This window comes from Eucyclogobius newberryi, unplaced genomic scaffold, assembly GCF_026437365.1.
Source record: "Eucyclogobius newberryi isolate DKJ021-1_F unplaced genomic scaffold, fEucNew1.0.hap1 SCAF_7, whole genome shotgun sequence".
Taxonomy (NCBI): domain Eukaryota; kingdom Metazoa; phylum Chordata; class Actinopteri; order Gobiiformes; family Gobiidae; genus Eucyclogobius; species Eucyclogobius newberryi.
The window spans coordinates 30590248-30651658 of NW_027316389.1; the positions used below are offsets into that span (position 1 = coordinate 30590248).

At 40.0% G+C, this 61411-nt stretch overlaps 5 protein-coding genes across 6 annotated transcripts in view; all 5 read right to left on the reverse strand.

Annotated features, from left to right (window-relative positions):
• The window catches only part of lsp1a (lymphocyte specific protein 1 a), a 47915-nt gene extending 45259 nt beyond the window's left edge, over positions 1 to 2656 (reverse strand). For both annotated transcript variants that reach the window (XM_072434704.1, XM_072434703.1), the window contains exon 1: positions 2425 to 2656. In XM_072434704.1, the coding sequence (XP_072290805.1) occupies positions 2425 to 2483 (59 nt within the window). In that variant the 5' untranslated portion in view covers positions 2484 to 2656. The remainder of the gene's footprint in view (positions 1 to 2424) is intronic.
• A 28365-nt stretch (positions 2657 to 31021) lies between these two features.
• On the reverse strand, positions 31022 to 40541 carry LOC140349515 (troponin I, fast skeletal muscle-like). The gene is made up of 8 exons (XM_072435882.1): positions 40473 to 40541; positions 39080 to 39114; positions 37923 to 37962; positions 37718 to 37846; positions 37031 to 37120; positions 36791 to 36964; positions 36216 to 36294; positions 31022 to 31160 (listed from the first exon to the last, which is right to left on the reverse strand). The coding sequence occupies exons 2-7, from the start codon at positions 39085 to 39087 to the stop codon at positions 36217 to 36219; spliced, it is 519 nt and encodes a 172-aa protein (XP_072291983.1). The 5' UTR covers positions 39088 to 39114; positions 40473 to 40541; the 3' UTR covers positions 31022 to 31160; position 36216.
• Positions 31215 to 34676, reverse strand: LOC140349518 (troponin I, fast skeletal muscle-like). Its single transcript, XM_072435885.1, has 7 exons — positions 34626 to 34676; positions 33447 to 33479; positions 32779 to 32815; positions 32577 to 32705; positions 32322 to 32411; positions 31847 to 32020; positions 31215 to 31289 (listed from the first exon to the last, which is right to left on the reverse strand). The coding sequence occupies exons 2-7, from the start codon at positions 33452 to 33454 to the stop codon at positions 31215 to 31217; spliced, it is 513 nt and encodes a 170-aa protein (XP_072291986.1). The 5' UTR covers positions 33455 to 33479; positions 34626 to 34676.
• Positions 40542 to 41871: 1330 nt separating the features above from the next.
• Positions 41872 to 54606, reverse strand: LOC140349516 (troponin I, fast skeletal muscle-like). Its single transcript, XM_072435883.1, has 8 exons — positions 54533 to 54606; positions 53499 to 53532; positions 52594 to 52630; positions 51917 to 52045; positions 51505 to 51594; positions 50555 to 50731; positions 50032 to 50101; positions 41872 to 42167 (listed from the first exon to the last, which is right to left on the reverse strand). Exons 2-8 carry the CDS (start codon positions 53504 to 53506, stop codon positions 42163 to 42165), a joined length of 516 nt encoding a protein of 171 aa, XP_072291984.1. The 5' UTR covers positions 53507 to 53532; positions 54533 to 54606; the 3' UTR covers positions 41872 to 42162.
• LOC140349517 (troponin I, fast skeletal muscle-like) lies at positions 42720 to 48880 on the reverse strand. The gene is made up of 6 exons (XM_072435884.1): positions 48697 to 48880; positions 47815 to 47850; positions 47694 to 47733; positions 43775 to 43903; positions 43602 to 43691; positions 42720 to 42968 (listed from the first exon to the last, which is right to left on the reverse strand). Exons 2-6 carry the CDS (start codon positions 47820 to 47822, stop codon positions 42735 to 42737), a joined length of 501 nt encoding a protein of 166 aa, XP_072291985.1. The 5' UTR covers positions 47823 to 47850; positions 48697 to 48880; the 3' UTR covers positions 42720 to 42734.
• Positions 54607 to 61411: the final 6805 nt, after the last annotated feature.

The window sequence follows — 61411 nt, forward strand, 5'->3', positions numbered from 1 at the left end:
TAAAACTCATGCCAATGAAAACGATAGATGGATACCTGCAATTTCAAGGAGATGGATGACAGGACTGGACTGAAATAACAGGACATTTAGAAAGTGGAACGATTCAACTTTTGCAGTGATTTGAAAATGGACAAAGTTACCGGAGACTGGGACAAATGGGAGAAAAATGAGTTTCTAGCGATTGTCTTTTTGCTTTCTGTCTTGTTCTTTTAGTTTTTATCGTGTCTTGTATTTTAGAAAAACAAAAACAACAAAAAGAAAATGTAAAAAAGAAAAGAAAAAAAGGCCTTAAGACAGGACGTGCAGACACCCACAAAGCAAAAGCCGACCCCCGTCTCCTCCTCAGACCTTGGGCCGGGGTCGTGACACCGTTTCCTCCCTGGGCCAGAGACAAGGCCCCGAGCAAAACTGGGCCCCAAGTAAAACTGCTTGAAAATCAATGTTTGGGCCTTTCTAGTGACTCCAGTTTCACTACTACATCCACAGCCAGGACTGACCCGGGACAGAGCCAGGAAACAAAAACATGGCAGAACATGTTTCAATTAGAAGCGAGGTACTCATTATGTCTTTTATAGTATATTAAAAATGTAGCCATATCTTAAAGGTGCACTACGTAACTTTTCTGTTGGAAGTCCGTCACCTGCTTGCATTTTGTTTAAAGCTAAAAATACCTGCATACTTGCTGTGACCGGGCTCTCCTATCTACAGATCTGACCTGTGTTTTGGCCTATTTGTTTGTCTCGTTTCCATGGATAGATGAATTAAAGCAACACTTTGTAACTTTCTGGAGGTCAATTTCATGAAAATAGAAAGCAAAACCACACTTCAGAACATGGAGACGGATACATTTTATGCCCTTTTGTAGAATATTATAACCAAAGGAACAACATTTCCATGGAATCAAGCAGGACAAGGCTCCTCCTCTAGTATGAGTCAGGTTTGTGGAGATGCAAGCTTTCTCATAGTAAGGACATATGTTTTTCTATGTTTTTCAGTGCAATGAAAACAACTGAGATGAAAAAATGTATATATTTTAGTCTATTTTATATATTCATTTATTTTTTGCTAAACAGTAAAGTACTGGGGCTTTAAAAGTACCATACTGTGGAACATTCCAGGCAAAGCAATAACGTATCCATGGAAACAAGCAGTTGACGAACCCTCCACCAGAAAAGTTACATAGTTTACGTTTAAATAGCCAAGACTAATGAAAAATAGGACTAAACTCAGATTTAAGTAAGAGAGTCTAAACCAGGACTAACACCAGACTTAACCAGGGTACGTGGACTACAGTTTGAGAATCACAAGACAATAGCAGTTTGCTGTCATATATTATCATTCTTCAACAAAAGAGATTAGATTAGAACCAAATGTGTTGTGAATGTTGCTTCTTTTATCATTAATAGATGTTGAAACTAAGCCTGCTCCAATCTGGACCAAATCTGCCCTAAAACCCCAAATGACCCAAAACAGTGGCATTAATCCTGAGGTGTTTTTACCTCCACCAGAGCAAACAGGACCCAACAACAACGCCATAGAAACGACATGTGTTGACATATTGATGCTTCAAGTAAAGAAAGAGCAGCCCAAACATAGAGGGATTAGGCTGGGTTTTGTTACTTTAATCACTCAATGTTGTTTTCCAAAGAGTCATGTATGTGGTTGTTAGAGCTGAAATATGTATCTGTAGTATATAACATTTAAGTAACATTTTCACAATAACTATAGCGACTAACACTTAATAATACCTAATAATAATGAAAATAAATAAACAATAAAACAGGCTTTATGACAACTTGAATTAATACTCCAACCAAACCCTTTAATTAAGTATTAACTAAGTCATTTTTAATAAACTATTTGTTCATTATGAATTAGGTCTTTGTTCACTTTTTAATAACTATACTTTATACTACCCATAATAAAACAGGAACAAAGACTTAATTCACAAAGAACAAATAGTTTATTGAATGATCTACGCTTAGTGACTACTTAATTAAAACTCTAACGCTTAACCTTTAATAAGTAATTCATATTTTTGTTTTAATCACCATAAATTAAGTCTTTGTTCGTGCTATACGGTGTAGTTATTAATCATAAATTGGTACCTTTAAAAAACAAAAACAAATTCTAGGTTAAATCAAGGTTAAACTCAAACTAAACCTAACGAAAGTCAGGTTCAAACCAGGTCTGAACCATGACTAAACCAGTACACATGTTACTTCAAATGCTACTTCAATATACCAGAAGTAGAATTCTAAATATAAAAGAAATAAATGTATGTTAAGTCATTACTAATCCTGTTTCTATTCCTACACCTTTGTTCATATTGTACTGTATAGAAAATACTCTGCCACACACAAAAACACAATGTGGACAGTTTAAAGGTGACCAGTTGCATCCAGACAAACAGAAGGCACTCACTTCAGCAGGTTCTGCAGCCCCACTTTGCTGGAGTTCCTTCTCACCAAAGCGTGGGACATTTTGCCGCTCGGTCGTCAGTTAGTCGCTCGTCTTCTGGTAAAACCTTTCCAAAAAAAAAGAAAAGGTCCCGGCACAGGATAGTTCTCTGCTCTCCTCTTGTCTTTTGTGTTCCTCCCTTTTGCAGTGCTTGTTGGGAATGTCACTCTTGCTTCGGGTCACTCCCCCTTTTTCTCTCTACGGGAGGCTGGGTTCTGGAACTCCCCCCTCCTACCCCCTACCCCCACCCCTCTGCGTGTCCTCCATGTGGTTTTCATTGAAGAGCTGTCTCACAAATCCCTCCTCTTTTTCCATTTTTTTAAACTTTTTGAGTCATGTGGTCGACCCAAAGGGGGGGATGAAATAAGATACCCCTCCTCAAACAAGAAGGAAGGAGGGGAAAAAAGGAAAACTACTACGGCTCAGAGCACGCCGCCTGTACAAAGACATGTTAATCTCCAAGAAGATTAGCAACGTGGAGCGCAGTAGCGGTGTTAAGCATGTTGTGTCCGTGCAGAGCGCTAGACAGTGCTAAGCAACCCGAGATGTCATTGTTCTAACGCTCACATGTGAGAAGATGTGAGGGGGAGTGTTCAGTGAACGTAGAATAGTAAATTGAAAGTAAAATTGCATAGTTTTGATCAGGAAATAAAACATAGAACAATAACAAGACATAGAGGGAATACGTACATTTTACATACTCCACTTGCTCTATTTTGTCCTTTATGTTTGTCTCATGCGTTTTTTTCCTTCTGCCAAAAAGTGTCCATTTGTTGTGTTTATGGCAGGAGTTTTGAGGCCCAGATGTCTGAAGTCAAGCGGGATATCATTGTCTTTGTTTTTTTTTATGTGTTTTCATTATACCAAAAGGGTAACACTTTATAATAACTACATCTGAATTTGCCTTAACAAAGCATGAACAAAGACTTAATTCATACTGAACATATAGTTTATTAAGCATGATTCTGGCTTAGTATGTACTTAATTATGGAAAAAATCTGAAAAACATTTAATGCCTTTATCATTGACCAAAATGTACAACACATATATATATATATATATATATATATATATATACATACATATATATATATATATATATATATGTATGTATGTATGTATATATATATATATATATATATATATACACAAATAAAAAATATGATAAAAATAAATGAATAAATAATAAAATATAAACTATGATAAAATAAGGGCATACATAAAATAATGTTAAATAATAACACTTCACTAATACACATTTACACTAGTTTTCTCAAACTACAATTGAAAACAAAACATGACAGCAAAAGCTAAAAAAGTCATTGATTTGTGTGAAATATAAAAGAAAATAAAAATAAAATAAACGTTTGAAAACATAGTGGAAAATGTAACCAAATACATATTATACAATGTATTGTGTAACACTTTCTAATAACTACACTTTTAATGGTTTTAATAAAGCATGAACAAATGCTCAATTCATAATGAACAACTAGGTTTGTGTTAATTCAATTGTTGTGCATGCTTTAGTAATACTTATTAAGGTGTAGTTATTATGTACATTACTACCATTAGATGTTTCAGAGGCACATTCACATTGCATTTAGTTTCATTTGTTTTATTCCAGAAGGCTAACATTGCACCTTTCACTATAAATGCCACATGTGAACACCTGAAGTGCTACAGCGGCTCACTTGGTTCCTCCTGTGGAGCCTTGACTCCTGGGGCAGATCAGATTTGGTCTATGGCCCTTTTAGTGGTATCTCACTAACGGAGCATTTAGAGCCAATATGGTGTTAATTAGTCTGAAGAACCATAACAGACATTCTTTAAGCCCCTCGGTACAATCCTCTCAGATAATATCACCTCATGCTGTGCCTCTGACAACAAGCTATTGTATTACTGATTAACTACATAGTAAACCAATACAGATTTATGTTTGGAATGTTGTTTAAAGGAGACACATTCAATAAAATCAACTCGAATGAGCTTTCAACCTTGTCATAACAGAGTTTCCTCATCATTACTTAGTAGTATTAGTAGTATTTTTGATTGATTCTTGCATGTTTGAGTTTTATCCTGTTTTGTCCTGCACCTGAGGCTGGAGCGCTCAGAAAATTCCTTTTTTCACCTACCGCCTATCCCCGCCCACATCCCACTACTTACCAGTGATTATTTGAAATTGAATTAAGACAGAACGACACAGATAGGACAGTAAAATGTCACGCAGCCACATTTCAAAAATCAAAAACATGTAAATGACATTCCGCTGCTTGTTGTCACTATAAAGAGGCGGGGCTTAGCAGTTCTGCAGTTTTCAACAGGAAGTCAATCAAACCATTTCTATTACTGTCGTTTTAGACCAATATTGCAGTTTACGGGGAACAATATGTAAAATGAGGATCTGCTTATGTTGAAGATACTATAATATGTCTCCTTTAAGTTTGACCAGAGCTGTTAATGTTAATGTTAATGTTAATGTTAATATTATTAAAGCTAAAGAAAAACCGCATGTATTTGATTCTACTTCTCACAGAACCCCAAACTTGGAATAACTAAACAGCTTTTGTGAAATGTACTTGGTGTGATAATAATTGTTGTAATAAATATAAATTAAATAAGTGCAGTTTGTGTAGAAAAATGGAGTGATATGTTGAAAATGACAAAAAGTACAGCAGTTTAAAATCACTAAATAATGAAATATGAAGTGTCTGTGAGTGAGTTTCTAAAATAACAACCAAAATTAAATGTTTACATTAAAATCCCAACATTTACACAGCATGATAGTGACCGCACAAATGTTTTATTGAGTGTTATGAATAAACACCATAAAACGCATATGAGATTTGAATTACATCCTGAAAACATATCTTTAAAATCCAATCCCCACCAGCTCCTTCGTGAAAATATTGTTGGAAAATCCAGAGCTTATCATTGTAGCTGCACTTTACAAGCAATAAAACAACAGTTACTAGTGTCACGTTGCTCAGAAATTCCATAGACCCAATATTTTCCGCGTTATTAGTCTGCCTCATATATTTGAACATTTCTTCTGCAAAGCACAAACCACGGCTTTCAGGACCACTTGTTTTTGTATTTACTGTGCCTCGGTTGCTCTGGAAACCCACCCCTCACAATGGTCCCGGTCTGTTGATGAGTGTCGCTCGACGGGACATGGGACAAAAGGGGTGCGTTCTGGGAAGTGAGAGCCCACCGTGTGTGTACAAGCTGCCCCTGACACGCCCCCCCGGCCCCTACACCCTCGTCCCATGTACCGAAACCTTCTGAGGGCCTCGTAAAAACCCAAGTGTGGCGGTGTTTTTCACGGAGAATGCGGGTGACCTGAACGCAGCCTCGTCGGCGTAAGGAGAGTGTAAAATAAACAAGCACTCGAAGAGGAGTCCAGTGGAGACGTGTGGAGACTTTACGACACGCACGGGGGGGACACGGGACACCTCTGTGAATTCACTTTGAGTTTGAGTTCATGTCTACTCAACATATTGTCATGCAAATGTACAAGGATGCGTTTAGAAACGGCTTTATTGCCATTGTCAGGGAACAAAATTCACAAACTAGGAACTTGCTTCGGCTGTACAGAGCTACATAAAACAATAGATATAATATTAACTATGCTAAAATAAAGGTATGCAAAATAAAACATGTGTAAGACAAAAATAGGCTTGATACTAAATAATATACGGCAAAATCAGAACAACAATCCAAACTAGCAGTTGTTGACTTGAAGGATTAAAGTGGTGTTATAAAGTGTGATTAAGTGTCCAACAGCAGAGGAAAGATTTTAGCAGTGATGATGGTCAAAACGTGTCAAATGTGAAAGAGCTGCTACAGTCTGATAACAACTATAAAACTAAATATTTAGCTTGTATCTGACGTTGAAAACCAGACAACCACAGGAAGACTGCCGTTGTGTACTTTAACTGAGTCTGTGTTGTGGAAATACATGTTCTGGGGCAATTGAAGTGTCTAAAACTCAAACGTCGTTGGCAACTGAGATTGATTAGCTCTCCACAGTTGGGCACGTCAACAAAGTGATGGAAACTTTATTTGTTGCGCCGACAGATCTGCTTCAATATTGAACATATAATATGTCCAGAGCATATTGTGTCTTAACATTATCCAAACAGAGGTGAAATAAATGCAGAACAAGCTGACTATAAACCAGAGGAAGTGTCTTGTGCACTGTGTGAACTACATTACACCTATTTTGGGAATTATTGAGATCGGCCTCATAATTTAAAAGTACATTTCAGGTGCAATTTAGATTTAATTTAGTGCAACAAGTGCAATTATGCAGCAGCTCACACACCACAGCATATGACAAACGACAAAAAGACATGATCTCTAACACTTAAACGTAAAGAAAGCAAACGATGTCTGTAAATAGAAGCGTTGGGTAAAGATTGTCTGCAGAAGGATGAGTTGTTGGAGTTGTGCAGTTGTAAATACTTAACAAACTTAACATTGGAAGTCCTTGTTATTTCCTGGACATCTGACCAGACGTCTGGAACATTTTAATCATTGCTCAATGTTTTCTTTTATTTCAACAATTATCATTTTTCCGGTCCCACTAAATCATATCTGCCAAATGTTACTGTTGTATTCTGTCACGCTCTTCCTGTTTGCATTTCTTTGGTCTTTTCAATAATGACGTTTCTATTGAACTCGACCAGACGTTTGGAAGTTCACCAAAATCAACCTTTTTGATGGGTCCTGCGTGAGGTTCTTATTTGGGACACAATTAGTTGCACTTTTATACACAGAGCTGAACGGCACTAAAGTTGCTTACTGAATACTAATACATAAGTCACATTAATAAATAAGTCACATAAATAATTAAGTCCATAGTCATTCTGGACATTTCTGCCATTACATTGTGGTCATTACACTACATTTCAACTGCTGTTAAGTTCTGAAATTCTAAAATAAGGTAAATATTGAATGTTAAATGGATAAATACAGCCTTATCTTATCTGCAAATCTGAACGGTGGAGTTTCCTTATTCCCACACTCCAGGGGTTCACAGGTTAATTTCTAACTCTCATTTGGGAATGGACATGCAGACCTGTCCTGGGGCAATTCCCCGACTGTCCCCCCACTGTCCCCCCACTGTCCCACTGTCTGAGTTTAACCCCTGTGTGACCCTATTTACTGGCCTTAGGCTTTTCTCTTTCAGCTGACTTTCTGTACCCCGGCTACAGCTGACCTACATGTGATGAGTGAGAGCACGTCGAGAACATAACGGCTCCATCCTCGGCCAATCAAAAACATTTTTAATAAAAAACACTTCAAGTCATCTCTGTAATAAGTGTAAAGTGTTTTTTTTCCTTTTCCAGAAAACCTTGAAAAATGACTTGCGACCTCAATCTAATCTTGAGATATCTATTATCAAAGTAACATAAATCCTTCTTTGTTCTCAAACCCTGTGGCTCATCGCTGCATATGCATGACTCACCTCATGACGTCTCAAAGCAACATGGTCATGTGTTCGACTCCCGGGCTGACTCCTGGGCTGCCCACATGTGTCAGGTTGTCCCAGCAGCATTGATGGGTCAAATGCACTGAATGAATTTCCCTCATGAGGAATGAATAAAGTATAAAGCCCGAATATGTGGAGGGAACAGACTCTTTCCTCCGGATTTACAACCAGAAGCTCAGATGCAGACAGCATGGTCTGTTTTTGTAACCGACTTTCTTCTTGTAAAAGATATTATCAGTGTAGAAGTCGTCTTAAATTAGACTAAACATTGTTTACTTCCCCATAGATCAGGGGTGGGCAATTATTTCTCCTCCATGGGTCATATCCTGACGGTCCAGGCAAGAGGCGGAGTGACCGTGATCATTGGTGCAACAAATTCTTAGAATTATAAACACTTTTCTGTCAGATATAGAATATTGAAGCTATTATTTTGTTAATTTCATGCAAACTTTATTAGGACACAAGTGCAGACACATGTTATATAGCAACAGTTAAAAAATGTAAACTGAAATCTTGCTGGGGGCTGGATTAAAACAAAAATGGGGCCACAAATATCCAGGTCTGCCATAGAGTATAAGATGAATGTTTTTATCTGTGTTGTTATTCTAACCTATGACAGTTAATCATTTTTGCAGATATTTCCAATGAGCTATTCAGTCTTGAAAATGGTCAGAAGTTTGTTGGAATGAATCATTATTAGCAAACAGTGACTCCCTTCAACGTTCTGTCTTTCTCCCTGTTGTATGAATATGGCACAAATGATCTCACCTCACAACAAAAAGGTTTGACTCCCGCAGCATGAAAAGCCCCATTTGACACATGTGGTCCAATCCTGCAGCGAGATACTCCTGACCTGACCGTAAACGTCTCTCCAGATCTGCAGAAACGTCCCCGGTGATGCATCAGACACTCAACGCTACATGTTTATCCAGTGGCAATGACGTCAAATACCTAGAAGACAAATTCAATTCTCAAAGTATTGTAAATTTGTCATTGGATTTGTGTTGTTGGTGAACGCTTGCTGTTGTGAAGAGAAGCCGGTATTGCCCTGTTATCTGCTCTGTGTGAAGGACAGTGAGACCCATCAGCCCAGAGCAAACAGAATGGACCACGTTATCAGCTCTCCACAGGAACCTCCACCTAAACGAAGCCTCGCCCCACTCTCCTCCGTCCCACCGTCGTTACAGCTATGTTTGCACTCTCCACAGTCCGAACCTTTCAATCTGACCAGGATTAGACACCGCGCCCCTCGTCCACAGCTTGAGAAATGTACTTGTTTTAGATCTATTTCAGTTCCGTTTAGTCTTTATTTTCACCATGTAGGGACCATGTACAAAAGGATTCATCTTTCAAAACCTGACCTAGCACGTTATTAACATTGGCTCAATACAACAGGCGCTAAAATGTCACGATTTCAAATGGGATGGTCCAGTATGAATGTTTTTGAGCCGATACAGATGTCCGATGTCCTGCTGTTAGGGCCGATAACCGATATTTGCCGATTCTGAAAATAGGATCGCAAATTTGTATTTTGAAATGTTTCTTTCTGACATATTTTCTAGCCTGATTGAACTTCCATTTTTACTCATGAGCCAGTGCTAAAACTCCACTCTGAAGTACTGGAGGAGGACACATGAGGACACGGACCATCTATATCCAATAACCGATATATTCAATTCAATTAAAATCCTTTTTTTTTTGTAACGCCTAAAATCCAAACAGCAGTTGCCTCAAAGGAACATATAACATCCCTAATCTAAAATATAATATGATGGCCAACAAATTCATATATTCATCAATTAAATACGTGCTCATTTTTACAGTGAAAATTACAAGCATAATTCCACTTGACTAGTTGATTTCCTAATATGTGCTTTTTCGTGTTTCGTGAGACTTTATTAAGGCCGACAGATAATTTCAGCTTGTTTGGAAGTTGGTTCCACGGCCTGAGGCAAAGGATCTTTTTGAGATTGATCCGTTTCTGTTAAAAGACCGTGTGGATCAGGTAGTTTGTTCAGAGTAAAGTTTAATATTTTCAGTAGCGGCGGTGGAGCAGCATCATGAATCATTTTGCATAGGAATAAATAAATGGCGAGTATTCTGTTCCCTAAATCCTGAGAGCCTTAGAGGTGCTTTTTCGTCTTCTGGTCATGTATTGTATAAACCAGGACAGGGGGGCCTTTTTACTCTCACACACATGGGACACTGTCGGACTGCAGATGGCGCTGTCGTCCCGCCTCTACCAGAAGGAAGACAGCGCCAAAACCTGTGTAAATAAACTGACAAGACACGACACAGCGAGAGGACAGCGAGTGGACACGGTCTTGTGCCACAAACACCAGAGTTTGTGTGGTTTATGCCGGTCACTCAGTGCAGTGTGATGGAGGCCGACCAAGACAAGGAATAAACATCAAGGAAATGTTCTTTGTCTTAACACGCTGCATGTTAAGTACAGCACAGGAAACTAGCGCTTGTAAAAATACTTTTGTAAAAGTTTAGTCATTACAGGAAACAGAACAAACCACACAACAAATAAACATGTTTTGTCTGGACTCTAAAGGTTCAATAAGACGCTGTTTCTGCCTCATTATTATTGTGACATCATTCACCAACAGGATTGCAAACACACAGATTTTTGGTTGAAGTTGTTGTCGCTTTGGTTAAATACTTTGCTACAATGAACTTTTAGCCTAAACGGTATTTTTACTGTTGACTTAGGTACAATTCACTGTCCAAGTTAAGTTCTCCACTAAAGTCAGTTATACACATCATTTTCAAACAAAATCGTCCAAAAAGGCCTCAGTGGAACTTCTCCATCCAAAACTACATATCAGTGATATTAGTTTTGACTTGGTTCACACATAATCCACAGTCCAATGCAGATTTGAGCTGAAGCAGATTTCTGTTCTATGAGTCTTGGATGTCAGACTCTAAACGCCGCTGACAGGAATAACAGTAAAACAAGACTTAATACAAGAATCAAAATGGCAGATTTCCTCCAAACTCACCAGTGCAGTAAATCCACTCAGCTCTGGTCCACATTTCTACACTTAAAGGTTCAGAAGCTGTGTTGTGCTTTTTTGGATGAAGCAGGATTAAGTGAGTTGCTCCGCTTGCGCATTGAGGCAGATCTGGGGCCGAGGAGTAAGTTTTCTCACCTTTGACCTCTATCAGAGACATTACTATTCTTTGGCTTGTTTGTATTGCAAAAATCAGATAATGCTTTTTTGTAATCCATCAGTAATACGCTAAAGCTAAAGCTCAAGCTAAAGCTCAAGCTAAAGCTAAAGCATAGTTGTAAATGTTGTGGTTGAGGTTCAAATATAGCACAAAAAGTGTAAAAAATAACACTTTATGCAGCTTATTGTAAAAATAGTCGTAGGTATTGTTCGGCATTCTAGGTGTGAGTCCTCTGAACAATTCTTGTTTTCACTTACCCCCTATCCCCGCCCACTTACGGACTGTATGCAGAAGTGGACCTAGCTAAGCTGCTAGTCACCGCGTTCCAGACAGGAAGGGAGCATTGGTACGACATGGCTCCAACAAGTTTGATTGACAGCTAGCTGGGCTCGTTGCTAAGCGCCCGCGCCTCTGGTTTCCATGGGGCAGTTCGGGAAGGAGCAAATACCTTTAATATCCTCCCTTCTGATGGCTCTGTGGTAGCTCTGAAACGTGCACTCTCAGCTCCAAATTAGCCGCTATCGCTAGCCACGATTGCCTTCGATTGGCTGGAGCAAAACAGTCTGGCAGGAAGTCATTGTGCCTTTTTCTATGATTGAAACTTTTAGATCAATATTGTTTCCGATGAACAAATTATAGACTAAATATCTATGTAATATATATTTAATTTCTAAACACCAAAACAAAGTATAGCATGTCTTTTTAATGATGATAAATGATTCATAGAGGTATTACCATGGCATAAAACTTGCTTATCTAGAATGTATTATAATTAAAGGTGTTTAATGCCAAACAACATGTATTCTTACAGTGAGTGGCTTGCTTGTCCAATGATCTGACCTGTAACTTGCTCTGGTGGCATCTCCCGCTGGTCTCCTTGGAGATGGATGCATTTTATATTTGGGAGACATTCCAGGCAAATCAACACCACCACCAAAGAGTGACATTCTTTAAAGAAGGAGGTGCACCATAACCACGCTGTACATTTCTATACTTCTGCTCTGATTTATTGTCTCGATCTCCACGGCTTATAAAACATGTCATGTGTGTTAAAACGCTGTGGTGTTGCAGTGAAAAATGACTGTGGAGGATTTGAGGATAAACCCCTCAGAGGAGACATTAAAATGATTTATGGAGCATAATAGTATCTACAGGAGTCCAAACATCATCACTATCACGTTCTGTAACAAAGGTGGACTGTTCGCTCTTTGGGAAACGTTAGAGAAGATAAAGTTCTTCCCAAAGACCTGTCTCAAAGCTTATTTTTTTCGTAAATTAAAACATTTTATGTTTTCAACCCCAAAAGTAAATTGCAAAAGCACAAAATGATAATAAATTAATTTGATTCCTTGTCAAACCATAAGTACGGGACAAAAAGTGCGCTCTGATTGGCTGCGCTTTGGTGATCCACCCCAGGTCAAGTTCTAAACCTGTGCACGGGTCTGTAAGAGCTTTTCTATTAAGAGTGTTTTATGTTATGTGTTTTATGTGTTCTTTTACTTCTGTACCTACTTGTGTTGCAACACATTTCCCCATTATGTGGACAAATAAAGGCTTATTTTATATAATCAATATCATGTTTTTGTCCTTTAAATTACAGTATTTTCAAATTATAATGGGATGTTAAGTGTCTTTACATTTAGTTGTTTTCCCAAAAGTTTTTTTCTTGGAGCACTATTTTGCACTTCTACTTATATTATATATATATATATATTATTTTGAAGTAATTGTACTCTTGAGTGCAATGTTTGGCAACTTAACAACCTCCGCCTAAAGTTTTTCATTAGCTTCACAGGAGCTAAACGTGATAAACAATAAGAACACACTTTAGGACATGTTTGAGTGTGAGGACACAGACTGTGCCTCATTAATGCAGTGTGGAGCAGGATCGATGCATTCCTCCTGCCTGAGGTCACCAGCAGCAGAGCAGCCAACATCCAGAAACAGCCCATAAAACAGGCTGTGCACAGATTATGAAATCATGAAATCAGTCAACGAAGCAATATAACAGTGTTTAGAGTTGAAAAGTGGGTATGATTTGAAATGTAGAATTGTACTGAAAGGTCATTTGTATAACATGGTTTTGAAATGCTGTTTTAACACCTTTTCTTCCATCCTTTTTATTCACTTTGGAGTCCATCCATCCATCTTCTGCCGCTTTATCCGGGGCCGGGTCGCGGGGGCAGCAGTCTGAGCAGGGACTCCCAGACTTCCTTCTCCCCAGACACTTCCTCTAACTCCTCCGGGGGGATCCCGAGGCGTTCCCAGGCCAGCCGAGAGACATAGTCTCTCCAGCGTGTCCTGGGTCTTCCCCGGGGCCTCTTCCCGGTGGGACATGCCTGAAACACCTCCCGAGGGAGGCGCCCAGGAGGCATCCGAAACAGATGCCCGAGCCACCTCAGCTGGCTCCTCTCGACGTGGAGGAGCAGCGGCTCTACTCCGAGCTCCCCCCGTGTGGCCGAGCTCCTCACCTTATCTCTAAGGGAGCGCCCAGCCACACGGCGGAGGAAACTCATTTCGACCGCTTGTATCCGCGATCTTGTTCTTTCGGTCACTACCCAAAGCTCATGACCATAGGTGAGGGTAGGAACGTAGACCGACCGGTAAATAGAGAGCTTTGCCTTTCGGCTCAGCTCCCTCTTTACCACAACGGTCCGATGCAGCGACTGCATCACTGCAGCCGCTGCACCGATCCGCCTGTCGATCTCACGCTCCATCCTTCCCTCACTCGTGAACAAGACCCCGAGATACTTGAACTCCTCACCTTGGGGCAAGGACACCCCACCCACCTGGAGAGGGCAAGCCACCTTTTTCCGGTCGAGAACCATGGCCTCGGATTTGGAGGTGCTGATTCTCATCCCAGCCGCTTCACACTCGGCTGCAAACCGTCCCAGTGCATGTTGCAGGTCCGGGTTTGATGGAGCCATCAGGACAACATCGTCTGCAAACAGCAGAGATGAGATCCTGTGGTCCCCAAACCGGACACCCTCCGACCCCTGACTGCGCCTAGAAATTCTGTCCATAAAAATGATGAACAGAACCGGTGACAAAGGGCAGCCCTGGCGGAGTCCAACATGCACTGGGAACAGGTCTGACTTACTGCCGATGCGAACACAGCTCCTGCTCCAGTCATACAGGGACCGGACAGCCCTGAGCAAAGGGCCCCGGACCCCGTACTCCCGGAGCACCCCCCAAAGGACACCCCGAGGGACACGGTCGAAAGCCTTCTCCAGATCCACAAAACACATATGGACTGGTTGGGCAAACTCCCATGAACCCTCGAGCACCCGATGGAGGGTATAGAGCTGGTCCAGTGTTCCACGACCGGGACGAAAACCACTCTGCTCCTCCTGAATCCGAGGTTCGACTATCGGTCGGATTCTCCTCTCCAGTACCTTGGAATAGACCTTACCCGGGAGGCTGAGGAGTGTGATCCCTCTGTAGTTGGAACACACCCTCCGGTCCCCCTTCTTGAACAGAGGGACCACCACCCCGGTCTGCCAGTCCAGAGGCACGGTCCCCGAACGCCACGCGATGTTGCAGAGACGTGTCAACCAAGACAGTCCTACAACATCCAGATACTTTAGGTACTCAGGGCGGATCTCATCCACCCCCGGAGCCCTGCCACCGAGGAGTTTGCGAACAACCTCAGTGACTTCAGCTTGGGTGATGGATGAGACAGCCACCGAGTCCCCGGTCTCCACTTCCTCTTCGGAAGACGTGACTGAGGGATTAAGGAGATCCTCAAAGTATTCCTTCCACCGTCCGACGACATCCCCAGTTGAGGTCAGCAGGCCTCCACCCGCACCGTAAACGGTGTTGGTGAGACACTGCTTCCCCCTCCTGAGGCGCCGGACGGTTTGCCAGAATTTCTTTGGTGCCGACCGATAGTCCTCCTCCATGGCCTCCCCGAACTCCTCCCAGGCCCGGGTTTTTGCCTCTGCGACAGCACGAGCCGCGGCTCGCTTGGCCTGCCGATACCCGTCGATGACCTCCGGAGACCTACAAGCCAGAGTGGCCTGATAGGCCTCCTTCTTCAGTCTGACGGCATCCCTTACTTCCGGTGTCCACCACCGGGTTCGGGGGTTGCCGCCACGACAGGCACCGGAGACCTTGCGACCACAGCTCCGAGCAGCCGCATCAACAATGGAGGCGGAGAACATGGTCCACTCGGACTCAATGTCCCCAACCTCCCCCGGGACATGGGAGAAGCTCTCCCGGAGGTGCGAGTTGAATACCCTACTGACAGAGGGCTCCACTAGACGTTCCCAACAGACCCTCACAATGCGCTTGGGTCTGCCAAGTCTGTCCGGCTTCCTCCTCCGCCAGCGGATCCAACTCACCACCAGGTGGTGATCGGTTGACAACTCTGCCCCTCTCTTCACCCGAGTGTCCAAGACACGCGGCCGGAGGTCTGATGACACGACAACAAAGTCGATCATTGACCTCCGGCCTAGGGTGTCCTGGTGCCATGTGCACTGATGGACACCCTTGTGCTTGAACATGGTGTTCGTTATGGACAATCCGTGGCTAGCACAGAAGTCCAATAACTGAACACCGCTCGGGTTCAGATCGGGGAAGCCGTTCTTCCCGATCACCCCTCTCCAGGTGTCACTGTCATTGCCCACGTGGGCGTTGAAGTCCCCCAGTAGAACAACGGAGTCCCCGGTCGGTGCACTGTCCAGTACCCCTCCCAAGGACTCCAAGAAGGCCGGGTACTCTGCACTGCTGTTCGGCCCGTAGGCCGCCACAACAGTGAGAGACCTGTCCCCCACCCGAAGGCGGAGGGACGCGACCCTCTCGTTCACCGGGGTAAACTCCAACACGTGGCGGCTGAGCTGAGGGGCTATCAGCAAGCCCACACCAGCCCGCCGCCTCTCCCCGCGGGCAACACCAGAGAAGTGGAGCGTCCAGCCCCTCTCGAGGAGATGGGTTCCAGAGCCCAAACTGTGCGTGGAGGTGAGGCCGACTATATCTAGTCGGTATCGCTCAACCTCCCGCACAAGCTCAGGCTCTTTCCCCCCCAGCGAGGTGACATTCCATGTCCCCAGAGTTAGTCTCTGTGTCTGGAGATCTGGTCGCCGAGGCCCCTGCCGTCGACTGCCGCCCAGATCTCTCTGCACCGGCCCCTTATGGATCCTCCTGCGGGTGGTGGGCCCACGGGAGGGCGGCCCCACGTCGCTCTTTCGGGCTGTGCCCGGCCGGGCCCCGTGGGGTAAGACCCGGCCACCAGGCGCTCGCCATGGAGCACCCATCCCAGGCCTGGCTCCAGGATGGGGCCCCGGTGACGCCGATCCGGGCGACGTAAACGGCCTTGTTCGTGTCGTCGTCATAAGAGGCTTCTGAACCGATCTTTGTCTGACCCGTCACCTAGGACCTGTTTGCCTTGGGAAACCCTACCAGGGGCATGAAGCCCCCGACAACATAGCTCCCGGGATCATTCGGGCACTCAAACCCCTCCACCACGTTAAGGTGTCGGTTCAAGGAGAGGCACTTTGGAGTCACTATTGTAAAAGTAAGTTTGAGGTGAAGCTCCAGATCTTGTGGTTTGTTCTAAACATAGACCCAGCGGTGCTTCCTGTCACAAACAGATTATGTTAAACGTCCGTGCATGATGGAGATGTAGGCGAGAAGTCAAATGATCATAAACCATAAGTCCAACGTAGTCAAGCTCATTAGTAAAGACAGATCTTGGACATGGACATGCAAAGACTTAATAAAAGACTAACTTGACTGTTTTATTTGTATTTATTCATATTTGTTTGGTAATTTATATGAATTTATGTCCTAGTTTTGATCCACCCAAGTTGTATTGATGCTATAGTCCAGGTCTCATCCTTCATCACTTCTGGGGCCTTCAGTGTTTCCTCTGTGGAGCCTCTGCACCAGGAGCGGAGCTCGGCTGTGGCTGATGTTTTTAAAAAGCACTTTGTTTTACATATTGATTTGATTTGATTGTGTGTGAAATGTCTTCCTCTAAAGTCTGAACTCTCCTCTTGACCACATGTTTTTACCGCTCCATTAAAATGACCAAAGCTGATCATCGACATTTACATTGACATTGGCTCTCTTCTAATTAAATTCATTGCACAGTTCTATTTCCGGGCGGTTTTAGGTTTACAAGCGGAAGCATTTTGCCACAGTGGTACACAATGGCCTAGAGGGTTTGTATACAGCACATGTGCTATGGGCTCTCATAGTTTACTCAGCAGCGTTTACGGTGACCACATTCTTGGAGTTATTAAAAAGATATGTAAACAGCAAAATAATGGCCCAAAAATCTAATAATAAATGGATGGTGGAGCACATCTAAACATAGCTAATGTCTCAACACTCTTTACCCAATTTTACGCTGCTCACGTTCACGGCGAAACCAGAAAAGGGAAAGATTTTACGTAAAGATGAGGTTACGATTAAGATCCACTTTAATGTCTCCGTAACTAAATGTGTCCTCTGCATTTGACCCGTCATTCAATGCCGCTGGGACAACCTGTCCCGAGGCGTTACATGATCCAACCTAAAAGTAGCCTATATTCTAAAGCTTCTAATGTTTTGAACTGACCTTAACTTGTGATACGTTGCAAAGCTGAGGACGCAGCAGGAGTCTGTACAGTTTTGCTGGACGTGTTCCTTCTATAGGTGTGAGAGCGGCAGACGTTTTTTCTCTGACCCACATTTGAACATAGAAAGCAGATGGTCAGTGCTCTGTAACTGGATCGAGGCCGTCTGGACAAACCTAATTGTGTTCTCAAGAGGGTTGGAAAATGGGGCATATTAACCTGGAACAATAGAATGAGGATTATAAAAAGGTTCCAATAAAAAATGGTGCGGATGCTGAAATAGTTGGAGGCGTGTCGTTCTTTTTCAGTAACTGTAAAGAAATGAACCATAAAGCCACATCTGCATTTTAAATCTTTTTAAGTTGTTTTCTAACCCCGCACTTCTACTTGAGTAACACTTGAATGAACAGTTTTCTTACTTAAGTACAAGTTTTGATTACTTTTTTCAAATCTCAAGGTACGATATTGACGTATAAAATGACATAAAAACACTGAAATGTAGCAAAGGATCATGGTCTATGTAGTGCCTCGCTGGTATTGTGACAGCCCACAATATTATTAGATTGGCGGTAAAATATCAATATATTTTGGTTATTGTTACAGCTCTTTTGACAGTATTAAATGAGTTAAGGTTTTGTGTTTCTTGCACCGCTCCTTTACAAGTTACAAGTCAGATCTGTGGAAAGGCGAGCCCGACCACAGTAAGGACGCATGTTGTTCAAAGTATTTTTGAGAAATTAGAAAAAAAAAAGTCATGAAAAAAATGAAAGAAACATTACCATCATTATCATACTGTGGAACGTTACAGGCAAAGGAATCTCCATGGAGACCAACAGATGCTTCAGAAAAGTTACATACTGCAGCTTTAATATTTTATCTGTTAGAAAAAAAATTTCCCTCCTACATAAATTATAATAAAGTGGTTGTGCCCCGTTTCCTTTCCATGTAGTTGAGAAAAATCAACTATATTGTGCTTTTAAAAGTAAATTCCTAAATTGTGTTAATTGTTTCATGATTTTTGTGCTGTATTTTCACCTTTGCCCTTCGATCTCAATGAGTTTGTACTTTGTTTAAATAAAGGTTAATAAATGAAAACATAAGTTGTAAGAGCAGGCTCTCAGGGTCTAAATGAGACCGCTGTGTCCTGTCTGCATCATCCGAGAACCAGCTGTTAGCATGCTAGTTGTTGTTAGCTTTACCTTGACACAAAGCTCTGCCTATGAAAGCTGCGAAAAGCACTTACAAACTCACCGCTATGAATAATAAGGACGCTCGTAATATGTAAGAAAGTGAGGAGTAAGCTTCACCTGGAAAAAAAAAAGGTTTACAATTAATTATTTTTCACGTTTTTTAATGCCGCAAACGTCTGTTACAGCGTCTTTAACTGACTTACTTGAGTACAAATGTTGACCCCCCCTCTGCAGAACGCTCTGTAACAACACTCAGCTCCACTTAAGATCTGCTGAGAGCTACTGAAAGTGAAACCATGTGGGCCAAACGCTGCCGTGTTAATGAGCTTTTTAAAGGCACTAAATGTAACGACCTAGTTCTAAGTTTAACAGCGACCTCCCTCGGTCCTCGGGCTGGACATAATCAGGCTAAATGACTTTACAGCGAGGTCGTGCTCTGCAGTCACCAGACGGAGAGGTGAGGACATGGAAAAAACAACGAAGGCGTTTAAGTCACACTGGGACGAGGGGAATATATGAGGCAATATCAGAGCGGCGGAGAGAAAGTGCTTACATGCACGAGGAGACGTGAATGTGACACATTCAAATCACATGTTAGAACGGTTCTAATAGAAAGGGAAATACATGCATTTCACTCATAAAGAGATTTCCAACAGGGGCAGCAGTTGATCAGAAGTTAGAGAGACAAACCTCTGATAGAAAGAAGAAGAATATCTATAAATGTGTTAATAATCTGGACAGATATTCTACTACATAATAAAAGTAAGTGGGAAACAGAAGATCATTTTGTTTTGACGGATGAATAATGGGAACATATATTTATTTACAATGAAATCACATGTTTGGAGAAAATATTATTTTATTTTATGTCCCCCCCTCCATTCCCTATTAAAATAGGAGAGGAGTTTTGTTAATAGGAGTTTTTTTTGTTTTGTTCATAAGAGTTCTATTAAGAGTGTTTCTGAAACTTCCTATAATCTGTCCTTTCCTCCTGTTCTACTGCGTTGTAACAACGAAATTTCCCCTTGTGTGGATATTAAAGGATTATTTTAGCTTATCTTATAATTCTGATGTAAAAATGTATGACAGTATTATATAACGTCATGTTGAAGTTCTACATCACAAAGAAACACTGGTTGCTGGACAAACTGTGGTTGCCAAGTGGCCCATCATTATCACGTGTTTGGAGAACGTCCGTGTGTTCAGGAATATGGGTGTTATTAACAAAGCTTTGCAAAGTGTTTTCAGTTTTGACTTCAGAACTATGTATTTGGGCCTCAAAACTGCCATGGACACAATGGGTGGATACCTTTGGAACACATGTTTGGAAGTGGAAAAGAAGGACATTACAAATGGATGACACAAAATGCACGAACAATCAAAGAATGGACTGAAATTGTAATTGATATTCAAAACATGGAAAAAATGACCTTCTGACGTAATTTGGAAATGGACTTATTTATCTGACTTTGGACTAGTTTGGACATGAACGTTGGACAGTTTGTGCTGAGAGTTGTGTTGGTCTTCTGTTTTTTTGTTTTTCTTTTAAGTTCCGTGGTTTGGTTTGGAAATGTTAAAACTGAAAATATATATATATATATACATATGAATAGAATTGTATCACAAACAATATAATACAACATGATTTGAATGAGTCAGATCAGAAAGTCATATTGTAGTGTTGGCGGTCCTGTGTTTCTTTTGTGTTGTTGTTGTTGTTGTTGTTGTTGTTGTTGTTGTTGTTGTCCTTGTGGTGGTTTGATGAAATACAGGAAATTGTTCTATAAAATGCATACATTTTTTTCTAATCATAGTTTTTTGTGTGTGTTTTTTTAGGTAGAGTCTATAAATCCCTGTGAATAAAGGCTGAGAAATGTATGTTGTTGTTGTTGTTGTTGTTGTTGTTGTTGTTGTTGTTGTTGATGTTGATGTTGATGTTGTTGTTGTTTTTCATTTCTGTTCAGCTCATTCAGTGAAGCTTGGTTGGTTTGAGATTGAAATGGTTTCTTCCGAGTGCAAAAGCAGATCAAATGCGCCCCCTACTGGCAAGAGTATTCAGCTCAGAAACAAGCTTCTTCACATGAGGGAACAAAGTAGATGAAAGAAAAAAAATGAAAGAAATCTAAAATCAACCCATTCTCATGACTTCAAAAACTATTAATATTACTACTAATAATAATAATAACAACTACTATTTAGCATTACCAGTATAGTCAGAAGATGCCCACAAAACTATACAATTTGTATGTTTACACATCACGTTTCACATGCGCTTCTCTCAAAATACCACCTTGTCCTTTTAATTTGAGCGTTGGCTTTATGAAATTTCCCCATGTGGGACAATAAAGGAATATCTCTTATCTTATCTTGAACTTTGCCCCCTGTTCCCAGCCACCCGTCCAGTGTGTGTGTGTGTGTGTGTGTGATAATGTATATCTGTCAGGTCCACTTCAGCTGTTACACAATCGCACAATTACACACAAAATACTTCTAGTCGAAAAGTAACACAAAGAGAAGAGTTAAGAGAAGATGTAAAATTTGTGGGTTAAAATTATATTATGTCCAAATCAATTTGCAAGGCCATGAAAATATCAATTAATCCAGATTTTACATTCTTAATGATATGGAGGATTTCTGAGCCTAAATGCATGGTCAATTAATTAATTAATTAATTAATCAATCAATCAATCAAATAAATCAATCAATCATGTATGTAATGAATTAATTACAATTGCACAATTAATCAATCAAATGTGTCATTCATTTCATGGTGAGACTCACTCGTCAAACTCAGAGGGCGGGATTTAGGCTGTTGTCGCTAAGATTAGCAGGAAAACTGTGAAAACATATAATTTTTATTTTGAACAAACATGACTTGTACACAAGCAGAGCTGCTTTAAAGTCTATTCTCTGAGCCACAGGGGGCAGTGCAGAGACCTGAGAACAGGACTAATGTGATGGTACTTCCTGGTTCTGGTCAGGACCCGAGCAGCAGCGTTCTGGATGTACTGCAGCTGTTTTACAACTCGTTTGAAGAGGCCAGTGAGCGGCCGTTACTGTAGTCTAATCTACTGGAGACAAACGCATGGATAAGTCTCTCTAAGTCTGGTTTGGACGCTATATTTTTGATTTTGCAATGTTTTTAGAAAGCTGCTGATGTTTTTGATTTGACGCGGCTAAAGTTCAAGTCTGAGTCTATTATTACCCTCAGATTTCTAACTTGATTTGCAGGTTTCAGAGTTCAGCTGGAGGAAGTTGTTTTGCATCCACAAACTGATCTGTTGGATGCAGTGACAGTGAATCCACTGGTCCATATTCACCATGTTCAACATAGATCTGAGTGTCGTCTGCATCGTTGTAATAGGACACATTATTATTTCTGCTTATCAACTGGCCTAATGACACGTTGAACAGGATTGACCTTTGGGATACTCCACCGGTCAAGGTCGCATTGGGCAATAAATATGTATTGAATGTGTAAGATTAGCCATTTCATTGTATTCAATTGTATAGAATCTCCTGCAAATAGCTGGCCGTAAGTCTCAGTATATACAATGATTTTTGCTGTGTGCCAGGTTTTTGAAACCGATCGTTGCTATAGAACAGGATCATTTTAGAAGCTGTCACTATTTTTGCAGTGAAAGTGACAATCCAGCATTGAGCGTAGGGCAGCATTTGTGCAAAAAGAAATGATGTGCACAGCAGAGTCAAGCGGCTGTTGTCCTGGTCCCGTGTGTGTTTGAGATTCTGTTTCATTACGGGCCCTGGACTGAAAACTGGAGGCAAAACTTTACTAACACATTTTTCTGTGGCATAAGCGTTTCTCTGTTGATCGATGGAGGATTTCAAATGGAGGCTTCTGTTTGTGGAAAGAGAAGGAATCGTTTGAACAAATAAAAAGCACATTTAGTTTAACACAGTTGCACAAGATATTAATATAAGTTTTTACAAATCAAAAGTTACAGTTTCCCACAAAACATATGGAATAAGAATGCATCTGTAGGGAAATGTTATAAATTAATTTAAAATACTACAATGCCCTGCCGTTGGAATCAGAGGATATTAAGAACAAATGGGAGAAAGAAGTATTTATTAAAATCTCAAAGAAAAACTGGCAGGAATCGTTTAAAGGACATAAAAAGCTAAATAGTATTTTATGCAAGAGTTTGAATGGAAATCTAAAATACAATATCTCCTAATTCCAACTGATACATAATAAAATATCAAATAAATGTTGGTCCAGAGGTTTGAAAATGTGATGGAAACAGAAAGAGTTACAGAGACGAGACAGCAACTTGCACCAGAGACGAGACAGTGGGGGTCATAAGGTCATCACAGCCGTTATGAAATAGTACAAACTCATGTCTGTTAAACGAGCATAGGAACATAAACACCACTATTGTTGTTTTGTATTAAATTCATGCTTCTTCATTTTTATCATTAGAACAAGCATTAGGTCGGGAGATGTTTTATTGAACTCTGTCCTGTGCATTGGGTTCAGTAGAGTTTAGTTTCTGTTTTGATTATACCTCGACCGTTTCAGACGCACTCTGCTGCTTTCCTCCAGCAGACCACAAACCAGACAGAATAAAGACATAGATTCTGAGATGAAAATAAGATTCATTATTTCACATTGTTGAAATGTAGTGAATAATGACCAGTGCATGAGTGAGTGACCAGTGACAGGACACGGCCCAGGAGGAGAGGCAGCAGGTGGGAAGGAGGTGCAAACACATGAGGGACTGAAGCACAGAGGTCCCAACGTCAGGGGGGCCTCAGGGGGCCTCGGGGGGACCTCAGGGGGGCCTCAGGGGGCCTCAGGGGGGGCCTCAGGGGGACCTCAGGGGAGCCTCAGGGGAGCCTCAGGGGGGCCTCAGGGGGGGCCTCAGGGGGACCTCAGGGGAGCCTCAAGGGGGCCTCAGGGGGGCCTCAGGGAGCCTCAGGGGGGCCTCAGGGAGCCTCAGGGGGGCCTCAGGGGGGCCAGGGCCTCTGAAACCTGATCCAGAGTTTAAAGTGAGTTGTTTAAAGAGTTGTTAAAGTGAATATGACAGGTTTTAACATTACTTTATGAAATTTGGTGGCATTGTACTTAAACATATATAAAAATGAATAAATGAAAGTTGAAAGTGACTATAAGAAGTGCTTTGTTCCTAAACATCACACTACGGAGACACAGAATTCAATCTATGTACTTTAGGGAGTATTTACACACAAAGAACAAATAAATTAAATGTCAAATACTACGGTATTTTGTAAATTAGCCAAGCTTTGCCCTGGTGTACGTTACGTTTTAGAAATACCAAGGAATCATTTTTAATCAGGATAAGAGCACAAAATAAGACTAAACTGGGATTAACGATTTAACTAAATGTTTAAATATGTTAATGGGCTTTAATTAAAAGAGTAACAGCTTTTGTTACTTTGGAATAAACTGGAATTACACTCAAAAGTTCAATAAAAACAAAAATGATTGATGTTATGAGGTGCAAAATGACTTTATTGGTTTAATTGCAGTTAAGTCACAAATTACACGACAATGACGTGTTTTTGCTCATGTTTGTGGCTCAACAGCTCAAATACTTGAAATACTTTCGTCGTCTCTCTCTCAGTGAAGTCACCTGTCTTAAATATCACTGCAGGCTCGTGGTGACACTCCCACTGGCCGAGGAGATAAAGTTAGCTCCAGAAGAAACCTAAGATCCAGAAGAGACTTGTGAACCAGGCTGAAGGAAGCTCCATACAAGGAGCTGCAGCGCACACTGAGCACTGAGCTGAGCACTGAGCTAACAAGAAGAGACGCTCTCGCTGCACCAGATGGAGCAGTCTACTAAGCATTCAACAAATATAAAACTTTAATATAACTCTACTTCACTAAGCAATATTTATCTACTGTTTATTTCAAGGCACTCGATAAGTATCCAACAGGAACAAAAACAGAATCATGTTAAATTGTCCAGCAAATGAAGAAAAACAACTATCTTCACCCACTGTTTGTATTTGTGATCATTCCGGTAGTTTAGGTTCATAAGGTGTTCATGCTTAGTCATATTAGGTTCATTAGGTGTTCATGCTTAGTCACATTAGGTTCATTAGGTGTTCATGCTTAGTCATATTAGGTTCATTAGGTGTTCATGCTTAGTCACATTAGGTTCATTAGGTGTTCATGCTTAGTCATATTAGGTCCATTAGGTGTTCATGCTTAGTTACATTAGGTCCATTAGGTGTTCATGCTTAGTCACATTAGGTTCATTAGGTGTTCATGCTTAGTCACATTAGGTTCATTAGGTGTTCATGCTTAGTCATATTAGGTCCATTAGGTGTTCATGCTTAGTCACATTAGGTTCATTAGGTGTTCATGCTTAGTCATATTAGGTTCATTAGGTGTTCATGCTTAGTCACATTAGGTTCATTAGGTGTTCATGCTTAGTCACATTAGGTTCATTAGGTGTTCATGCTTAGTCATATTAGGTTCATTAGGTGTTCATGCTTAGTCACATTAGGTTCATTAGGTGTTCATGCTTAGTCACATTAGGTTCATTGGGTGTTCATGCTTAGTCACATTAGGTTCATTGGGTGTTCATGCTTAGTCATATTAGGTTCATTAGGTGTTCATGCTTAGTCACATTAGGTTCATTAGGTGTTCATGCTTAGTCACATTAGGTTCATTAGGTGTTCATGCTTAGTCACATTAGGTTCATTGGGTGTTCATGCTTAGTCACATTAGGTTCATTGGGTGTTCATGCTTAGTCACATTAGGTTCATTAGGTGTTCATGCTTAGTCATATTAGGTTCATTAGGTGTTCATGCTTAGTCACATTAGGTTCATTAGGTGTTCATGCTTAGTCATATTAGGTTCATTAGGTGTTCATGCTTAGTCACATTAGGTTCATTAGGTGTTCATGCTTAGTCAGTATAGGTTCATTAGGTGTACATGCTTAGTCACATTAGGTTCATGAGGTGTTCATGCTTAGTTACATTAGGTTCATGAGGTGTTCATGCTTAGTCACATTAGGTTCATTAGGTGTTCATGCTTAGTCAGTTTAGGTTCATTAGGTGTTCATGCTTAGTCACATTAGGTCCATTAGGTGTTCATGCTTAGTCACATTAGGTCCATTAGGTGTTCATGCTTAGTCACATTAGGTCCATTAGGTGTTCATGCTTAGTCACATTAGGTCCATTAGGTGTTCATGCTTAGTCACATTAGGTCCATTAGGTGTTCATGCTTAGTCACATTAGGTCCATTAGGTGTTCATGCTTAGTCACATTAGGTTCATTAGGTGTTCATGCTTAGTCACATTAGGTTCATTAGGTGTTCATGCTTAGTCACATTAGGTTCATTAGGTGTTCATGCTTAGTCATATTAGGTTCATTAGGTGTTCATGCTTAGTCACATTAGGTTCATTAGGTGTTCATGCTTAGTCACATTAGGTTCATTGGGTGTTCATGCTTAGTCACATTAGGTCCATTAGGTGTTCATGCTTAGTCACATTAGGTCCATTAGGTGTTCATGCTTAGTCACATTAGGTCCATTAGGTGTTCATGCTTAGTCACATTAGGTTCATTGGGTGTTCATGCTTAGTCACATTAGGTTCATAAGGTGTTCATGCTTAGTCACATTAGGTCCATTAGGTGTTCATGCTTAGTCACATTAGGTTCATTGGGTGTTCATGCTTAGTCATATTAGGTTCATTGGGTGTTCATGCTTAGTCACATTAGGTTCATGAGGTGTTCATGCTTAGTCACATTAGGTTCATTAGGTGTTCATGCTTAGTCAGTATAGGTTCATTAGGTGTACATGCTTAGTCACATTAGGTTCATTAGGTGTTCATGCTTAGTCAGTATAGGTTCATTAGGTGTACATGCTTAGTCACATTAGGTTCATGCGGTGTTCCTGCTTAGTTACATTAGGTTCATGAGGTGTTCATGCTTAGTCACATTAGGTTCATTAGGTGTTCATGCTTAGTCAGTTTAGGTTCATTAGGTGTTCATGCTTAGTCACATTAGGTCCATTAGGTGTTCATGCTTAGTCACATTAGGTCCATTAGGTGTTCATGCTTAGTCACATTAGGTCCATTAGGTGTTCATGCTTAGTCACATTAGGTCCATTAGGTGTTCATGCTTAGTCACATTAGGTCCATTAGGTGTTCATGCTTAGTCACATTAGGTCCATTAGGTGTTCATGCTTAGTCACATTAGGTTCATTAGGTGTTCATGCTTAGTCACATTAGGTTCATTAGGTGTTCATGCTTAGTCATATTAGGTTCATTAGGTGTTCATGCTTAGTCACATTAGGTTCATTAGGTGTTCATGCTTAGTCACATTAGGTTCATTGGGTGTTCATGCTTAGTCACATTAGGTCCATTAGGTGTTCATGCTTAGTCACATTAGGTCCATTAGGTGTTCATGCTTAGTCACATTAGGTCCATTAGGTGTTCATGCTTAGTCACATTAGGTTCATTGGGTGTTCATGCTTAGTCACATTAGGTTCATAAGGTGTTCATGCTTAGTCACATTAGGTCCATTAGGTGTTCATGCTTAGTCACATTAGGTTCATTGGGTGTTCATGCTTAGTCATATTAGGTTCATTGGGTGTTCATGCTTAGTCACATTAGGTTCATGAGGTGTTCATGCTTAGTCACATTAGGTTCATTAGGTGTTCATGCTTAGTCACATTAGGTTCATTAGGTGTTCATGCTTAGTCAGTATAGGTTCATTAGGTGTACATGCTTAGTCACATTAGGTTCATTAGGTGTTCATGCTTAGTCAGTTTAGGTTCATTAGGTGTTCATGCTTAGTCACATTAGGTTCATTAGGTGTTCATGCTTAGTCACATTAGGTTCATTAGGTGTTCATGCTTAGTCAGTTTAGGTTCATTAGGTGTTCATGCTTAGTCAGTTTAGGTTCATTGGGTGTTCATGCTTAGTCACATTAGGCCCATTAGGTGTTCATGCTTAGTCACATTAGGTCCATTAGGTGTTCATGCTTAGTCACATTATGTTCATTGGGTGTTCATGCTTAGTCACATTAGGTTCATTAGGTGTTCATGCTTAGTCACATTAGGTCCATTAGGTGTTCATGCTTAGTCACATTAGGTTCATTAGGTGTTCATGCTTAGTCAGTTTAGGTTCATTAGGTGTTCATACTTAGTCACATTAGGTTCATTAGGTGTTCATGCTTAGTCACATTAGGTCCATTAGGTGTTCATGCTTAGTCACATTAGGTCCATTAGGTATTCATGCTTAGTCACATTAGGTTCATAGGGTGTTCATGCTTAGTCACATTAGGTTCATTGGGTGTTCATGCTTAGTCACATTAGGTCCATTAGGTGTTCATGCTTAGTCACATTAGGTCCATTAGGTGTTCATGCTTAGTCACATTAGGTTCATTGGGTGTTCATGCTTAGTCACATTAGGTTCATAAGGTGTTCATGCTTAGTCACATTAGGTCCATTAGGTGTTCATGCTTAGTCACATTAGGTTCATTGGGTGTTCATGCTTAGTCATATTAGGTTCATTGGGTGTTCATGCTTAGTCACATTAGGTTCATGAGGTGTTCATGCTTAGTCACATTAGGTTCATTGGGTGTTCATGCTTAGTCACATTAGGTTCATTGGGTGTTCATGCTTAGTCACATTAGGTCCATTAGGTGTTCATGCTTAGTCACATTAGGTTCATTGGGTGTTCATGCTTAGTCACATTAGGTTCATGAGGTGTTCATGCTTAGTCACATTAGGTTCATTGGGTTTTCATGCTTAGTCACATTAGGTTCATAAGGTGTTCATGCTTAGTCACATTAGGTTCATTAGGTGTTCATGCTTAGTCATATTAGGTTCATTGGGTGTTCATGCTTAGTCACATTAGGTCCATTAGGTGTTCATGCTTAGTCACATTAGGTTCATTGGGTGTTCATGCTTAGTCACATTAGGTTCATTGGGTGTTCATGCTTAGTCACATTAGGTCCATTAGGTGTTCATGCTTAGTCACATTAGGTTCATAAAGTGTCAAAACATGAAGAGCTAATAAACCAAATCGGACTATTAAGGACAAATCATAGACAAAAGACTATGCAAGTCATACATATACATATACACATGAATATACACATACACATACATATACACATACATATACATATACATATACATATACACATACACATATATACATATGCATATACACATACATATACACATACATATACATATACACATACACATACATATACATAATACATATACATAATACATATACATATATACATATGCACATACACATACATATACACATACATATACACATACATATACACATACACATACATATACATAATACATATACATAATACATATACATATATACATATACACATACACATACATATACATAATACATATACATAATACATATACATATATACATATGCACATACACATACATATACACATACATATACACATACATATACACATACATATACACATACATATACACATACATATACACATACATATACATATACACATACACATACATAATACATATACATATATAGGTTCAAAAGTGTCACGCTGCCTGGTTATGTGGTTTGGAACAGGAAGACAATGGACTTGTTTCTATTATTAAGCCATTATGTTCAAAACTGCGGTTTACAATGAACAAAATATAAAATGATGATCTATGTATGTTAGAGTTTAAAAGAACCGTACATACTGTGTGAACATCACCAATCTGTGTTGTTTGATTGTGAGATGTTCTTGGATGTCCTGAAAGGTGCCATTAAATAAAATGAATTGTTGTTAAATTATAATGATTCTACACTGAGAAGGAGAACGATACGTCTAATATCTACAGGTCATAAAAACACAAGTTCTAAACCAGTGGGACAAGAACAGACAGATACACAGTTCCTTTAATACCTGGGGGTAGAAACATTATATGTCACTTCAATAACCCAGATGTGTTTATAAAGTCAACTGACAACCATTCCTTTGTGATGATATACTGCTCTCCCGCCTCCAGCTCAGTGTTGAACTTTGGCCACTCTTTATGTGAGAATGAAAAATAAACAAATATGAAACTGTAACTCGTCCCAATTAGCTTTGCCCTGCATAGCATTTTCATCAAAGAGGGTAACACTATATGAAAAGAATGTCGTATTAAATTATAAGTATTAATTAAGTAGTTATTACACAGGAATCATTATTATCAATAAACGATTAGCTAATGCCGATATGATTTATTATACTTTATTAAGTCTAACAAATGTATAGTTATCTCAGTCGGTGCAGTGTTGGCAATTTCTCACTCCTACTAGTGCATATTGCTGTTGTGTCCTTGGGCAAGACACTTAACCCGCCTCACAACTGTGTGTGTGTGTGTGTGTGTGTGTGTGTGTGTGTGTGTGTGTGTGCGTGTGTGTGTGTTTGTGTGTTTGTACCAGAACATAATGGCTGTTGACCATTTGTAATGACAGTGTAAAAGTATATTCATTTTTTTTCCCAGTTAGTAAATGTATACTTCATCTAGAAGCTCATAGAAACTCATAGAAGCTGGGAGTCACTATCCATAAAAAAACAAATGAATGAATGTTAAAATCACCATCAAATATTGCTTCTCAATCTCCTTTTCAATAGGCTTTTCTTACTTACTTGGCCGCTTTGTGTTTGTTGACACTGCTGCACATAGTGTTGTATTCATATTATATGTATTTATGCATTTTTATGGCAGTTCACGACGACACAATTGAGTGGATGTATAATGAAATAAAAATTAAAGATGAAAGAAAAACATCAGTAAAATAATGTACATTTCTTTAAAAAATGTATTTTTATTACATATAAGACAATCAATTTTATATCAGTGTTGAAATATATACAATTGTATTTTACGTTGCACATGTTGCCCTTTTATCATTTATTTTAAACCAATATTATATTCTGAAATAAAGTCATTGTCATTATCATAAAAAGCCACACTTGACACTTGTTTATCCACATAAGACTTTATTGTTGGTACAGATTGTGTTCCTGTGAGTGAGGTTCAGACTTGGGGACGATTGTGAACCTTCAGAAACTCTTGGTGCTTCTCCCCTCCCTCTCTCCTCTCCATCCCTCTCTCCTCTCCCTCTCTCCTCTCCCTCTCTTTCTCTCGGGCAAAGTGCAAAAACAACCTTTAAAAAACACGTGATCACTGTCCACTTTCCTTTGGGCGCTCAGGGCTGGTTTGAGCTGCAGATTTAAGACACATTCAGACGCAGAGTTTGGGAGTTTAGGAGGTCTCGAACATCTTCTGGTGTGTGCCAGACTTTAAGTATGAAATGAAAATGTCTTTAGCTAGTCTCGAACATCTTCTTCCTGTCAGCCTTGTCTTCAATGTTCTTACGCCAGTCGCCCGCCTCTGTGTTCTGAAACAGAAGCAGAAACAACCCTCAACTTCTCCTTCAAAACATTCTGCTTTACTTCTCAGCCTTTCCTTCTCCGTGTCCTTCCACCTCTCACATACAGTAAGTTTGTGGCTGTTTTAAGCGTTTTGTAGCGGCCCAAAGTTATTCCCCACTTTCCAAACGCATTCCTAGCATAGTTTTGTGGTCCCGGTAAAGCTAACCACAGCAATTATGCTAATGGCGCACTTCCTGGTTCTCGGAGGATAAAACACTAGATTCAAACCGCACACAGAGGTCTCATTTTGACCCTAAGAGCTGCTTTTACCGTATATCTGGACTGGATAAAGACAAATGTTGATCTGAACTACATCAGGTCCTGCCAGTTTACTGTTGTATTACTCAGAAACTCTTCTGCTACAATCTGGAACATCACCTAATGAACTCATGTAAGACGCTATGATTGGGAAAATATATATATATATATGTGGGAGTCCTTCAGCCATAACATGTAGTATACTCTAACCATTCTTCCATCCAGGTCCTCCATAGCACAGTCCAGTCCTGTAGTGCACCCTCACCTCCTCTTTGACCTCCTTCTTGACCTGCTTCAGGTTGGACCTCAGATCCATGGTGACCTTGTGTTTGCCTCCGAGCAGAGCCTGGAGCATGGCGTCAGCGGACATACGCACTTTCTTCAGAGCGGGCTTCTTCACTCCGACAAGATCCACTACCTTAATCTTCAGATCCTCAAGCTGGGACAAAAACACACTATTCAACTCTAAAATCTTGCATCTGTGGTTCATTTTGACAAAATTCTGAACGATTAACCAGTCACTCTTTCTAAGGCTGTGTTTACACTCTTTGGTCCTCGGTTTGGTCCTGTTTTGTTTAAGGTCCGCTTTAGTCTAGGTTTGGTTCTGGATTTAGTCCCAATTTAACCCCAATTTTGATGTGGTTTGTGAAGAATGAACACGCCTTAAATATGCCCCCACATTGTTGTTGTTGTTGTTCTTTTGTATTGTAACGTAAGCCCGTCGCAAAAGAATTAATTACCTCTTTGTCGGCCTTCTGCACTTTGGCCTCGACGTCGTACCGATCGTCATCAATCTTGTCGAGTTGAGTGTGAATTTTCTTTGCCAGCTCCTGTTGTCACAAGCCAGATCAGATTACCAACATTTGCACTGATTGAAGAGAGAATGACAGATTTTAAGCACATATAAAATTAATAAATACGTTACTGAGGGATGTTACTCTAAAGCGCTTATGTTGTAACTAGGTGCTGTACAGTGAGATGGCTCGGCGTCTCACCATGAGCGCAGCCTGGTCCCCGCTCAAGTCCAGGCTGGGACAGTTCTCGTTCAAGTACGCCTCCTTGGCCGCCTCGATCTCCTTCTTCTCCTCCTCCAGCCAGTTCATGGCGATCTGCAGGATCACACTCTACAGACGAAACACGGACACGGTTAGACTCTCACCACCAGCCTTTAAAACACGGACACGTTTTCAATCTTACCTTCAGGTGATGCCTGCGGCTGGACGTCATCTTTTTCCTGTCAAGAGGAAAGTCGAATGGGATTGTGTTTATGTTAGCTGGGTCAGTACACATTCATTAGGGCTGTCATGAATGATTTTTAAATACATATTCTGAAGAGAATATTTACAAATTAAATCTATTATTAAGGATTTTTTTAATTGTTTTTTTTTATTTATTTTTAATTAATAATGCTGCTGGTATACAAGTGCAGTTACTTTTTATAGTTGATTAATGGTTGCAGTCCTAATATTAATTACTAATAAGACCAAATGTATCTTGACTTGTCCCTGTTTAGTTAAGAGTTAAGTTAAATCTCATGTGTCGTTCTACTTAATTAACTTATTTGATTAGAATAGATTTATTTTCCATGTTTTTTCTCTGTAATTGATGTAAACTGATTATAAATGTACAATGTTGTTGAGATGTGAATTGCATAACAATCAGAATAAAACATGTTTGAAAAATTACTAGCATTTTAGAAAATTATAAAATTACATTTATAAAATAAAATGTTTTTAACTAGATTGAACCACTAACATTTCAGGATTTTTTTTTTCACATTTGTGCTGTTTTGTATCACAGTAACTTGTAATAAAGTGCATAAAAACACAGCAATCATGACACAATAGAGTTTCTTCAGCACTTACTCAGACATCTTTGCGGTTTTTGAGGCTCACGACCTGCACAGAGAGAGACACACATTATTTTAGTCAGAGTCAGTGACTCGGTGTCACTCGGTGCTGAAGTTCTCTGAGATCAGCATGTTCTGAGTGAGAAGGTGGAGAGAAATGGACAGAAATATTTCAGCTGTAACGTGATCGTGGACCACAGCTGAAGAGCCGCCACTCTGGACTAAACTGGGACCAGCGATATCAGGTGGCCACTTTACAACTCAGTAGATCATTTTGAATCATTTGGATGTGGAAAACTTAATGACCTGTTTTTTAATTAACAGCAGTGGTGATTAAGCAATCAAGTTATGAGAAGAGATTCAACGGATTGTAGCTTCACATTTGAGTTTATTCGAATTTCACAAATTTCCGGCTTTATAGCAAAACTATGACTATGTTTTATTATTATTATTATTATTATTATTGTTATTTTCATTTGTCTCATTCTAATCTCCAGACCTGCTGTTTTTGTAGCCGTCATTGGCTTTGTCCTCAGCCAATCAGAATCACTTTAAAGACAAAAAACTCGTTCTGTCAATAAGTCATCCTTATGAAGAAAAATTCTGTTTTCCATTAAAAAATAAATAAATTACTTACGCAATCATGCTTTGAGGCTGAAGATTCAAAAACTACTCCTTTTCAAAATGCTACAACATTGTTAATATCAGTCAGCTATCAAAGTACAAATTGCCAGAATCGTCAATACAATTATTCAATACAGGAGTCAATCTAAATGCACCTTTTTAATGTGTGAAAAGATCAAATACGTTTTTAAACTGACAGTTCTTTTTAAATTAAAAATGAATTGATGAATTGTTATTTTGTTTGCCAGGATTACTTTTTAACATCACAGTTTACTTCCTGATTTTAAACTTGCGAACCTTTGAAACACAAGCCAGCCACATGATACAAACTTCAGAGCTATAAAACAGAAACTCAAGCATAGATCTACATGTGTCAGCCAAAGGTGACAAGTCATCCACAAGCGAGCGGAAAGTGAGTTGTAGGAAAAATCAGGACAGGTCAAAGGTGGAGACAAACGCAAATAACATTTTTAGATTATAGATATTCCAAGATGGCTGCCGTTTGACTAAGTGTGCGATGCTGTTCTCAGAGAGGCTTGAAAAGATGTAGAAAAAGAAGGTTTTTCCTCACCTGTAGAGAGGAGGAAGAGGACGAGTGGAAGATACGGACTCTGTCAAAGCCACGGACAGGGAAAAATGAAAAAGGGTATATATGGTGCATCGGCAATAAGCGCCATCCTCTTTATGGAAGCGCTTTCTCCTTCAGACCAATGGGCCGACGAGCTCCTGAAATACATCCAACCAAGCCTTCCCCGAGCCCTCCCCGACGGGACAGGGACAGGCGAGACCCCCATCTGAGCAGTCCCAGACTAACACGGGAAGCAGGAATGCATTTATGAATTCAAGCTACTTTGAATTTAGTCTTCCTGTCATGACTATATCCATACATTTTTACTCATTTGTCTGTAAAAAAATGAAATAATAATAAATATCAGCCAATAACAAAATTGCTGTAATCATTCAGTATTGGCCGTGTATTGCTTTCTTCTATCTTCTTTTGGGCTCAATTTTTATTGTGTAAAAGAAATTTCCTTTTAGTGGATCAGGTTTGAGCTGTAAACAACAAAAAAGTAACTTCCATGATTCATTATTGATACTGAATAAATACTAAAGTGTTTCATTCTGCTATTTATTTACTGAATATCATGTTTGTTATGATATTATTAATTTAGAAAAGGTTTGCTTTAGCATGTGTCAATGGCATTAAGTCATTTAAATATATTTTGTGTCTTTAAAGTGTCTTTAAACATGCTCTTGAGTACATTTGCTTTGGTATCTCATGTTTTAAATAATGTATCTACAAAAAGCATACATTACTTTATATCTGTGAATAATTCCCTCATCAGTATTTGTGTTAGAACTCCATCTACTGGCAGCAGTTGGAAGTTTTATGGAGAAATTTAAAAATAAAAGCTAGCTTGCCCCGACATGCTAAAGGTTCAATTGTGATGAACACAATTTCATGGCAGAAATGTCCAAAATGTGAGCAGCGATTATTTGTGGAGCTAAAAAGCGTGCAGGAGATCTATCTCCCTTTGATGTCACAAACTGAGTGTGTTGTGAGCACACAGAGGGAGAGGACCTCATAAACCAGGATTAATGAAACAAGCCTGACTGAAGCGGGAACAATCTTATGGTTAAAGGCTCAAGAAAGTCAATTTTGCACAATATGTGTCCTTTAAACAACATAATGAAAAATATTTTGTTAACAAAAATATTTGATAACTAGGGGTTGATTATTATAGAATGATAAACTGTAAAATTCTTACTTGATTTGACATGCAATGGGCTAATTTAATAATGTGTCTGCGTTCTATATATGACAGTAATGTTGTGGGAATAAATCTCCAATCACACGCTACTTTCCACTAAATCCACCACATTAGACAGTAGCGTTGTAACGGTCTTTACCACCAGGTAGTGAAATGTAAAATTCAAGAATTTGAAGTAAAAATGGATAAAAGTAAGCGGTTTATTTTTGAATCTGTCATGAATATGTACATAGCTGTCAGGTTATGTTGTAATTGCTTCAACTACGTATATATTGATAAACTGCATCAGTCAAGTCTTTAATTTACAAAATGTCTCCAAACATATCATATCCAGCCACTCAGACCTCAGCTGTGCCCCACGAGCCCATCAGGGATTTATCCATCCGAAGTTTAGGAAGTCTCAAACATCTTTTTCCTGTCGGCTTTATCCTCAATGTTCTTACGCCAGTCGCCGACCGCTTCAGTGTTCTGCCAAAAAGAAGATGAGAAAAGAAGAGATGTGGGACTGCTATGTGAAGCAAATCAATATTTTACATTTAAATAAAGCAAGTGAAAGTACACACAAGACAATCTGGTCAATGTTGTTTATTCATTGTAAGTTAAGAAGCAACAGTCTTCTTATTGGTCAAGGAATAGACATTGTAATCTAGGGTCTAAGGTTTTTTTTTTCTTTGGTTTGAGAATTAGCCAAAAGCTTGAGAGTATGCGCAGTCAAAGTCAAAAGAAGTGGGCAATATTGAGGAAAAAGAATATCTTGATGACAATATTCAGATGATGTTTTAACAACGCATGAGGAATGTGCTTAAATGTGCCTGTAAATGTCTTGGTCGAGGTTCAAATACCATAAAATGACCCACAAAAGGGCAGAATAATGACTTTATACTTGTACTTGGGCGATTACACAATTCGCCCCTGCGGTGTAGAATTACAGTGTACAGTAAATGCAATAACAACAAGTCCTCACCTCCTCTTTGACCTCCTTCTTGACCTGCTTCAGGTTGGACCTCAGATCCATGGTGACCTTGTGTTTGCCTCCGAGCAGAGCCTGGAGCATGGCGTCAGCGGACATACGCACTTTCTTCAGAGCGGGCTTCTTCACTCCGGCCAGCTCCACCACCTTCAACCTCAGGTCCTCAATCTGGGACAAATAAAACGCAGCTCAGAGGCCTGTACTTCTAACCTTGTAAAAGTACTTTTCCTTTACCTCTTTGTCAGTCTTCTGCACTTTGGCCTCAACGTCGTACCTGGCATCGTCAATGGTGTCAATCTGGGCATAAATTTTCTTGCAGATTTCCTGTCAATAAACAATAAACCGCATTATTTATGTGCGTTATGACACAATATAGAGCCAAATTTGAAAGAAAGAAAGAATAAATTAAAGAAAAAGTAAAAAGTATTGATGCTTTTTAGATTCTTGAATGTGTTTTGTGTGTGTGTTTTCTGTATTGTTTACATGGTGTTTTCATTAGAAATACAGTATCAAAATCTACAAATGTTGAACTTGATCTTTTCCCCCCTTATTGTCACTATATTACAATTATTGCTGGGTTTCAGATGACATCACAACATTAGCAGTCCAATAATATCTAATACAGAAGTGGACCGCTAAAGTAATGATTGTTAAAATGCAGCGTTTTTTTTTATTTTCAATAGTTTAGTCACTTGTAGAAATGATCAGGTTCAATAATTTATCTGTAGATATTTCATGGCAAAGTGCAATGTAATCGATAAGAAAAACTGAGTATAATGTTTTAGAAAACCACAAATAAAACATTGTGACGTCACCTAAACTACAAGACTAAAAATAATCACACATCAGTTGTTTGTGTGTGTGTTTTTTTCTTCAAATTGCTAAATAAGAAGTTTATTACTGACATATTTGGCCTCTTACCATGAGAGCGGCCTGGTCTGCGCTCATGTCCGGCGCAGGGCAGAGCTCATTGATGTGGGCCTCTCTCGCAGCCGCTATGTCCTTGGCCTCCTGCTCCAGCCAGCCCGCCGCGATCTGCAGCATCAAGCTCTGCACGAGACACAACGCACTCGGTCAGGAGGGGAAAACAGACAGAAATACACCGCTGTTGCTCCTGGTAACGTACCTTCAGATGATGCCTGCGGCTCGAGGTCATTTTCTTTGCCCTGTAAAAAAACAAAAAGAAAATAAAAAATTAAGTACACAGTGATTTTTTTTGGGTTAGCGAACATATTGTCCACCTTTAATTATAAAAACAATGAAGAAATTGTGAAAAAAGTGATTCACATTATATTGATGGGACCAGGGCGGCAGAATTAATCACAAAAATGATGCAATAATTATACGTGTTGTATTTGTGCTTTCAGGACACTCAAAGGTTCTTCACTAAACAATAACTAAAGTAAATTATAGAAAAAAGTTTGAGTCAAGTATGGACTAAAGATATAATTGCATAATAATTACAAGAATAGAAATATATACAAATAACACGAAGCTCTTGTGACAGATTTTTTTTTTTTAATAATTCAAATTAATTTCCAGACAGTTTAATTAGTAAATTGAGGCATGGTGATTTTTGGTTTTAACATAACTGAACTTATTGTGTCCAAAAATATATTTAAATATTGCAGTAATATTGTTATCGCAATAGTAAAGTTAGTGAAGGAATATCATACATTTTTCTCATAACTGCAGCCTAAGATAGGAAAATCTGAAGAAACTAAATATATCACATTGCAATATTAAACATTTAAATTATTATGCTCTTTTAAAATATCTTTAACAAACAATAAATTAAGTTCTACAAAAACAAAACATGCCTTATTTTAAGACAAATAAAGGCTAAATAAGGACTAAAATGGAAATTCATCAATAATATCTGCCTTTTTAAAACATTTACATTTCTTCTACAATTCTTATGATATATTTAATTTGTTGTGATATTGACTAAATGAAACAAACTCCTCTGTATCTTTGTATCTGGAGTCAAATTATGGAATGTCTCCAGGCTAGATTTGATTGGATGATCAAGCATGGTGAAATAAGAAATATAAGTAAATGCTATTGATGAACTGTGCAAACAATGAAAAATGTTGAGTTGGATATGCTTCCTGGTTTATTTACTGACTGAACTATTAACTTGTTACAGGATTTTCTCAATGTTTAATTAGTAAATGGATTGGGATTAAATAAATTACACTTTTTGATACATAACTTGCAAAAAAAAGCATCTTTCATTCTGACTTGTGAGGTATATTTGAAATAAATCTGTCGTAAACTTACTCAGACATTTTGGCCTCTGCTTATATCTTCAGACTCTGTTGGGACACATGAACAGAAGTTAGACCTCGCACAGAACACGCTCCATCGATCCTTCACCTCCACTAGAACACCGCCTCCTTCTGCCAATCACAAACGGGCTAAATTTGGGATCTCTGGGTGTCGGGCGGATCAGATGCCAGAGCCCGGCCTCGACAGTTGCCCTTATTTCTGACGCGACACGTTGGAATTTAACATCCAACAGAGAGGGACCCAAATGTGGCCGAGGGGGGTCGTTAACACTGCGCCCGACATCCAGAAGGCATGTCACGCCAAGAGCAACGTCCCGAAACAGAACAAGAGTCACGCGAACAATAAAGATTCTCCCAGGCTAAAGGCAAATGCAAACACACGGATGCTCAATTAGCTCCATGTCATCAGTGATCCCCAAAGGAAACCCTTATGTCTTTAGTTAAATGGAACACGGTTTGAGGATTTTAGTTGTCAAGGTACTCACAACTTTATTTCAGTACCTACCTACTAATGCAGTAGCCATTTTCAACACAAAATGATATTACCGGTACTTATGTTATCATGTATTCTAAAACTGCTCATTCTAAAACTGTTGAGGAAAGGTCACATTTCGTCCTGTTGACTTGAGTATCGATACTTCAAATACATGTTTAGTTAGTTCTACAGAGCACAAAACACCAATTCAAGGTAAGGTTGTATCAAAAATCAAATCATAATCGATACTAAAACTTGTGTCGAAACTAGAGAGTCATTTGAGAAAGTATTGATACTAAAAAAAATGGTAAACAGAACAAAATGTGGCCTTTCCTATACAGTTTTAGAATGATATTGCGCTTCAGCAGAACTAGTAAACATATTATTTTGAGCTGAAAATGTCCGTCTATTGTGTTAGACCTTGACCTAAATAAAAGCTGTTTCCAATTCTCATCGCTCTATCAAACTCTGTTATCTAAGTTTGAAACGTGAGCAAGTCAAGGTGACCCTGATAAACCAATTCAACTGCAAAAACTACAAAACATGTTGGAGCGTGACTATCATCAGAAATGGAAAAATAGATAGTGTGAAATAATGATTGTAATCACAAAAACATTTGAAAAAAACAGATTAAATGTTGAAATGTACAATGTTTAAACTTTATTTTAAACACAACGCAGGCTGTAATAACTTGTAAATGCTGAATATTAATATAAATAATTGCAATACAAAGAAATAAACATGTTGATAATGCAATTGTTAGGTCAGAAATGAATAATACACCTATAAAATAATAAGATAATGGTCCAGCATTTACACTAAAGCTATAGTCCTACAGTATTAATCACAAAACATCTCATTATTTTTCATCCCTTGCAACAAAATCGTAATAATATAATCAGAAGCTCACCTAACAGAAGATGGACGCCGCCTGAAACGACAGGAGGAGAAAGAGGAGGGGAAACAGGAACAGGAGAGTCCAAACACCAACTATTAAACTTTAGTATTTAAGCGCTTGCTCAGCACATGGGCCGGTCCTCTTTATGGTATGGACCTGTATCTGACCAATGGGCCACCGGGATCCAGAAATACCACAACAACAGCGCGCTCGTAAATTTGGGGAAGTCGCCACCTCGGGCTGAATATTGGTAAGTTAAGACTGTTCTCCCACCTACTGTTTAGAGCAGGACAAATGAACGGCCAGTGCGGTGTCATGGGAACGGGGCTTCTATAGGAGGCCAAAGCAAGTTATTCGGCTTATCAATAATAAAAGTGTTTATTCAAGAGCTAAAACATAAGAATTGTAGTGATTTTAGAGGTAAAAAGAAGTTGAAGAATGTGCCTAAATGTAAACTACTTTTTTATCTGTCTATTTTTGTCACATTAACATTGTTTTTGTCATTTGGAAAGTGTAATTTTGCAAAGCTGGTCACAAACTGGAGGATAAGTAACGTGTTGGACAATGAACAAAAAGACACACATGCAAAGACCAAACAAACACAGTGGCATTTTTAACTCAAAATGTCAAAAAAGGTCCAACTTTCATCAATAATACACTTTATTAGTAACTATTCTCCATCTAGAAAACTTCAGTCAGCATATTTCAACCTTCATTTCATTCAAATGTACAATAAAAAATAGTAGTCTACTAAAACACTCGTTAGTGACAACCACATAAAGATTGAAAATATGCTTTTTGGACATTTTGAGTTAATAATAATAAAAGGTCTTAAAATGCATATGTTTTAGAGTCTATAAAATCCAGATAACGATGACCAAATTATTTAGTCAATTCACTGCTGCAGCTCTACAAGATACTGTTGTTTTCTTGTTTGTATTCACTTTGTTTAAAGGTGCAGTTTTTGTAGAGGAGGAAATGTTAATGCTTTGCCTGGAATGTTCCACAGTATGGCATTAAACTGATTCTCTCTGTGAATGAAGCAGTTGGCAGGTACCGGCCATACAGTGGAACATTCCAGGCAAAGTGACAACATCTCCATGGAGACAAGCAGATCATTCTTTACTGATCTATTGGGATGATTTCACATTCAAAAGAAGCACTTCTTCAGTTTTGTTTACACATTTGCAAAAATAGCATGAACAGTAATGAATGAATGTGTGTGTAAATATAAAAAAAACAATGTTAACTCTTCACTCACCACATGATGTCATCGCAGGTGGTCCATTTGCAGCCTCTTGTTCAGGGAAGTCCAAAACATCCGTGGAAGAACAGAGGATCTTTACTGACATCTGGTGGTTGATAATAGCTTTATACTTGCTACTTGTAGATATAAACAAATTAAAACGTCTTTTGTACGTTCAAAAGTAAAAATGTAGTTTATTTTTGTTTGTTGCATTACATTAAGTCACAGTTTTTGCGTGTAATATGCTTTGACAAGATCAGTCGAATATCTCCTTCAACAGATATTCCTTACTTTAAGCAAGTACTAGTTTGTGTTTACATCTGTACATTCAAAATGACTGCAGCGGGGGAGTTTATTCCGGGTATTATTATTATTTTTTTTCAAATGCAGGAAAAAAAAAGTTTGGATTAACAGAAAAGTTGTGTGCCAGACTAAAAGTATGAAATAAAAATGTCTTTAGCTAGTCTCGAACATCTTCTTCCTGTCAGCCTTGTCTTCAATGTTCTTACGCCAGTCGCCCGCCTCTGTGTTCTGAAACAGAAGCAGAAACAACCCTCAACTTCTCCTTCAAAACATTCTGCTTTACTTCTCAGCCTTTCCTTCTCCGTGTCCTTCCACCTCTCACATACAGTAAGTTTGTGGCTGTTTTAAGCGTTTTGTAGCGGCCCAAAGTTATTCCCCATTTTCCAAACGCATTCCTAGCATAGTTTTGTGGTCCCGGTAAAGCTAACCACAGCAATTATGCTAACGGCGCACTTCCTGGTTCTCGGAGGATAAAACACTAGATTCAAACCGCACACAGAGGTCTCATTTTGACCCTAAGAGCTGCTTTTACCGTATATCTGGACTGGATAAAGACAAATGTTGATCTGAACTACATCAGGTCCTGCCAGTTTACTGTTGTATTACTCAGAAACTCTTCTGCTACAATCTGGAACATCACCTAATGAACTCATGTAAGACGCTATGATTGGGAAAATATATATATATATATGTGGGAGTCCTTCAGCCATAACATGTAGTATACTCTAACCATTCTTCCATCCAGGTCCTCCATAGCACAGTCCAGTCCTGTAGTGCACCCTCACCTCCTCTTTGACCTCCTTCTTGACCTGCTTCAGGTTGGACCTCAGATCCATGGTGACCTTGTGTTTGCCTCCGAGCAGAGCCTGGAGCATGGCGTCAGCGGACATACGCACTTTCTTCAGAGCGGGCTTCTTCACTCCAGCCAGCTCCACCACTCTCAGCTTCAGCTCCTCAATCTAACACAGATGCACAAATGACACACATATGTTAGAATTATTGAACCTGAGTCATTTAAAAAGGCACTTCTAACTTATTATAGCGTGAGAATGTCCAGTAGCATATTCTGCCTATAGTCACATCTGCTTGTCATCACTGGTTTAGTAAATCCCACTTCACGTACAAGAGAAACATTAACATTACAGCTTTGGTGATGGTCTGAGTGGTTAACCAGCACGTAAACAATGTAATCATTTGTTACAGGTCAAATCTGACATTATTCTGTCATGTATGGGGTTAGAGGCATTCATATAACGCCTTTAGCCTAAGGTTTAGCATTAGCCATATTGTTGACATGAGTTATTCATTCAGCTTGAACGCTCTGAAGTGTGGAAATAAACAACTTCTATTTGCCACAAAACTAACTCATCAATTCTTCCTGTTTTGAAAGACTTTTTGAGGACTTTTGACCATTCATAAAACCAAATAAAACAAGATATCTTTTGAATGGGAAAAACTCCTCAAAAATGGCACATAACTTAGGGAAGCTGAAACCCGTGTATGTACCACATGACCGATGAAATGGTCCCGGGGTAAATAGTGTAACACAAAATGAAACGTTTGAAATAGAGTACGTGTAAGATTGGCTTCACCTCTTTGTCGGCCTTCACCACTTTGGCCTCTGTGTCGTATCTGTCCTCATCGATCTTGTCCACAACCTGGGACAGCTTCTTGCAGACCTCCTGATCACCAAAGTATAGTTAATGTACACACACGCTCAGCACTCGAATCTGTTCAATTGAAAGAAAGTGATCAATATTTGTACCATGAGTGCAGCCTGGTCACCGTTTAAGTCGGGGGTGGGGCAGTTCTCGGACATGTACGCCTCTTTGGCCGCCTCAATCTCTTTGACCTCATCAGCTATCCAGGTCGCAGCGATCTGAAGCATCAAACTCTACAAAGACAACATCGTTACATGGTGAGTCTTTCATTGCTGCTGTTGTATCGTTAGAGCAGCATTAGTGGAAGCAGTACTACATTTTGTAAAGTAAAAGTACAGGTAAAAGAGTAAAAAAAATACAATAAAAAGGTATACAATCCTAACCAAATCACATGACTATTGAACTGTGAGTATATATATAACTATTTGATATACATGTGGCATTTATGTGTATTTATCATGTATTTTTGAATTTTAAAACCCAATCAATGATAAGATAAAACAACAGGAAATCTTTGTATTAAATCTAGCACCAACTTATTCAATTTGTAAATAATGTTATTGTCAAAATACAAGCAAAAGTGCAAAGCAAATATAAGAAAATATACTCTTCATTGAAATTTGAGTATTTAACATTTACAACATTTTCTCCTCCTGTGTTTGGACCTGGTTCAGTCCTGTGTGAGTCCTGGTTCAGTCCTGTGTGAGTCCTGGTTCAGTCCTGTGTGAGTCCTGGTTCAGTCCTGTGTGAGTCCTGGTTCAGTCCTGTGTGAGTCCTGGTTCAGTCCTGTGTGAGTCCTGGTTCAGTCCTGTGTGAGTCCTGGTTCAGTCCTGTGTGAGTCCTGGTTCAGTCCTGTGTGAGTCCTGGTTCAGTCCTGTGTGAGTCCTGGTTCAGTCCTGTGTGAGTCCTGGTTCAGTCCTGTGTGAGTCCTGGTTCAGTCCTGTGTGAGTCCTGGTTCAGTCCTGTGTGAGTCCTGGTTCAGTCCTGTGTGAGTCCTGGTTTGGGGTAGACCTGGTTTAATTCTAGGTTGGTCCTGGTTTAGTTCTAGGTTGGACTTGGTTTAGTTCTAGGTTGGTCCTGGTTTAGTTCTAGGTTGGTCCTGGTTTAATTCTAGGTTGGTCCTGGTTTAGTTCTAGGTTGGTCTTGGTTTAGTTCTAGGTTGGTCCTGGTTTAGTTCTAGGTTGGTCCTGGTTTAGTTCTAGGTTGGTCCTGGTTTAGTTCTAGGTTGGTCCTGGTTTAATTCTAGGTTGGTCCTGGTTTAATTCTAGGTTGGTCCTGGTTTAGTTCTAGGTTGGTCTTGGTTTAGTTCTAGGTTGGTCCTGGTTTAGTTCTAGGTTGGACTTGGTTTAGTTCTAGGTTGGTCCTGGTTTAGTTCTAGGTTGGTCCTGGTTTAGTTCTAGGTTGGTCCTGGTTTAGTTCTAGGTTGGACTTGGTTTAGTTCTAGGTTGGACTTGGTTTAGTTCTAGGTTGGTCCTGGTTTAGTTCTAGGTTGGTCCTGGTTTAGTTCTAGGTTGGTCCTGGTTTAGTTCTAGGTTGGTCCTGGTTTAGTTCTAGGTTGGTCCTGGTTTAGTTCTAGGTTGGACTTGGTTTAGTTCTAGGTTGGTCCTGGTTTAGTTCTAGGTTGGTCCTGGTTTAGTTCTAGGTTGGTCCTGGTTTAGTTCTAGGTTGGTCCTGGTTTAGTTCTAGGTTGGTCCTGGTTTAGTTCTAGGTTGGTCCTGGTTTAATTCTAGGTTGGTCCTGGTTTAGTTCTAGGTTGGTCCTGGTTTAGTTCTAGGTTGGTCCTGGTTTAGTTCTAGGTTGGACTTGGTTTAGTTCTAGGTTGGTCCTGGTTTAGTTCTAGGTTGGACTTGGTTTAGTTCTAGGTTGGTCCTGGTTTAGTTCTAGGTTGGTCCTGGTTTAGTTCTAGGTTGGTCCTGGTTTAGTTCTAGGTTGGTCCTGGTTTAATTCTAGGTTGGTCCTGGTTTAGTTCTAGGTTGGTCCTGGTTTAGTTCTAGGTTGGTCCTGGTTTAGTTCTAGGTTGGTCTTGGTTTAGTTCTAGGTTGGTCCTGGTTTAGTTCTAGGTTGGACTTGGTTTAGTTCTAGGTTGGACTTGGTTTAGTTCTAGGTTGGACTTGGTTTAGTTCTAGGTTGGACTTGGTTTAGTTCTAGGTTGGTCCTGGTTTAGTTCTAGGTTGGTCCTGGTTTAGTTCTAGGTTGGTCCTGGTTTAGTTCTAGGTTGGTCCTGGTTTAGTTCTAGGTTGGACTTGGTTTAGTTCTAGGTTGGACTTGGTTTAGTTCTAGGTTGGTCCTGGTTTAGTTCTAGGTTGGTCCTGGTTTAGTTCTAGGTTGGTCCTGGTTTAATTCTAGGTTGGTCCTGGTTTAGTTCTAGGTTGGTCCTGGTTTAGTTCTAGGTTGGTCCTGGTTTAGTTCTAGGTTGGACTTGGTTTAGTTCTAGGTTGGACTTGGTTTAGTTCTAGGTTGGTCCTGGTTTAGTTCTAGGTTGGTCCTGGTTTAGTTCTAGGTTGGACTTGGTTTAGTTCTAGGTTGGTCCTGGTTTAGTTCTAGGTTGGTCCTGGTTTAGTTCTAGGTTGGTCCTGGTTTAGTTCTAGGTTGGTCCTGGTTTAGTTCTAGGTTGGACTTGGTTTAGTTCTAGGTTGGACTTGGTTTAGTTCTAGGTTGGTCCTGGTTTAGTTCTAGGTTGGTCCTGGTTTAGTTCTAGGTTGGTCCTGGTTTAATTCTAGGTTGGTCCTGGTTTAGTTCTAGGTTGGTCCTGGTTTAGTTCTAGGTTGGTCCTGGTTTAGTTCTAGGTTGGTCCTGGTTTAGTTCTAGGTTGGACTTGGTTTAGTTCTAGGTTGGTCCTGGTTTAGTTCTAGGTTGGTCCTGGTTTAGTTCTAGGTTGGTCCTGGTTTAGTTCTAGGTTGGTCCTGGTTTAGTTCTAGGTTGGTCCTGGTTTAATTCTAGGTTGGTCCTGGTTTAGTTCTAGGTTGGTCCTGGTTTAGTTCTAGGTTGGTCCTGGTTTAGTTCTAGGTTGGACTTGGTTTAGTTCTAGGTTGGTCCTGGTTTAGTTCTAGGTTGGTCCTGGTTTAATTCTAGGTTGGTCCTGGTTTAGTTCTAGGTTGGTCCTGGTTTAGTTCTAGGTTGGTCCTGGTTTAGTTCTAGGTTGGTCCTGGTTTAGTTCTAGGTTGGACTTGGTTTAGTTCTAGGTTGGTCCTGGTTTAGTTCTAGGTTGGTCCTGGTTTAGTTCTAGGTTGGTCCTGGTTTAGTTCTAGGTTGGTCCTGGTTTAGTTCTAGGTTGGTCCTGGTTTAATTCTAGGTTGGTCCTGGTTTAGTTCTAGGTTGGTCCTGGTTTAGTTCTAGGTTGGTCCTGGTTTAGTTCTAGGTTGGACTTGGTTTAGTTCTAGGTTGGTCCTGGTTTAGTTCTAGGTTGGTCCTGGTTTAGTTCTAGGTTGGACTTGGTTTAGTTCTAGGTTGGACTTGGTTTAGTTCTAGGTTGGTCCTGGTTTAGTTCTAGGTTGGTCCTGGTTTAGTTCTAGGTTGGACTTGGTTTAGTTCTAGGTTGGTCCTGCACTGACAGCTCCTCCTCTGCTCTCTGTCACTCCTGAAGTTATTGTGCATTATTTGTCTCCTTTTTGCTTGTGTTTAAATTAAAATATCGTAGATCTGAACACGTTGCACCACAGATGCCCTAACCCTAACCCAACCCTGTTACTTAAAGATGCGTCACTTTCAGTTTGGCGTCTTTAGCGACTCGTAACTACTTGATTACCGGGTGCATTTTGAATACATAAAAAGTGACATGGAGCTGGTAATCTTGTCTGTTGCCGTCTCTAAATGTCCAGCTCTCATAAAAACAGGCCTAGCGAAACGAGAACGCTTTGGCTGAGCTGTTCTAAATTTAGAACAGGTCCACACGGGCGACAGAGAGGCCCAAAAGGCCCCCAAGTTCCCGCGGGCCCCATGTTGGTGATCCCTGCTCTAAACAAGAAAAACATTGGTCTGTGAAAGTGCTCCTGACATAAATGAAAAGTCTGAATATGAAGTTACCTTCAGATGGTGCCTGCGGCTTGAGGTCATCTTCTTTCCCCTTTAGTAAATAAGAAAGGTATTACAAACAATAAACAATGACATACTTTTGTATAGTTTACAAGACTCAAAAGGGACTTACTCAGACATCTTGACTTCCTTTTGGCTCTGACTCTACAAAAAAACAAAAAACAGTGTATATATGGTAATTATTCTGGAATTAAATTCTGGTTTCAGTGACTAATAATGATACAACCAGAATAGTTGCCATACTATTTCTGCCTGATTACTATAACTGTGCTGTAAAGTTCAGTGTTGCCTGGATCTAATTACGATTAGTCTAAATCTCCATTTTACCCACACTTAAATCATAACTCTACTGCTTCTATTTTTGGAAAGTTAAGTTCCTCTTTTTTTAAACTGGACACCTCAAGCCGAAAGGTCAGGTTTAATTCTGGCGCAGTGTCAAAAGGTTGACAATAATCTTTATGATTTAAGGATTTATGAGGAAAAGCTTCAACAGCAGCTCTGACAAGTGAGCTCCAGAAACAAGAATGTAGAACTATTATTTTTTAAAGGAAAAAGTCACAAGTTATCCATGAAATTACACAAACTCAGATAAATTACACAGTTCCTACTCATAACATAACCCGTAAATAATACAGTAATAATATACAAAATGTATAGATGGTGTCCATTCATTTTTGTTATAATGAAAACATACTAAAAAAAAAAAAAACGTGAAAACATCAAACTACACAGAATACAAGATTAATAATGTAAATTTGATTTATTTTTTTAATTATTTTTTTTATAAAAGTAGTTTTAAAAATTGTACAAAAGATACAATTCCAATGCCAATTACATTACATTTCTACACCAATTGAAGTATAAAAGTAACAGTAATGCTATTACTATTCCAATTATTATGAAATAAATAATAATAGTTCCCCATGTCAAATAGTGCTGAGATGAATGCCATTGCCACAAGGCTTAGCACGTAATGAAAGGGCTTCTCACCTGTACAGTGAAGATGGCGAGACAGCGTTGGGCTGAGTCAAAGACTAAAACCTGGATGTCTGTGGTGGTATATATGTGCTTCCATTGATTTGTCCAAACCCTCTTTATGGACATGGGGGGACCCAACAAGCTCCTGAAATACCTTTGAACTTTGGGGTTGTAAATCCTGCTTCTGTCAGATTGCTGCTGTCAGCAGTCCTGCGTTAGCCCCGAGAAGCCTGTTAGCAAAGCACGAAGGAAGAAACAAAGAATTAGATTTAGGAAGAAGAGAAATGATGAATTGACCCAAATGCAGTGTCTCACCTCTGGGGCTGATACAACTCCTTCTTCAATGATCAAAACTTAAAAGCTTTTCATTTTACTTTACTAATGTATAAGTCAGTTAGAAAAAGTGGGTCAGTGCTGTTCAATAACTGCTCATTATTTGAAATGACCCTCACCCAGTAGCATCAGTGTGACTGGTCAGCCATTTGGACAAACATGTCAAATAAGAAAATGAATGTATAATATAGTAAACTCAATATTGGACTGAAATAGAGTGTGAATTTGAGTGCCTCCCACAATTACATGACATGTGTTAAGTATTTTAGGAGGAAGTAACGCTGCTCTTTGGCCTAAGAACACATTTGTGGTCATTTGAAACCACATGACCCAGATCAACAGGCCAAAGTAACAGCAAGTCCTCTACTGCCCCCTAATGGTCGGTGGCAATTGAGAACTTGTCCAGCAAAAACTGCGGACATTTTGATTTTAGCTGTGCCCTGTCAGCAAATATATATTTTATAATCATATTCACTTCTCCCTGGTCTATAGTAAGTCTGGATATTCTGTCCCATCTCTCACTGACTTAACAGCACTACAAAGTTCACAACACAACATCGCCTTCACTTTAAAAGCTGATAGGAGTTCTCACAAATCTGTATTTTATTCTACTCAAAATAAAATGCAGCAATGCAGCGAGTAATGAATGAATTTGTGTTAAAGTAGGTTCAAAACAGCTGAACGGCTCTGAAGTGTCATGCACCTTCAGTAGTGTTGTGAGTCTCTGAGATGAAGACAATATATCTCCAGACAGTCGGATAGGAAAAGATTTTATTATCAAATCTATCAGAGCAGGGAGCGGGCAAAAACATCCTACCTGCAAAAATGAAAGCACTTTAAGCCAGAGATACTATGAAAAATAGGAGGTATTTATAAAGGAGCTCATGAGCAAAGCACACTAACAGATGGGAGATGGAAGATACAGATTTAATGAAACACAAGATCTGAAATCAATGAAAACGCTCCATGAATTCCATACAAAGTGCCACGAGCCCAGAGCGACAAGAGTGAGTTTAGGTGGTCTCGAACATCTTCTTCCTGTCAGCTTTGTCTTCAACGTTCTTACGCCAGTCGCCCACATCTGCAGTCTGCACCACACAACACACAAACACTGTCAGTAACAGTTATTGTACAAGAACAAGAACAAAAGGGCATGCGCTCATTTGAAATATGTAATTACACTGCCTGTCCAAAAAAAGTCACCACAGAAAAAAGATTTGTCTTTCCACGTGGTTGTTTCATAAATGAGAAGCCGCTCCCTGCATCAGTCGGTTTAAATACCGTTCTGCAGCTGAAAGAGCATCGCCCTCAGGACCTGTATTTGTTGAATCCAAGTGGCCAATTGTTTTATTTTGGACAGGCAGTGTACGATCAAATATATTTCAATAAATCCATGGTTTAATCGATTCAAATTGTTATTTTATTATTTATGTCAATGAATGGCATCATTACTAATCCTAAGCATTGGATGATGAAAGAATATTCCACACTGTAATGTTTAATGTTTTCCTGTCCTGGTGCAGCCGTGTTCCATCACTCACCTCCTCCTCTTTCTTCTCCTTCTTGACCTGCTTCAGGTTGGCCCTCAGGTCCATGTTGACTGTGTGTTTGGAGCCCAGCAGAGCTTTGAGCATGGCGTCAGCGGACATACGCACTTTCTTCAGCGCAGGCTTCTTCACACCAGCCAGGTCCACCACCTTCAGTTTCAGGTCCTCAATCTGCATCACACCAAGTGAAGAACATTTGTCATTTCACTTGCAGCACATGGAAATCAACATTCCAGTGTTTTGTCAAAAAGACAGTAATAATAATGAAGGATCTAAACGTTACGATTGTAACTATAGTTCTATGAATCCCAGATGACCACAAGTCAAGCCCCGGTTGTGAAAGGCCGCGTGTGTCGCTAGTTTACGTCCGGCGGCTGTCCAGCCACTGAACATGAGCAGTAGTGCTCTTCTCCCACTCAAGCACAAGACCACTCTGACCAATCAGAGCCAGAGTTGTTAGAGCGGAGCAGAGCGAGCTGAAGCTTAAGATTCAACTGTTTTTAAGAAAACTGAAGGGTTGAACTGAGGAAAAAGTTGTTTGTTGTTTTTACATTGCGCTCTAAGATAAGATGAGATCACCTTTATTTGTCCCATAATGGGGAAATTCCAGTGTTGCAACACAGTAGGTACAGAAGTATAATGATAAAATACTATATGGGTCACAGGGGACATTATGGCTGCAGTACCAATGGACTGGCCACTGGGGCCCTTCACGACAGCTTTAAGCTAACAATACCCCTCAGTTATTGTAATAGATCTATACCATGATCTATACAGCCCGTGGGCGGGGCTGAAAGCCCTAAATGTTCAACTCTGACTTCTGGTGGTCAGGAGGGAAGAAATAGAACAAAACGCTACAGTTAATACCATAATTTATTACACATACCCAATAAATCCGATCATGAATAATGTATTCATAAATAAGTCAAATTAAAAACAATTACCTCTTTGTTTGCCTTCTCCACTTTAGACCCCAGGTCGTACCTCTCCTCATCAATCTTGTCGAGGAGGGCATGCAGCTTCTTGCAAGTTTCCTAAATAAAGAAAAAAAACAAGACTTTGTGTCAAGACTAGAAGTATATTCAATATTAGACTAGAATTATTTTCAATAGAGATTTATGTACTAGGGAAAAAAATCCCGCACATTGTGAAATTGATTTACAGGTGGAGAGGAAACGTTTCGGCAGCTGGGCCTTCGTCAGGCAAATGTCAGCAAGACAGTGTGCAGGATGTTTTTCCCTTGTACAGTTTCCTCCGCACCTGCTACAGAATTTGATGTGCAGAGCACCATCCTGATAGCCAATAGAGATGTATGTACAAACTCTGTAGACAAATCTTAATATGCATGAGTCTCACCATGAGAGCATTCTGGTCCCCGCTCATGTCAGGGCTGGCACAGTTCTGAGCCATGTAAGCTTCTTTTGCAGCAATATCATCTTTCTTCTCCTGTGCAAGCCACTGTGCAGCGATCTGAAGCATCAAACTCTGCACAACAAAAATAAGACAACATTCAAATCTGAAATATACAAATGGTTTATAAGAGGACTTTCACACCTAATCATGTGAGCTAAGGCATTATAAAGAATCTTTAGTGAGGTTTTTTTTGTAACACTGGCTCTCAGGGGACATACCTCACACAACTATGGCTATGTGTAAACCAGGACTAATCTAGCACTAAATCAGGACCAAAGTGTGCCTACACCAGGAAGAGGGAAACTTCAACTTGACCTCCCAATCAAAGAAGAATTGTAAGATGAATATTAGGTCATCAAACTATATTTTCTCGCCCATAAAATGAAATATTTAACTCTTTTCAGTCCTGAAGCTGGATTGTGTGCAGAGACTTTTGAGCCAGTAGATGGCGCCTCATCACTGATATAGCAGCTCTGACTGATGTGAAAATGACACTGGAGATGTTACACAGGAAGGGATTTAAGGTTGTCCTTCAGAGCATACCACAAGGATTTAAAGCATTCAAACACAGTGAGGTTTAGCAAATTCTCCAGTGGCACTAAATTTAAGATGTGTCTTACCTTCAGATGATGCCTGCGGCTCGAGTTCATCTTTTTTCTGTTCAAAGCAGAGGGGAAAAAGAAAATATAACTTTTTTTAAGCCTTTTGCACCAACTATTTAAAATCCTGTAAATAAAATAAATTAAAATACTGGAACGGAGGCAGCTGCAGGCAAAAGTGAAGAGGAACATAACGTGATTCCAATGGAGAAATTAGGATTATCCTTAGATCATCAAAATATGATTTATGTGGTTTTGGCAAATTAAAACTACTCAAGGACATGTGAGTGATATCAGAGCCTGGTTTAAAGCTAATTACAATTGTATTTCACGTATTTAATGAAGGTTATATCATTTTATTATTATATTTTTATAGGACAAATACAGACAGAAATGTTGACATCCCAATTGTTGAAATATAAAATTATACTTTTTGTGAAGCTGATATTCTTTTTTTTGTCATTATTTCTAATTGATAAAGGAACTAACTGACATTTGTAAAGTGAAATAAAAATGTGTTGGTTATTTTTGGTTCTAAAGACTGAAAAACATTAGCATCTAGATCTGATGTTGTGTGATTGAAAATGTGTTATGATATTTTACTTTTGCCTTCTGTCGCGTTTGTCCACATTCTAATTAAATAACATGTTTAAGGGTCTATAGTCATAATAAAACACATTATTTAAAGGGGATACATTATGTAAAATCTACTTTATTTTACTAAATACTGTGGGACAAAAAGCATAATATGTATTTTAGTAGATGTATTACAAAATATGAATGTAAGTGTTGTTAATGCTTCACAGTATTAACATTAATGAGATGCTCATTGCTCAAGAGCTCTTCCATGTAGCCGTTTATTAGCATGAAATTAGGAACGTGTGACGATAATGAAAATAAAAAAACACAAAAGACGAAATACATACTCAGACATGTTTGCGGTTCCTTTTCTTCACGATCCTAGAAGGGGGGAGACAAAAATCACAGAGTCAAACGAATAAAATTAAATGTTGAATATCAGAGCAGTTGCGGAGCGTCCAGTGAATGAAATGTGGGCTAATAAAAGGGTTGATGTGTGTTGGGGCGATGACAGAGCTAAGTTTGGATCCATGAGGGTCAGATGTCGGGCCTGACGCCTGTGCTAAGCTTCCTTACAGGTGTTCTAAACTAAATATCCTCTGGGAATTAACGCAGCGATGCCTTTCTTAGAGCAAGATCTGAGCCTGGGAGAATGTGCTGCTGCAGATCACCGACTGCCAACGTCTCCAAATGAGTCACCGAGTCTGCCCAGGACTTTTATGCAAACAATTTACAGTTAGATTCGTCAAATGTATCTAGGCTAGATCAATGGTTCTCAAACTGGGGTACTGGTACGCAGAACAACCAGGGGAAATGCAAAGAGACTTAACACAAAAGACTAGACTGCCAGACTAGTCTTAACTGTTTTAATGTGAAGAGCATGCTTGGTTTTAATAAGATAAATGAGTAATACTATTAGATAATGTATGCTGCGTTCCACATCAAAAGTCTCAAGGATGCACGCGACTAGATTAAGTTTGGGATTCACTGGGATCGATGTCTTGATTGTGACAAGCCACAAATAACTGCAACTTAGGTAAAAATACAAGTTTTACAACGTAGTAAGTAGTCCATTGTGTCTGTCCATCATCAAATTGAGCTTACATTCCAAGCCAAATAATAAAAGAATGTTAAACATGACTAAATAACATTAAATGTATACAATTATCTTATTATTCAGAAAGAGCTAAACAGATAAAATGTTAATAATGTCAATCTGTGATGCAGTCTCCATCTCATAGCAACCAATATGAATTATATAGCAACCGTCACAAGCGCCAGCAACATAATCCCTAACCTTTTTGTTTAAATTAGCTTCATGGCTCTGCATTAGTTTATCACACCACCGCACGACATGCGTTCAGGCAGCAGCTACACTCACCTAGGGCGAGAGGAAGTCCTGGCGGACGAGGTGGTAGCAGAGACAGTGAGCGGCGATGGCGGAGGTGGATTATATAGGAGGCGGTGGCGGATATGGAGTTCCTCTTTATGGAAATGCAGAATCCTCAGGCCAATCGCCCAGCCACAGCTCGCGATATCATGTTTCAGCACCAACTTCACCCGGAATATCTGGAGATGGTGAGGAGGGGCCAGATAGCCTTTTAGGAGTCCGTCTGAGGTCACGGGGATGCTATAAAAGGAGGACGTGGGGACAGTATAAACCGACAGTGAAGGAGGAAACTTTCTTCTGTAATGCCAGAGATTGAGCGTACAGCAAATCTCATTCGAAATAACTGGCAAAGTCACAAATTTGGAAAATGTAACGCTTTCAATCCAAGGCCGACTGTGTTTCACTGAGCCACAAAGAGGATGCCAGATTCCTAAATAAGAATTCTCCTCAAACTTTCTAAAAAAACTTCTTTCTTTTTCTTTTTTTGTTGCAACAGTTTGTGACAGTTCTGTTCAGTATCTTTAGTATTCTGTATTATTTACAGTTTGCCACACAGCGCTAAACTGTTCAATCAAAAATCATCAACATAAATATGCAACTTATAAGACATGTGATCGACTGAAGGCTTAAAACAAGTTCTTCTTTCTTGAACCCAGGATCGTGCTTCAATCCCGCAATGATTTAAAACCCCCAGATGACCTTGCTTTAACTTGATATTCAAACTAAAACCATTACATTCACACCAATTTACTCCAATTACGTAAATCCACTCACCTCAGCCTGTAGCGCCTCCATTCTTCTCTCACTTCAAGATATGGGCAAACGACAGTACGGTTCTGTCACCTTCTCGAGGAAAATCAGCAGCAAAGAGGAAGCTGTCGTGACGCCTTAACGAAGCGAAGGGGAGTTAACGAATGTCCACTCCAGGACGGTAATGGAAGACCACCATACGCTTTATCTCTTGGCGCCGTGAGCTGTAAAACAAGAGACGTCCAAGCTTTCAATATTCTGATTTGAGTAAATAAAAAAAGGAGAGGAATTTATCAGAGGAAAATCATTATTCCATATGCTGAATCTCTGTTTGGCTCATAATTGACTGTTTATTGGAATGAAAACAAAGCCCATTGTTCTTAAGACAAAAACAAAGGCTAAAACAGCCGCGTCCATCGTCCGTCCGGTCAAGACAGAGAGCTGAAAAGAGAGAAGCCGACAAAGACTTTTTGATATCACTTTTCAAATTAAAAAAAAACCTCCTTAACCAGCTCACATTGCAGACATCTATAAATATACCACATAATGAGCAGTGGCCCTGGTTAGCGTTTCATCTTGGACTGCGCCCCCAACTCAAGGCCCATACCCCAGAGATCCTTCCAGACCCTTCTGCGGCTGCTGGCTTGATCTCGTGTGAACTTGGCAAGGCAAGGCAAGGCAAGTTTATTTGTAGAGCACATTTCATACACAAGGCAATTCAAAGTGATTCACACAGCAGGAAAAATGCATTAAAATCACAAAGAAATTACAGAAACAGAAATACTATAAAATTAACTAAATTAAAAATTATCAATCCAACTGATTGTCTAAACTAATAAAATCACAAACAAAAGAGAAGAGTGCAAAGAAAAAATCCTTTCAGTCGTTTCAGCGTTTTAGCGCAGCTAAACAACTGTTTTTAGCTTAGATTTGAACATTGTCAGAGTAGAACCTGTCTCACATCTTCAGGAAGAATGTTCCAGATTTTAGCTGCATAAAACTGAAACGCAGAAGTCCTCAGAGTCCGAGATGGTTCATATGGCACTAACATATCCAAGATGTACTTTGGTGCAAGGCCATGGAGAGACTTAAAAGCCTTTTAAAGCAGAGCTGCTTTAAAGTCTATTCTCTGAGCCACAGGAGCCAGTGCAGAGACCTGAGAACAGGACTAATGTGATGGTACTTCCTGGTTCTGGTCAGGACCCGAGCAGCAGCGTTCTGGATGTACTGCAGCTGTTTTACAACTCGTTTGAAGAGGCCAGTGAGCGGCCGTTACAGTCTAATCTACTGGAGACAAACGCATGGATAAGTCTCTCCAAGTCTGGTTTTGACACTATATTTTTGATTTTGGCAATGTTTTTTAGATGGTAAAAAGCTGCTGATGTTATTGATTTGACGTGGCTATTAAAGTTCAAGTCTGAGTGTCGGTGTAATCCCTCATTCGTCCAGGCGTGTTCCATAGTAGAAAAAGCTTCAGTTGTAGTCATCTGGACTCAGTTTGAAAAAATAGACGTTTCGACTCTCATCCAAGAGTCATTGTCAATAAAAGAATTTAGATCGAGAACTCCGATATTAATACTGTTCTGTGGTAAGACCCGCCCATTGGGAGGAGCCTTCCTGAAGTAGAAAGAGTTGTTTGTTTCAACAGAAACTCCCCCCTTGTATCTACCGAGCTAGCCTATTCAGAATCTTAATGGGCTATTAGAATCCTCTTTGTCTTTGTGAGACCCTGGCTCAACCACCCTGAGTACCTGATTAGCATCTAAATACCTGGTCCTGGTCCTCTACCTTTCCAGGGGTTCAGTATTCCATTATAGATACCAGGAAGATAGAATCTGAGCCCTCCATTCAACCGGGGTAACCACAGGCTGAGAGGGCATGCCCTCTCAGCCTGTGGTTACCCCGCTTGGGCTCTCAACAGAGTGAAGAGAACCAAGAAGCAGGACAAAAGGGAAACTGAACAGAGAAGGAAGGGTGTTTCTATCCCTTATGTGTCTGGCCTGTCGGAAAAACTGCAGAGAATTTTTAGACAACACGAAGTCCCTGTTTATTTTAAACCAGGAAACACTTTAAGACAAAAACTGGTTCACCCTAAGGACAAGTTGCCGACTCAAAAACAGAGCAATGTAGTTTATTCGATCCAATGCAGTGAAGAAAGTTGTAAAGAACGTTACATAGGTGAGACGAAACAGCCTCTACACAAGAGGCTTTATCAGCACAGAAGAAATACTAGTTCAGGACCTCAGAGTGCCGTGCATCTCCATCTTGAAGCCTCTAATCACTCGTTTGAAGACGGTGAGGTGAAGGTTTTAAGCAGGGAGAAAAGATGGTTTGAAAGAGGAGTCAAGGAAGCTATTTTTGTTAAAAAAGAAAGACCTTCTTTAAACAGAAATGGAGGGCTAAGGTTTAATCTTCCTGTTATTTATAATGGGTTACTGAACCCCTGGAAAGGTAGAGGACCAGGACCAGGACATTTAGATGCTAATCAGGTACTCAGGGTGGTTGAGCCAGGGTCTCACAAAGACAAAGAGGATTCTAATAGGCCATTAAAATTCTGAATAGGCTAGCTCGGTAGATACAAGGGGGGAGTTTCTGTTGAAACAAACAACTCTTTCTACTTCAGGAAGGCTCCTCCCAATGGGCGGGTCTTACCACAGAACAGTATTAATATCGGAGTTCTTGATCTAAATTCTTTTATTGACAATGACTCTTGGATGAGAGTCGAAACGTCTATTTTTTCAAACTGAGTCCAGGTGACTACAACTGAAGCTTTTTCCACTTCAAGTCTGAGTCCATTATTACCCCCAGATTTCTAACTTGGTTTGTAGGTTTTAGAGCGAGACTCTGGAGGTGACCGCTAACACTTTCTCTTTGTTTCTGTGGGCCAAAAACGATTATTTCAGTCTTGTCTGAGTTCAGCTGGAGAAAGTTGTTTTGCATCCACAAACTGATCTGTTGGATGCAGTGACAGAGTGAATCTACTGGTCCATAGTCACCTGCCGACAGTGAAACATAGATCTGAGTGTCGTCTGCATAATTGTGATAGGACACATTTTCACTGCGTATCAACTGACCTAACGGCAGCATGTAGAGGTTGAACAGAAGGGGACCCAGGACTGACCCTTGGGGCACTCCACAGGTCAGGGTCATGTGGTCTGAGACACAGCTACCAATTTCAACAAAGTACTTCCTGTCTTCCAGATAGGACCTTAACCAGTTTAGGGCAGTGCCAGTGATGCCCACCCAGTCCTCTAGTCTCTGTAAGAGGATCCCATGATCGACAGTGTCAAAAGCAGCACTCAGATCTAACAGAATTAAGACTGAGGCTTTGCCCGTGTCAGTGTTCAGGCGGATGTCATTTGTCACCTTGACAAGAGCAGTCTCAGTGCTGTGATGAGGTCTAAAACCTGACTGAAAAACATCAAATGAGTTGTTTATTAAGAGGAAATCTGTGAGCTGTTGGTAAACAACCTTTTCAAGGACATGGCAGATTAGAGATGGGCCGGTAATGACTCAGTACTGCGGCATCAAGACTGCTCTTCTTTAGGAGAGGCTTTATGACCGCAGTTTTCAAAGACATTGGGAATGTTCCAGATTGAAGCGACATGTTAACTATGTGAGTGAATGGTGCTAACAAACTGTTCAGCACAGACTTTAGAAATCTGGTGGGTAACACATCGAGGCAGCATGTAGATGAACTCAGACTGGTGATGATCTCATGGACAGTTTTGTCAGTTACTGCTGCAAAGTGAGTTAGCTCTAAGTGTCTAGGTGGTTTTAGGGTATGTTTTTGCATTGTGGGATTTATAGCATTTTTAATGCCCTGAACTTTGTCATTAAAGAATAATGCAAACTCATTACACTTGGATGTGGAAATGAGTTCTAACGGCAGCTGAGCTGGAGGGTTTGTTAATCTGTTTACTGTGACAAACAGGACACGCGAGTTGTTACTGCAGCTTCCAATTATTTCAGAAAAATATCTTTCCCTAGTTCTACATAAGATTAGGTTGTACATGTTCAGCTTCTCTTTGTAAATCTCTTTTTGAACCTGGAGCTTTGACTTGCGCCATTTCCGTTCGGCCCTGCGGCACTCCCTTTTCTGTGCCCTGACCGAATCATCATTTCTCCACGGCGCCTTCTGCTTATTTTTAACCATTTTAGCCTTTATAGGGGCGATGGTGTCCAGAACATTCAAAACACTAGATGTAACAGAGTTCAACAAATCATTTACATTAGAATATGAGACATTTTCAAAGTTAATCATTTCCATAAACAGTGCACCTGTGCCATCACTTATGTGTCTCCTCTGAACAACTGCAGGACCAACTGGTGGTTTGGGAGAAACAGACAGGTCAAAGAAGACACAGAAATGATCAGACAGAGCAACATCGATCACATTAACATTTGAAATATTTACATTATGAGATCTAGAGTGTGTCCTTTGCTGTGGGTGGGGCCTCTCACATGCTGAGTAAGACTGAAGGTTTCAAGAACAGCATCAAGCTCTTTAGCGTTTCTGTCACAAATATTATCCACATGCACATTGAAATCACCTGTAATGACCGAACCATCAATGTCTGTGCATATGACTGAAAGCATCTCAGTAAAATCATCAATAAAACTTTGGCAGTGCTGGGGAGGCTTGTATAAAACAATGAAGAGAATAGATGTAGACTGTTTTAGCTCCATTTTAAAGGATACATACTCAAATGATGAAAACACCCCAAAAGACAACCTGCGGGTAATTATTTCATCTCTAAAGACAGCACAGACTCCACCCCCTTTTTTGTTTTCTCGTGTTTCAGATTCAAACTTAAAGTTGGGTGGAGCAGATTCTATCAGAACTACATTTCCTGTGTTTTTGTCAAGCCATGTTTCAGTTAAAAACATAAAATCAAGATTATAAGAAGAAATAAAATTATTAATTAAGAGAGATTTGTTGCATAAGGATCTGACATTTAGCACAGCAAGTTTCAGACTAGTTTCAGTGGGACTGGGCTTTATCTTTTCACAGGGAATATGAATCACATTTCTCAGATTGGGCCTGACTCGCATTTTGTTTTTCCATCTGTGTGATGATGTGACTACAGAAATAGCACTAGGGGGGGGCTCTTTTTACATAGGGCCCCGGGTTGGTTTGATTTTTGATGTGACAATAAGTCCCGGCAACGCTGAGACCCAGTGCATCCTAGCTATGGGAGATACCAGGTAAAAGGCAAGGTTGGATGGGTGGTGGGGCTTTTGTAGCCAAGGAGAGTTTGGGACCAGGTGAGAGGCGAGGGGGGATGGGTGGTGGGGCTTTTTTTGGTGTAGTCGGCTTGTGCAGGGAAGAGTTGATAAGTATTGACATAGCCCTTGCTATATTGGGCGTGAGTGGAGCCATCTTAATGCCTGATTTGATCAGACTTTCAAAATGGCTGGGAAGGCCCATGGGTGAGAGTGGAGATGAGAAGGAGAATGATGAATCTTTAGTGGGAGTAGATGTTGCAGGGGGAACCCAGGGCTGGTGTGAAGGCAGGGGCGATGACAGGGATGTTGTTGGGCTTGTCACAGATGGGTCCAAGGCCTTTGAAGATTGTTCCTTTGCTGGAGGCGGTGGAGGTGAATGTGGAGCAGCTGGAGCTGAAACATTTGCTGGTGGTGGTGGAGCAGCTGCTGATGAATCCTTTGGTGGAGGTTGAGGTTGTGGTGCTTTTGATGTAGAAACATTGGCGACATAAATAGATTGGTAAGATTTCCGATGGCAGACTTTCCATCTGAATAATATTGTCTGTATTTACCTAGCCTCACCTTCAGCTGCGACGCCACAAATATTGTTCGACAAGATAGTCTTGCGTGTTCTTTTAGGACACGTCATCACGGTGAGGACACAGATTATGCTCTCGACAAGCAGCTCTTTTAACTTCACTGGTCCATTTGGTTACTCTCCTGACTAGTCGAAACAAACAACAACATTTGATTATTTGATTTCTGAGTTGATCATGTAAATGATCAACTCATGTCTGGTGAGAGTAATCTGATTTCTTTCCTGTTGTCCACGTCTGCACAGGTTTTGACCAAGAATGTCCAGATTGTTTTAAGGTTAATCGATAATCATGATTATTCAGGCTACAATATAAT

Coding starts and splice junctions, on each gene's coding strand:
- LOC140349516 (XM_072435883.1), bottom strand. Junction 51,595..51,916: donor GGGACCAGAATGCTCTCATG/GTGAGACTCATG, acceptor TTCTTTATTTAG/GAAACTTGCAAGAAGCTGCA. Junction 50,102..50,554: donor AGGAGAAGAAAGAGGAGGAG/GTGAGTGATGGA, acceptor TGTGTGGTGCAG/ACTGCAGATGTGGGCGACTG.
- LOC140349515 (XM_072435882.1), bottom strand. Junction 37,847..37,922: donor GCCGCAGGCATCATCTGAAG/GTACGTTACCAG, acceptor TGTCTCGTGCAG/AGCTTGATGCTGCAGATCGC. Junction 36,965..37,030: donor TGCAGAAGACTGACAAAGAG/GTAAAGGAAAAG, acceptor TATTTGTCCCAG/ATTGAGGACCTGAGGTTGAA.
- LOC140349518 (XM_072435885.1), bottom strand. Junction 32,021..32,321: donor TGCAGAAGGCCGACAAAGAG/GTAATTAATTCT, acceptor TTTTTGTCCCAG/CTTGAGGATCTGAAGATTAA. Junction 31,290..31,846: donor AGAAGGAGGTCAAAGAGGAG/GTGAGGGTGCAC, acceptor CTTCTGTTTCAG/AACACAGAGGCGGGCGACTG.
- LOC140349517 (XM_072435884.1), bottom strand. Junction 43,904..47,693: donor GCCGCAGGCACCATCTGAAG/GTAACTTCATAT, acceptor TTGTCTTTGTAG/AGTTTGATGCTTCAGATCGC. Junction 43,692..43,774: donor GTGACCAGGCTGCACTCATG/GTACAAATATTG, acceptor TTTGGTGATCAG/GAGGTCTGCAAGAAGCTGTC.